Raw genomic sequence first — 51,379 nt, 5'->3', positions numbered from 1 at the left:
GATAAAGCTGAGAATATTATATGAGATCACAGAGTGACTACAGAAACAGATAGCTAACCACACGGCAGACAAAGTAGTGCCCTTATTGTATATATAATTGTTTAATAAAAATAACAATAACCAGAAAAATTAAAAATATCGACCCTCATATTCCACCAGGCTGATAATCAGTTGATTCCTAGTTAGTGCCACAGTCTGTATAAATATACGATGAAAGTAGCCTCCAGGTCTGTAAAGTGAAGCCAACGCACAAGTACCACAAACCTGCATTCTTTCTAGCAGCCATCAGGGGGCGACACCTCTGGTTGCAACAAGAAGTCAGCTTGTATGGAAATAAATAAAATCAATGTCTTTATCTCTCCCTGCATCTGTTACCTCAGTAAACATTTTTCTAATGAGTTTATGGTCTCAATCTCTATTTTTAAGACATTTTAAATACAACCTGATGCTCATTTTGTAAATTCTGATCCCATTCAGCGTCAAATATATGATAAAGCACGTCCCTTTGTCGTGGCACTTTAGCTCACTTTTTATGACCCTCTAAAGATTTCCGTGCTAAAGAAGTGTTTACCAAGTATATACAAATATTTTTTTCATTTTTAAATGTCAGTTGTTTTTTTTTTTATTGTATTTTCCCCACTGATTTTTTTTTGGGATTGTCTGTTGCTGCTGTATGAAAACATGTAGCACAGACACACAACCAAACATCTGTCTTTATTTAGATGCTGGACATGCAGCAGGCCAGATAACTAGCCAGGAGATTAGGTTAACGGTCGGCTTGATATGACTGATGAGAAACAAAAAGACACGGCAGGCGTTCATCAACGGAATTTGAAACAAACTTTTGAATTGTTCCAAAAGTCAAAAAAGATGACAGTTTATTTCACAAGTGATCATTTAAATAATACATGTTACACAATTTATTTCTATGATTTTCAGACAATGTCCCTGTTTTTACAGTTTGTTGCTAATATACATGTTGTAATTTTGGAGATTTAAAAACAATAACATGCCGTTTAAACCTACCATCTGGGTAGGTTTAAAGGACCCTGGCGTCAAAGGGTTAATACTGAACACTTAAGCCTCTGTCGTATCATGGTTTGCTTGAGTGGGTTTGAGAATTATAGTTGTGCAAAGAAACTCAAGGGCACATTATGGAATTATGCCCAATATTTTTCTTTTTTTTTTTTTTACCACAAATGTATTCATCCTACATACATGTTGGATGAATTAATACCAGCTGATCGTATCAGCCCTCCATCATCAGGCTCTGAACATGCCGTGTCACTGTTTCTGTCAGACACATGTTTCTGTTCACATTAAATAAAGAGCAAACTACATAACACAAGCATCCTGTTTCATATAGTGTCATCCTGTACTTCTGGCCTCCTCATTGGTCAGATATCACATACAGGTTTGCTCTTCGTGTACGTTGGGTCATTAATCTTATCAGGACTGTGAGAGCATCAGTGTTGGTCTTTGTGTCCGCCTCCAGTATAAAGTCATATCTGTCCATCATTTCCATTAGAGAGTGCAGCTCCTCCTGTCCTGTGGGCAGCGACGCTGAGTTCAGGTGTAGTGCCACCCTCTGAGACAAACCTGCCACTGCTGCTGGGATCACAAGAGGCCATTTCTGCTCAGCCATGACGAAGGTGACGTAAGGAAACAACCTTTCTACTGTGGATACGAAGTCCTGAAGAAAGAGAGGACGAAGACAATGTAGAGGAACAGAAGCACAGCAAGAAACACCTAATAATGCACTTCCAGAATCACTTCATCCCTCCTTTGCCACGACTGTGAGGTTGGTGTTAACACTGACTTTTTCTTTCAAGAGTTGGGTATTGTATCATCCACCTCTGGTATGAATATACAATATGTCAGTACAACTGCAGTATACATTTGTCCTGAACATCTTAAATTTATGCCAGTAGATGAATTGGACAGATTGATTATGGATTTTTGCATAGCATGAAAGTGAGTGTAATATATCCTACACTGTAAAAAATATAAAATAAAATAAAAATCTGGCAGAAAAAGTGGAAAAATGGTAAAAATGGCAGCAAACATCTGTAAAGTAATATTTTAGCTGATCTAACAGTAAGGTAGTGTAATTTTACAATCACATATTGTGAAAGAACAAATTACTATTTGTAAAAATGCTGATTTTTGATGTGGACATCATGTACAGCTTTGGCTTTTACAGTCAACATATAAATGACAAGATATTATCTACAATTTAAATAAAGAGAAAATCCTTGAAGTAATTGATTAAAATATTTAGCATTTTTCAGTCCTCAGTGTACACATTTTCTCTATTGAAATTATGGGAAATATCTGTAAATTCATGTTATTTTTGCTGATTTGAACAGTTACGAAACTGTTATTTTTAATCTGAATTAACATTGTAAAAGAACAACTTGTTAAAATACATACTGCAAAGGCTAACATGTAAGTGAATACTTTATTTCTTTGATTTTACTAGTTATTATCTGTTATTTAATTAAACTGGGAAAATCTGCTGAGTAACAATAAGTTGTTCCAAAAAAACAAAAAAAAAATACAGTTAAAACAGTTTTAACTTAAGATTTCTCTCTGAATGTAGCAGAGAACAAGTATAAAGCTTCATAAAACTGATACACAACAGTAAAGTACAAGAACTGAGGTACAGTATTTCAGTAAATATACTTTAGTTACATTCCACCACTGTCGGTAGTTTTGTGACGAAGGTTTACGTTCCAGCCACACAAAGAAAAACAGAGAAACAAAGCAGTAAAAATAAGTTCAATGGAAGATGAGTAGAGACATAACAGATACCAGTAGGTCCGTTTCATTTTATAAACTTGAGTTGTTTAACTTCACAAATATTCAGTATTTAAACCAATCAAATCACAGTTGGGGGAAGTACGATGTTGAACGCTGCCCTGTTCTCCAGGTTGCAGCCAAAGATGCTTCAACGTTTCATACAAGTCAGAAACGCAGTTCTCGGGCAACTAAATACTTTTTTCTAATGTAAAGACACAGAAACCTTCCCAGTAGCAGTTATTCTCAAGAAGGTACATACCGCTGTGTGGTCGCTGCTCTGTAAACCCTCCATGCTGATCCACACAGGCCTGTAGAGCTCCTCAGCGCTGTAGGACGACTGCAGCAGGTGGAGAGAAGCTTCCAGAAGCTGATGAGTGCGGATCTGCAGGTAGATGCCCCAGGGGGCATCATCATTCTGCCCCAGCAGCTGAAGGACGTCCTGTGAGACACATCAGGCCTTATTATTGTGCATTTTTGGTGTTAAAGTCAACATTTCTTCAGTGATCATTAGAGAAACATGAGACCTGAACCATAAGTGTCATGAATAAAACTCAACTTAATATGTGATAGAAATACTACAAATATTAGCTAACAGCTGTAGTTTTAACATGAAACATTACTGAACAACTGTCAGCTCCACTTTTTTTGTCTTTTTTGTGCCTCAGATCAATAGAGAAGTGGGTTTTGGAGGATGTTTTAGGAAAACTTTAACATTCCCATAACAGCCATTGGACTTTTTCACATTTAAAATGGCAACAGGACACCAGTTACAGCCCAGTGAGTGGTGCTGATGTGTTGTCTCAGTCTAATACATAAAAAAAATCTTATCCTCTGTCAGTAAATCCTTGTGTTTCTTGCTGATATACCTGCAGCGTTAGCGGCTCCGAGCTGCCTCCAGAACCTTCCACCACAGGAACTCCAGGTCGGCTGCTGTCAGAAGCCACACGAATGACCAACATCCCACTGTCCCCACCTGGACGCACACAGGTGTTAGAAATGAGACAGAAAAGCATTGATGTGTCGTTGTTGTCACTGTGACCTCATGGTTTGATAAAACAGCAGCATCCACCAGTTTGTTGGACGCCATCAAGATGTCTCATTGAACACATGGAACCAGTTTAGACGACTTTTATCGTGCTAGAAACAGCCATTAGATGATGTCAGCTGTGGCCATAAAGGGATGCTTATGATCAACAGCAGTATTCAGACAAGCTGTGACATTCACACAGTGATTGTTGGAATTAAAGGGGCCAACGTGTGCCAAGAAAACATTTCTCACACCATCACAGAAGCCTGGGCCTTCGACAGGCTTTCATTCATGATGCACCTGCAGCCTTAAACTTCATCGACCAGGCTACATTTTTCTAGTCTTCAACTGTCCAGTTTTGGTGCCACAGTTAAAGTCACTGAGTTCACATTTTGAGTCCTTTCTGTTGTTTGATAAATATGTACTAAAGCTCCTGACCTGAATCTGGGATCGACCCTCTACACAATAAAGTGGGTAGAGCAAGTGTTATGGAGGACACCAGAGTTGCACAAACATCTGCTGAGATGTTCTGCCATTCTTTAGAAACTATTTATTTCAGCTGCTCATTGCTGGAGAGGTTGTGTTGCTCCAACTTTCTCTTTAATATACCCCAAAGTTGTTCCATGGGCTTCAGATCAGGCACACATAGTTTGCCAGGTCATAGTTTTCACTTTCTTATTTTTTTAGAAACTGTGATTTTGGTCAGGTCCTCTGGATTATTATCATGATGAAATATTCCTCTTCAAGGTTCAAGGTTCAGGGAGTCTTTATTATCCCAGTGGGGTAGTTTCCTATGCAGCCAGCAGTAAAAACAATCAATCCATGCAACAATCGCACAGAAACAACAATAAATAGCAAAGAGACAGTAAATAAATAAACAGGAAGTAGATCTACTTGTTCAGCAGAGCAATGGCAGCAGGGATAAAAGAATGCTTGCGTCTGTTAGTCCTGTGTTTTGCCAGGATGTACCTGCGCCCTGACGGAAGCAGCAGGAGCTCACAAGCCAAGTGGTGGCTCTGATCCGTGAGGATAGAACGGGCCTTACTTAAAGTTCTGATCTGATGCAGGGCTGAGAGGTCATTTCGGTTGATCCTTGCAATTTTGCTGCAGTCTTATGATACTCTGCAATCTGTTTTTTATTTTTGAGGGAAAGGGAGCCGTACCAACAAATGAAAGAGAAAGTTAAGATGGATTCGATAAAACTTCTTCAAACATCTTCTGAAACATCTTATGCCAAACTTCTGCAGACTGAGAGTCATCTTGTCAGCCAGTATTTGGTATATCCACAGGTGTTCATGGTGCCATCCACAAATATCATCAACGCAACACCTTTTGCACTCAGGCAGCCCCACATCATCACACTCACTCCTCTGTGCTTCGCTGTCAGGACTGTCTGTTCACTGTGGTAGTTCTGACCAGGTTCATGTCGAGCCCGCTGGATCCAGTTACAGCTGAATAAATGTATGTTGATCTCATTTGATCAAATAATTTGCTCCCAATATTCATCAGGCTTCTTTTCATGTTCTTTAACAAGGTTCATCTGGCAGTTTGGTACCAGAGAGCAAGCCAAGGTTTTTTTCTTGGATTCTTTGTCCATAGAGGTTGATGCCATGTCATGTCTTTCACAGACAATTTTGAGTCTTTTGACATCTAAGTGATATTGTCCACTGTTGGACTCACTTCTGGTGTGTACTGTACATAGCTTGAATGATACAGACTATTTTCCAGTGTCTGTCAGAGTTTGACATTTGCTTAACATGTTTTGCATTTTAAAACAACTTTGAATTAAATTTTTATGTGATATGATTTCTTTCAGTTGGTTGTGTTCTGTTCAGTTTTTCTTGTAACAGCATTGTTCTTAATATTACCACCAGATGGTTCTTAATATTACCACCAGATCGTTCTTAATATTACCACCAGATCGTTCTTAATATTACCACTAGATGGTGACATAGTAAGGTGTTCTCACACCTACACATGCTGTCTGTAAACTATAGAATTTAAAAAGAAAAAAAAAGCTTTGATCAGACATTTTAGCTTCATTTGTTGTGTGAGCTCTTGGGATGTGTGCTGTTTTTGTGTCTCCATACCTGAGAGCTGATCCAGCAGGGAGGCCTGATCAGTGACTGTAAACCAGCGCACAGCCAGGCTGCTGCGCCGTCTGACCTCTGGCGTCAACTTGTTGTCCGAGTTGTGAGTTGGATGAAGGAAATCCATCAAATCTCCTCCAGGATAGAACTTCCTCCACTGGCTCTGCCTCGCTGTTAACACAATCGATGCATCCGTAAAGAAACAGTGAAGAAAACTTTTTTTTTTTTTTTTTTACTTTGTTTACGGTCAACTAATATATCCGTTACTACATTCTTAGTAAATGTGAAGAATGGGCAGTGAGGAGCATATTAAAGTGCTGATGCTGATTACAGTCAACAACATTCTCTTATACCATGAGAATCATGATTCACTGCTCACACTTTTACTCTTAAAGTGATGTAAAGTGCTGTACTGGCCTCCTATACTTCATTTCTAAATGTATGAATTTTGCTTCCACCTGTCATGTTATTAAGGTCCAAATGTTGTTTTTGTGCCTTTAGCAAACTTTTTTTTTTTGACAATGAATGCATTTAGTAATGCAAACCTACAGTCCTATATTCCTTCAGCCAAACTTCAGTCACTCTTGCACATATAAGATGCAGATGACAGGCTGGTGTCTACTGACCAGTCTTACATATTAAACTCCACATCCACCTGATGACTGCATTTTTTTACCAGCCCGTTCCTTACTTGCAGCCTCCTTAAATTCCGACAGCGTGGGTTCATATATGTCATAGTAAACTCTGGCGGGGTTGGAGTTGTCGCGGACAAACAGCAAGTCGCTGACGTTTGGATGGATCGAACCTTGCCACAAAGTCAAGCTGAACCTAGAAACCAAATCACCACATCAAAGCACCATCAGATAGCCTGAACACAAACTATGTCTTAGTCCTACTGGTTTTATTTTGTGGTTAAAAAAAAATCTCAAGATTAACCAGGAAACTATTCTGTATGTGAATGATAAATTACTGATTTTCAGTCATTGTTATTATACAGATGTAAGTCATCTGTTACCGTGGTGATTGGCTGAGGAGCCAGCTCAGATGCTGCCAGCCGCTGCGAACCAACATAGCATGGACTGGAAACGTCACCTAGAAAGAAAAACATGCTGATGTTTCACTGCAGACCTTAAAGCTGTCGTTACTGCAGTGTAGATTATTGTCACATATCAGGGTTGAGATCACTGTGATACCTTAGTGCAATGACTGTGAATAAATGACATCGTGATTGTGATGCTGCTATTTATCTACTAGCTAATAATGAACATATCATTAATAGTGAAACGACACATAGTTGTTGTTTTTTTTTTTAAATGCTGCATGGCACAAAAACAATACAGTTAAGCAAGTAGTTGGAGGATACATTCAGCACAGTGAGATATCTTTTTGTAGTTGATGTGTAGAGTAGTGTAAAAACTAGGTTGTAGAGGCTTTAAAAATACAAATATTAAAATGTCTTGTGTATGTTTTGCTGCTTACGTCTTGGGGGCAGTCTTTAACCAAATTATACATGTCTTCCACCATGGCCCGGGTGTAGGTTGCAACAAAAAGTGGAGGAGCATAGGTCACCTGACAGAAACAGAGCAGGTTTAACTGTGAATTACAATCATTCAGGCAAAAATACTGTAGTGCTGAACTGAACTGCTGGATGATCGTATAAAAAGTCTTTGTTGTATGAAACAGTACACACGTTGTAAGAGCTATAGTACGTACTGAAAGTAAAAAAGAAAACGTATGCAATTTGGAAAACAGCTTTTGCCTTCAGCTGTATTAAAACAGTTTATCGTCTGGCTAACATTAAAGCTGCAGTAGGTAGACGTCTGGAAAAAGCAGAATGAAAAGTGAAACTGTACAGCTTTTCCCTCTCTGTTGTAATCCGTTCCCACCACACAAGCACATGTTTCAAATGCATAAAGATAACATTGGGTTACAACAAAATACGTTCTTGAAGGTGTCTAGGATTTTTTAAACTGATTCAGGACATTTTTGCGACGCTAAATCCAACAATGACATCTGCTTTTCTGTATCAGGTCAGGTTTTTATGCCAACTCTATTTAAAAAAGATCAATTTTACCACTAAATCAATGACATTTTTTGACATTAGCGATTGATTTATTTTACGATTTCTCATATGAAATCAGATTTTAGGGGAAATATTTAATTTTCTAATCCTTTTCATAAGCTAAATGATCCAAAAGCTGATGCGCATAAACATTTGTAAAGGTAAATACAAGTAAATTGCATGTTTCATCAAATCAAAATTTTGACCTCATTGAGCAAAACCAAAGTAATATTTGGATTCAGCACATTGTAGTTGTCTAAAATCAGCTCAAAAAACTTTGACATCAAAATGGGTGTGAACTAATGTAATCAAGCTACAAGTCAACATTCATTTGTGGCCCAGGAGTCAAGTCCCAACCTCCCAAGTGAATGTTCTCCATCGAGCTCGTTGCTCCACCACATCCTACTCTCACCACTCTGCTGCTATTAAGACTATCTTACCTGTGAAAAAGTGCTATTTACTGGCTGTGTTTTCTAAAGCCTGTAAATAGAGCTGGTTCCTTTTGATTGGTTTCCGTGATTATTCCAAAGGTGTTCCGAGCACAGTGGGTGGATGTACATTAGCACAGGATTTCTGGAGAAATTTGAATGTCCTCCTGTGTTTGGGCATCGTCACTGCAAAAGCACCTTCAAAGTCCTGCAGCCACTAGATCTTTTAATGATGAACTATAAAGGTGTGGATGATGGAGAATCTCCTGAAACAGTCTTTTCTCACAACAAGTGTTTAGTTTACGCACTGTTTGTTTGCATGGCACATGAGCAGTTGGCATGCTATGCGGTGCGAACAGTCCATGGGGTCACAATTGAAACTACTTTTCTAGTCCAGATGAGTCCACTTACAAGATTCATTTGCACATATGCACAGTAGCTCTTATCTCATGGACTCTTGTAGTTTTGGGGAAATGACTAAATTTACCTCACGAGGACCCAAGCAGACACTTCGATCTGTGCACAAGGTCATCTGCATCTAGGTACCTAATGCTTGTTTTGGACTTGAATAAATGCATGTATGAGTCATGGTGTCACTACTTATAAAACCTAAACTAAACACCTGCTGTATCCTTGACATAAGCTAGACACCAATTGAATCCAGCTGGCCAACCACCTGAGGGAGAGTTTCCCTCATTTCAAGGTTAACAGACTCAGAGTTTTCACTAAACCTGCTTTGTGAAACGGACCCCAGATCTACTGACAAGCATTACCAGAACCAGAACCCTGCCAGCAGCCTGAAAAACCCGTATGAAATGTGCTATTATACTGTATGCAGTGAGCTGACTGCAGCACCTGTCATACCTTCCATCCTGGAGACAAAGTTGCATCCGGAAACTTCTCCTGAACCAACTGGAGAAACCTGAAAAAGGGAAGTACGAAAGAGTGGAACTGCAATTCACGGCATTCACATTCTTTATTTTAATTCTACCAATTTAGTACTTGCCCCCAAAACTCCAGATGTATATCATAATTGTCTTTCAAAACCTACATCTTCTTAATCCAGAAGGGTCTCTTACATGGTTCCATTGACTGGAGGAATGAAGCTCGGTGTGTTGGGACCGAGGAGGATGTCTGCATTAAGCCAAACAGGCCTGTTTAATCTTCCGCTGCTGTTCTTTTGATTGAGCAGGTCCAGTGACAAACCCACTGATTCCAGAGCCTTAAAGTCCAACTTCATGGCTGCAGAGTGACAAAAAAAACATTAAAACCTGTCATTTAGTGAATCTGTTATCAATACTAACCTGATCAGTACCTTTTCTGGAGGCCAGCACAGCATCCAACCACTCGTCAAGAGTATTGTCACTGTAGACGTCAGGAGGGTGAGCCATGATGGGGACGGGCTGCACATCGGGGGTCCCGTAGCCCATCACAGTGACATCAGCCTCCAGGATCATGACATCACCTGGGAGAGGAGAGAGGAGAGAGGAGGGTGCAGGTTCTGTCACATTACATGAGTGTGACGCAGTNGCAGGTTCTGTCACATTACATGAGTGTGACGCAGTATTTCTGTTGTTCACTACAGGGTACAACCTCAAACACTGTAAAAACAAATTGTTTTTTTTGGCTTTTGTGCCGTTATTGATAGTGCAATGAGAGAGAGACAGGGGAGAAGAATGGGGGGAGGACGTGTGGGAAAGGGCCACAAACGGGATTCGAACTCATGACCTCCACACTGGGACTGTAGCCCTGTACATGAGACGCCAGCTCAACCAGGTGAGCTATAGCGGCGCCCAGTAAAAACAAATTTAAAAAAAGAAAAACGAAAGAAAAAGAAAAATCCCATAGCAAAAACAGTGAAAATCCAGAAACAACATGTTATAGTGAAATTGAAAAACTTGTTTAAAAAAAGTAATAATAATAGCAACAATTAGTTTTAATGTCAACGTATAAATAAATACTTTTTTCAAATGTACTTGCTATTATTTATGATTTTTTTTTAAAAACATGTAAAATCTGTTAAAAAAAAAAAGAAATTAAAAAATATATTTACCATATTTCAATCCTTATAAATAAAATTTATTTAAAATAACAAGAAACATTTGTAAAAATAATTATATTTTTTTTCTGATTTGAATATAGTAAAACTGTGTAATGTTACTTGCCACACACCGTAAAAGAACTAAAATATTTAGAATTATTTTTCAATCCCTAATATACACACTTTTCTTTCTAATACTGGCAAATATCTATTAAATAATGATCATTTTTGCTGATTTAAGTACAGTAAAATAGTATATGTTTATGGTCAAATGTTGTCAAAAACACCATTTGCCATTTTTTTCAATAAAAAAAATAATAAATGTAAACATTATTTAAAATGTTGATACTTTTTTGGTGGTGTAACTAGATATTAGCTGTAATTTACATAAAACAGGGGACAATCTTTTTTTACAGTGAGAAATGGTTGAAAACCTTCATTCTTTCACAGTGTAGCTGCAGTGACAAACATCTTCAAAGTAAAGTACACTGTGTGTGTGTTTACTTGCGAGAGCTTTGTTCATCTCCTCCTTGTTGTTGGCTCTGTGATACCAGGTAGCAAACAGGCCGTCAGGTTCATTGATTTCACCTTCCTGAACCAGGAAGTCCAGCATGTCTCCTCCAGGTGGAAATGAGGGAAGACGAGCTGGAGATTGTATGATAAGACAAAGACAAGCTCATAAGTACAAGATTGTAAAAGCATGTGACAAACAATGACAAGTCTCGCTTCAAATGCAAAAAAAATACCAGAATATATGATAAATGGGATTCCATATTTTGTTATGTTTGGCATAATTTTGACTGCTTCTTATTCCAATTTAACTCTGCATGTTGCCAGTTCTGGGAAACTTAAAATTAAACTAAAACTAGAGCGCACTGTCTTAATTTTTTCATAACTTTTGGTTATTAATGGCAGAATGAGTTGTATCAATTCCCTTCCTGTTTTCACACAGTCTCAAAACTCTAGTCGAAACAAGACACTCTCACTTCCCTATCCCCTATTCCAAAGCTTTTGTTACACTGCCAGGAACACAGTACACCTTATCCTTAACTGCAATGTAAACAGGAAAATACAAAAGACAAGACCTCTGTGGCTATATCGGAAATTACAGCAATTTACAATTTATTAGCGACTGTTGTCGTGGTTATTCATACTCATTAACTTACACACTGACGCACAAACAAATGTTTCCCTCCATATGTAATCATCTTACAACAGTGTAATAATCAGAACACTAGACAAATAAACAGATAATGTGTCGATGATGTGTTTCTAGTTGCTCTTCAGGTCACATGTGTTGAAACTCTTTAGCAGAGGATGAAGGTGTTCATCACACTTCTGTGTGCAGCCCAAGTTCACAAGAGTCTGCGTTGGCCCCTCCAGTTATCCAACATTACAAGGGAAATAATGCGCATGCTCAGTAGTCGTGTGTATGCTTTGAATATATAGATATGATCCACTACATCTCTACTGTACAGATCACCATTTCATCCTAGAAGAGTAGCTGTATAGTATAACAGTAGAATCCTCTTGAATGTTGTGCAGGTCTCATCTGCAGTTACCACAACATCTTGTTTGAGGTGACCAAGGGAGGTTCAACCAGTACAGTAAGGTTCATTTTCTTTTTCCACCTGGACTGTGAACATTTAGTGGCTGTCTTACATAATACAGTGATAACTGTAATACCTGTGGTCAATATGAAATCCACGGCTGCAGTTGCCTCATGATGAACATAGGATGCATTATCAGATTAAATTGACTCGTGTGTTATCACATGAACCTTGAACACTAATCAAACAAATCTTTGAGTCATATAAAGGGCAATGTCAAGTTATGATGTGATGATGTTCAGATTACAGGAGCATGTGCTAAATATAAACATGGAGACAGGCTTGCTCAATATGGAGAGACACAACTGTTGATCTCAGCTGTTACTGTATGTGGACAGATGGGTCTTTGATTATTTATGTTGTGGGATTTTTCAAAAGCGATGTTCTGCTGGACAAACAGTGCTGATTCACCTCACTTAGGGCTTCACAGTCATCGAGAAAGTGTGACAATATCTGTATATGACTGCAAAACAATTTAGTTGCATAATTTAAAGGTAAATGCCCCAGTTTGTTCTAAAAAGCACACAAGGATTGTGCAGGATTTTTGAATCCTGCTTGAAGTGGAAATAACTATTGGAACCAGAGGAGATTGTTAAAAAGATCCCTCAAATTAAGTTACAGGGTCGCAACCCTAAACCCAACATGAACAAGCATGTGCTCTATAGATTGGAGAGACGCAGTAATGATCTCTGTTTCTATCACCAGGTCAAGTGAGATCTAAAAAAGATTTGAAAAACTCCAGGAAAACCTGACATTCTTACTTCCAGCTGCTTAAAACTTGAAATAAGAGAGTAAAGAGCCTCAAAACAATCAGTTAGTACAAAATTCATTAAACATGTTCTAAATAAAATCTCAAATTTAGCTTTAACAAACTTGATGCAACCAAATTGTAAGATGATAATGATGCTTTTATTTTGTGCCGCTCTTTGCAATGTTCAAAAAACATTGGTAGGTTGCATATTTTTCTAACACAGCCAAGTGAGAGACCTCCAGGGTGAAAAGGATTAACCTATTTTTCTTTTCTTTTTTATATGAACTGCACGTGTAGTGTAAATATCTTGAAGAACGTACCTTTCTTTGTGGTCAGCACAACACTGACAGTGATGATAGCAATAAGAATGACAGCTCCAACAACCACAGCGAGCAGGATCAGGAGTCGTTTGGTTAGACAGCCCAGATAAAGGTCTTCTTCTTTGTCTTTGCTGCTCCTTTCCCCTCTCCGGGTGTCCTCGTCTTTTGCCATCTTCTTCTGCCTGGTCTTTCTACTGGATTTAAAACTCACACAGTGTCTGGAAGACAAATGAGCTGATGTTTGTCTTCTTTTATATGAGCCTTATCTAAAGAGCAGAGACCACAGTCGCTCTGCTGATAAGAAGCACATGCTCTCTTCAGCCTCCCTTCAATGCCTCTCATTCATCCTTGACACCTCCACTTATCTAAGGTCAAGATTAAAGCAGGTATGAAACACGGGTCGCGTTGCAGAGTGTGTTCGGTATGCTTTTGCCTCAATAGCATTTATTAAAAACAAACAGTCATGATTGCACTTTACTGTTGTTCCTGCTTGTGTCTGTTTGTTATAAATACATTACTGTGACATTCTCCGTCCATGTGTTGAAGTCAGTGTGCAGGGTCAACTATGATAAGGCACCTCTGGAGCTGGCTCGCTGTTTTGGGTAGAAAACAAACATTTAAAACCATAACTTAAAACAATAAGTACTTTGACAAACAATGATATTTTGGGGTGAATAAACCTTTAATACTGAATCGTGCTCATTAGGAATTAGTATTTGGGTGGGAAAAAACTTTAAAACGTTAAGTGCGAAAGGGAAAGTAGTATCTTTGGTGGAACAGACCTTTAAAACTTTAAGTACGTGGATAGAAAGTAGAGTTTTAAGCTTTACCTACTCAGGCAGGATGTAATGTTTTGGGTGAAATACAACTTTAAAATTATAGGCACTGGGACAGAAAATAACATTTTGAGTAGAATGAACCATTATAATGAAAGCTTGCTCATTAAAAAAAATACAATTTGGATGGAGAAATAAAATAAAGTGTAAGTACTCTGAAGGAAAGGAGTGTTTTTGTTGGAACAGAACTGTAAAACTTAATGCATCTACTTAGGCAGGATTGTATTTTGGGTAGAATTAAAATGTAAAAAATTGTCGTAGTTGGACAGAAAATTGTATTTTGGGTAGAATAAAACTTCAAGACAATAATTTAAATCCACTACTTCGGCAGGGGGCGCTGTTGTGATAAATAACGGTCCTGAACCTGCAGCTTCCGTATACCGGTACGCAGCGTCACGTTGCCATAGCAACAATAGTAGCGGGACACCAGTAGCTTCAGCAACATCAACAGCGACTCTACAGTAAAATGTCCAACTCCAAAGAAGACAGAAACAAGAAGAGGACTCTGGTTCTGAGGCCGTAAGTTGACAAGTTTTCAGAGAAACTCATTTTTTATCAACCCGGTCTCTGTAAACACACATGCTAACCGCTAAGCTAACTCGCTGCTCTGCCGCCCTCCAGCTCCTCTCGGGCGGCGAACGTCTCCGTGTCCGGCCATCATGGAGTGAACCTGAGCTCCAGACTCACCAGCAGCAGGAGGAGCCTCAGTCTGGGAGGAGGCAGCAAAATCCTGGAGAAGAGCCACGTCCAGACTCCCAGACAAACTGTCCGGGTAAGAGGTCCAGTTCATGACTTCAGCGAGTATCCACGTCCGTTACTCAGACTAACAGCGCGCTGTTGTCCAACTGCTAAACGAGTAAAAGTTTTCAGTTAGAGACGTTACTTCAGCAAAAGTATGTATTTAGTAAGTAGAATCAGGAAAATGTGCTTAATCTTCTATATTATGGATATTACTTAACTATTCATGTTTGAGCATTTTGTTTTAGTTGTTCAAAGTAAATTACTGACGATTCTGTAAGAAGGACTTCAGCAACTAATATATTTGTTTCTGATAATATGCTGTTTATTTCCTCAGTTAACTACCCATTTCATTTGTATGTAAAAAAAATAAATAAATACAGTAATAAGTGCCACCCTAGTGTCCATGCCTCAGAATTATCAAAATAAATACAAATTATTATTATTTTAAAGCATCAAATTATCACACTATAGAAAAAGAAAAGTAACATGTTTCAAATAAAAAACACTAATTGTTACGGGGATTATCAAAACATGACAAATACAAATATATAAGTAGTGTAATGTAATGTAATTTAATTGAAATGTATTTTAATTATTGATTAATCTGCTGTTTATTTTCTCAGTTAAGGTTCCATGTGGTTGGTAGAAAAAACTGATAAAGTCCAACTCCTTTTGCTAAGTGGTCAGTTGTTCTTCTGTTTGCTGCAGGTGTTTGATGAAGATGGGAACGACGTCACTCCTCAGCCGCTGTATCAGGCAGATCCAGGAGCAACTCAGGCCAAAGGCAGCAGGTTCTTTGTGGATGAAATCTCTGCTGGATCAGCATCAGATCAGACCACAGCCACAGGAAGCTTCACCATGCAGTTTGCCAGGTACTACAGTATCTATCTATCTATCTATCTATCTATCTATCTATCTATCTATCTATCTATCTATCTATCTATCTATCTATCTATCTATCTATCTATCTATCTATCTGTAAAAATACACTCTGACATTGTTTTCCAGATCAGTATTTGGAAGCAGCAGAATATCCAGCCAGTCTACCATAGAATCAGTGAATGAGGAGATGGAGGACACATTTTCCAAACGAGACCTGCCCATCCCAGGTTCATTACAATAATATACTCTCCAGTCTGTTGTCTACTCCCTAAATGCTGCAAAATCCAGTGACATCTCAGCTCTCTGTGTTGTGGCAGGTAGCTGCAACATATCTTCTGTGATATTTGATTAAAGATTTGTCTTTTTATTTCTCTGCCAGACGTGAAGCTGAAAAAAGACACAGTGAAAGAACAGGTGACAGAAGATATGTTGAAAGAGATCGTAGACGTCGTCCTCACTGAGACAGACACCATCTCACTGCTGGACATACCCAGCACCTTGGTCTCAGTGGATGCTGATGACGCAGATGCTGTCATGTGAGTGAAGCCCATTACTTCCTGATGTTTTTAACAGTTTGACAAGAGTCAAATTGTGTACAAAGCCAGCTTTGAGTGGGAAAGATGAAACACTTGTTCTAAATGTCTGTGAAGATTCTCAGTCATCCAGGTCATGGTTATTCTCGTGGATTAATGGTAGCAACTGGACTTGCTTGAGTTCCTTGAAGACGTTTCACCTCTCATCCAAGAGGCTTCATCACTTCTGACTGACTAGTTGGGAGTTCCAGATACTTATATCCTTAAGGCTCCATTAACACCTGAGTTTCAGTTTCAGTTGGGGGTTGTTACTCCTCCCCCCCGTTATGTGAGTTGTTAGTGCGCCTGCCACAGTGGGGTTCGTTAGAGTCTTTTGTGGCTAGGTGTGAATGTGGTTTCATCTTCCTGGGGTGAGATCTTCGGACTGAATTGTGAACAGGTGAGCGATGATGCCTCAGACCTCCACCTCTGTTGAGGGATGATCTTTCCAGTTTGACATAGGTGGCTTCTTTCACCCCTCTCTCAAAACATCCATCCTCCCTGCAGGCCAAAATCTGTACGTTGTTGTCTTCAAATGAGTGTCCTTTGTCTTTAAGATGCAGGTGGACTGCTGAGTCCTGTCCTGAGGAGCTGGCTCTTCTGTGCTGAGCCATGTGCTTGTGAAGTGGTTGTTTTGTCTCCCCAATGTACAGGTCTTGGCATTCCTTGGTGCACTGGACTGCGTACACCATGTTGCTTTGTTTATGTCTCGGTGTCTTGTCCTTAGGGTGAACCAGTTTCTGTCTCAGGGTGTTGGTGGGCTTGAAGTGAACTAGAATGTTGTGTTTGTTAAAAATCCTCTTGAGCTTTTCAGAAACTCCTGAAACATAGGGGATGACTATGTTGTTTTGTTTCTTGGTCTTTACTTCTCTGTCTCCTCTGGGTTTTGTAGAGGATTTGATGAAAGACCATCTTGGGTAGCCACAGGTTTTAAGCGCTGTTTTGATATGCTTTTGTTCCTCCTCCTTTCCTGTTGTCCTGGTAGGCACGTTCTAAATAGACTGACTGGGACACACATCCTGTCAAATCTGTCAATGAATAAGTTAAAAGCGTATATTCTTGCTTGGTTGTAACAAGCTGTTGTCATCTCCGCCCTGTTTCCACAGAGAGCGAAACAATCAGTATGCTGAGCTTTGCAGGAACAAGATGGGTAACGATAAGTATGTCGATCGATCGATGCTGACACTCAACGGAGCAGCTAAAAACAAACATGTCCAGACTGACAGCGTGGTCATGGTGGATGCAGGTTAGTCTCTGTTGATCTGTGCCACTTTCCTCAGTAATGATTCATACAAATGTGTAGACGCTTATGAGGCAGGCCGATTTACCATCAGGAAGCTACAATAATTCATTTTAGGCAGCTTAAATTAAACATCAGGTAGACAAAGAGTGGTAGCTTTCTTCTGGTTTATATATAGATAAATAATTATTAACTATTTATCCATTAGCTTGAGCTAACTGCATGAAGTATTCATTCATGACTTTTAGCCACAACTCCTGAATCCCTTTATTTAATACTGTTACGTGCAGAGTGGAGGATTTGTGTGTGTGCATGTGTGTCTCCCTCTCACCTCTCTCCTACAGGTAATTATTGGAAGATGGGCCGAACCTGTGGATTTCCTGTTGCTGCCACCTGGGAGCTCCTGAGGAGTGGCTGATTGGCCCGTGCTTTGGCTGGTTATCCAATCAGTTGGAGGATTCTCCTTTATAAGCCCTCATGCTCCATTGTTCACTCTCTGCCTCCTGTCTGCTGTCATTTCACATATTGCTGTCAGTAGTTGAAGGTTGGTGGTAGGAAGGTGGTCAGCAGAGGTAAGATTGGGTACCCTATACATGCACACACGTAGTTCACTTTGTTATGTTCACTAGGTTATGGGTTGTTGCCACTGTGTAAGTTTTGTTTTGCTGTCACTTTTAGAGAAAACAGCCAGGCCTTTTGTTTTCATATTCTTTTTCATTCAGAAAGATTTGAGTTAGGCCCTGTTTTATTATATTTATTTCTTTGATTTGGCACGACCCCACAGCTGACCCTTCCCCCCACACTTTCCTCAACCTTCATTTTGTTGTTTATTTAATTTATTCAACAATTGTAAATAAATAACTTATTCACTGCCATTCACTCTCTTGTGAGTTCTTCCCTGTTGACAGAAGGGTTACGTACTGTAAGCAGGAACGTAACAAATACTTTTATTTGATGCTTTTCATTCTTTACTGTTCCATACTTTCAGTTTACCGTTTCAGCTGTTCCATCCATGACTTGTAGCTATTTTAACAACAACCTTTAGCTCGCTGATTCAACACTTTATTTACTAATAACAGCAATTTCCAGTACTTGAAGTATTTTTTATTTTACTTTGACATTTATTTATACCATTAATCCAGCAGTTGGCTAATTACCTCAGCTATTTATTCATTATTTGTTTCTAGCTATTTTATCTATTTAGCCATAATGTTTGGCATACTTTTTAATCTTTTAATTCTATTTAATCTTTTTAATTTGCTTTTAGTTTATTATTTCAACTTGTGTTTAATTACTTCAAACTTTTTTTTTTTTTAACCTTTTAGGCTCTTTTAAGCAAATGATTTTAACAATTTTCCAAACATTTGTTCACGTGTAGCTTTTAGACCATGACTTTAGTAAACATTTTAGCCATTTATTCAGTACTTTCAGCTGTCTGTTTCACCTGTTTATCCATTACTTGCTGTTATTTTAACATTTTACCAATTTTTTAAAAATCATTTATTTAGTTTTAGCTTGTTCTTCATTACTTGAACTATTATTTTTAATTGCTTTAATATTTATTTTAACCATTTATCCAGCACATGACAATTTATTTGCACTCTTTAACTGTTTACGTACTACTTTAGGCTATTTTAACCATTTATTGACCACTTTTAACTGGCCATTTCAACAATGTATGCATTACTTTTAGCAATTTAACCTATTCTTGTCATTCAGCTACATCTATTTCAACCATTTATCCAGCAGACTACTTTTAGCCCATATCTACCAGAAAAGTTAAAGTTAAATCTTTTCATGTCTCCATGTCCACAGCTGCGACTGTTACCACCTGGGACATGTATGACACCCTGTGCAGCCCTGAGCAGGAAGAAACAGTTGGGAGACCCCAACCAGAGATGTCAGATTACCAAGAAGCTGTTATGGACTCCAGCAGAGCTGCAGAGAGGAGTGTGTCGGTGGGCAGCACAGTCAGTACAGGTAACAGTGAAGGATGCCAAGTGTGGAGGGGATGTTATTCTGTAATTAATACTTAACTTATTGTTCAGTGTTTTCTTTTTCATAATTTAGAACTTAGCTGATATGGAGTCTTACAGCTTAAACTTCTTTTACTGTTTATTAGGGCTGTTTTTTATTTATTTATTTATTTTTATCACCAGACATGTTATATCTCATACATATTTCCTCTTCAGTCAGTGCTTCCAGCTCAGTAAGAGACGTGGATGCATCTGGAAGCACTTCAAACACTGAGTCGGAGTGGCAGCTCATCATGCTGTCAGAGAGCTTCCAGCACAGCTTACTGGTGATGGAGAGGTGCATCTTGCGAAACAACTTCCAACGTCAGCTGGCTGCTTACAGACAGCTGCCTGTACTAGAAGGTAACCTCAGCCTGTACTGCCTGATACTATACATATACTCACTTTTATTGTCTCCGAGCCTTGAAGGCAAATAAAGTGATCATAGGTACTAATGGACAAATCAATACGTATGAATGTAATGATTTTTCCAGACCCAGACTGTCCAGTGAAGCCTGAGACTGTGGAGCAGAGAGAGGAGAATACAGACGACTCTCAGTCTCCAGCCCTGCAGTGTCTCTGGGCTTTCAGCTGTGAGCTGAGCAGAGGACGTAGCATCAGCAGCTTGGCCTGGAACAAGAAGAACCCGGTAACTGAGAATAGAGAACAACTACTCTGAACTACAAAGGCAGAGAGCAGCAACTACAGAAACAGTGACGATGAAAAGAAAGAGTTTAAAGTTTGAGGATTCTTGGCCAACAGAAGTTAGAAAATTGCAGTTTTGTATTAATCACTGTCTCTAGCTTTTCACAAAATCTAAAATATAATAAAATACTGAATCTAAAAGGTGCAGGTAAGACATAGTGTATACAAACACAATATGTTTCATGCTCATTGAAATTAATGATCTAGTTTGATAAATTAGTTTTTTTTAATAAAATACTATTTAATGGTAGCTTAATAAATAAAATCAGATACATTTCACTGGAGTCAGAGGCTGTAGTTATTGCTGGTCTGCCAATCTAGGTCAATTAGCTTTTTGCAGCTGTAGTTTTACCTTTTTTCTCCATTTCTTTAGATTTAGCTGCTGCATTATTTGTGATACAACAAAGTGAAGTGTGCAGATGTTGGAATTGTTTTTTAAATATAAGAAACAGGACAAAGTAGGTAGATTAGTTTAGCTGAGGCTATCTTATTCAATTCAATTCAATTTTATTTGTTTAGCACAGTTTACAACATGTTATCACACAGCTCTTATCATGGTAAGGTATAGACATTACAAATTTAAACAGAGAACCCAGCAGTCCAAAGCAGCCTTTGGACTACTGAGCAAGCGGTTGGCAACGGTGGGAAGGAACCAAAATTATGAGCTAGCTGGTACGAGTTCAGTCACAGCTCTTTAGGTTTTACATGCTTCTACATTGCCTGTCATGCATTTTTGTTGCTGTGAAAAAAAGAGAGTTTGATTTTCACTTCCAGGACCTAAAGTCAGACTAACTTTGACTCTTCGCCCTGTCATGTTTAGTGTTGGTGCTGAAATGTGTAAAAAGCCTGATTAATACTGTGCCTCTCCTTTGTATGGAACATGCACATCATCATACTGCATAGTCTTGCATGCTGATATAAATTCAGCATTACAAATGAATGCTAACAGACTAGGTGCTGCTCTTGCTGACACTTTTACTACACTGTTGACGAACATTTACTTTTGTGGCTCTACCGTTATCTCCTTTGTGTAAAATGTTGATGCATGTCCCTTCACTTAAACATGTCTGCATGTGCTGTACTTTCTGCACTAGGACATCCTGGCTGTGGGATATGGTCAGTTTGACTCCGGGGACCAGAAACAAGGTCTGGTGTGTTGCTGGTCCATCAAAAACCCCACGGTATGACTTTGTCTAGACACTGATTTACTTTCCCTAAACTTCATCTGTCATCTTCCTGAGTCTGATAGCTCCTCAACAGCACGCAAGTTGTTGAGTGAGGATTTACACTTCCTACTAAAAGTATTTAACACTCTTGGAAGTTTTCTTTTTTAGTACCTTTTAACATTGAATTGTGTTCAGTGATTCAGTTAAATCAACACAGGTACAGGAGTTGGTGCTACAAATCACAATTAATGAAATGAATCATCTGAGTACAGTATATGATGTGTCTCAAGGGACTGTGTTAAAAAGACACCTGTATCTGGCAGGTCCAGTCACTGGTGAATCAGTGCTCCTGCCTATAACTACACCATGAAGACAAAACAACACTTCAGGCAATTCAGTAAAAAGGTTATTAAAAAACACAAACCAGGTGATGGACACAAGTCACTGAATATCACTTGGAGTACAGTTAAATCTATAATTAAAAAATGAAAAGAATATGGCACATGCATTATTCTGCCTAGAGCAGGTCATCCTCAAAAACTAGTAAGAGAGGCTACCAAGGCACCCATGGCTCCTCTACAGGAGTTTCAAGCTAGTATTCACCAGCTTGCTGCACAGTGGGGATGGTGTGTTCAGTGTCCACCAAACATAGCTTCTAGTCTGATGGCCAAGAAGCTCAATTTTGGTCTCATCAGATTAAGAATCTTCTTTGAGTTGACTGCAGTCTCTCACATGGCGTCTAGTGAACTCTAGTCGAGATTTACTTTGAGCTTCTTTCAACACTTCATAAAGCTTTGACTGGTGAAGAACAGGCAACAGTTATACAACACTATGCACAGTCACCCTAATCTCAGCTGCTGAAGCTTGTGCCTCCTTCAAAGGAGTCATGGGGTTCTTTGTGGCCTCCTTCACTAGTCTCTTTCTTGCACACACTCTCTCAGGTTTTGAGGATGGCCTGCTCTTCATTTCACTAATTGTGTGACTTCTAGCCCTAATTTGCTTCATCTGTGTTGACTCAGGTGAGAGGCTTTAAAGGGGGTCAATACTTACACAATCGCTTATTTTATGTTTTATATTTTTCATTGACATGACTTTGTAGAAATCTGTTTTCACTTTGACATGAATGAGTCTTTGTTTTTCTTTGTAAATTCTTGTCAAAATTGAACTTAAATTGACCCTGATTCAATGTTGAAAAGCAATAAAAGGGGAAACATCCAAGAGGGGTGAATCCTTTTCATAGGCACTGTAGTTTGTGTGTGATTGCCATCCGTTGTCATGTGTCTCCTCCTGCAGTGGCCTGAACGTTTCATCCACTGTGACAGCGCTGTGACTGCTCTGGATTTCTCAGCCAACAGCCCCAGTCAGCTGGCTGTGGGGATGCATGATGGCAGCATAGCCATCTATGACCTGCAGAATCAAGACAGCAAGTCAAGTGTCATCAGCAGCCGGTGAGGACTGCGTGTGCGTGGATAGTGCAGCTTTTCCATCACACACAGTAAATAAATGCTCACGTTGTTGGTCTCGTTTTGTCTCTCTGTGCAGTCAATGTCCCGACAAACACTTGGGTCCAGTGTTTCAGCTCAGGTGGATCCAACAGGAGCTGAGCTTAGAATCTCTCTTCTCTGTGGGTGCGGATGGCAGAATCTGCAAGTGGTTTGCCTTCAGCGGTGGCCTTGACTGCACAGGTACTGTACTCAGCATCATGATGTGGCTTTGAGAATGTCCGTTTAGCAAACACATAGATCCAAAGGTAAGCGAAATGGTTCTGTAACCTGTTTACAAAATCTCTGTGTGAGTAGTTTTTGAACACACATGTCATCCAGAAGTCTAAGGAATTTATAAGATCTACTGGACACAATAGCGTTATTCAGCTTCAGTTCTGTATTTTGTGTATGTTTTGTCAAATTGGAAAATTTGAAAAAATAAAATATTCATAAAAATGTGTTGTACCGAACTGCTGACGTGTACAATCTCTTGTTAAATGTGCACGTATTCAGTGGTTTCTTTGACTGTAACAAAAACATTCAGAACAATAAAAATGCATTAACTGTACAACATCTCTTTCCACAGACCTGATGAGGCTGAAAAGTGCTAATAAGAAAGGGAAGACCAAAGAAGATTATCTGTCACTACTGAGTCCTGGTCTCTGTTTTGACTTCCATCCAATAGTAAGTTGTCAATAGCAATTTGTTAGATCATTGCTGGTTTCCACTCAGCGCACAGTCTATGTTCTTGAGTTACAGAAACTGAAATCACTGTTTTTGTTGTTGTATTGCTTCCTTCTGCAGGACCCCAGAATCTACCTGACGGGTACATGGGAGGGTCTCATCCACAAGTGTTCCTGTTCCAACAACCAGCAGTTTCTGGAGACTTACAAGAAACACTTTGTAAGTTTTTTGTCATGATTTAAGCCCCCACCTCCTTCTGATAAAGCCTGCAGCCTTTATGTAATGCTCCAAACTAACTGCAGTGTGAGCTTGTAAGATCTATTACCAACAATGCATTTCTTATGGACTCTTTCAGCTGTTTCCCTCTGCTACTACACGTGTAACTTAAGTTTTTCAAGGTTTTGTTTACAGTTAAGAGTAAGAGCAGCGTTTTCATGAAGAGGTCCGTGTATCACAGTTTTTTCTTGTAAACACTCAATAACATAGAAGCACTGTGCAGAAGTAAAATCTTTTTTTTCTCAATTAAATGTGAATTGCTGTAAAACTGTCAAGGATATGAGCAGAATCTAGTTCATTATAGGTCATGTATATCAGTGTAGGGTTTTAACAAGAGTCATCTTTTCAGCTTCAGACAGTGTTTGACTTTTTTTTTACCAGCAGGAGGCAGCAGCTCTTTACTGGCTAATACAAACTCCTCCATTTGGATGTGAAAGGAATGTGGATCTGTCAGTCTTTTTGCAGAGTATATTGCATGTGTATTGTTTGCATTTTAAACAGCACCAGTTCTCCAAGCTGCTTTGGACTCAGTTTTCCAAGGTGGTTTTTGACTAGGTTTCTTCAGCATCCTTGACAACTTGCCACAGTTGTGAATCACAGTGCTTCTGTCACTTCATGTAGTAACAGACTGATTCCATGATGCTGCAATCAGGGCTCTGTTTTTGAAAGGATTTTAGTTCAGTTTTGAACTTGATTTTGGACTGTTGTTGAACTTAGTTTTGTAATGGTTTGGACTGAGTTTTGGATTGGCTTTGAAATTGGTTTTGAACTTGGTTTTCAATTGGTTTTAGACCTGGTGTGGACAAGATTCAAGGTCTTTTGTTGGTCACAAATACATACATGGCATAATGCGCAGTGAAATGCGTTGGTGGACTGGTAGACTGGTATTGGACTAGTTTTGACCTTGGTTTTGTGGTGACTCTAGACTTAGTTTTGGACTGGTTTTACACTGGCTTTGTGCTGGTTATGGACTGATTTTATCCTGGTTTTGGACTTGGTTTTGTAAATTCTTTGGACTTGGTTGACTTGAAATTTAAAAACAATTTATCCTGGGAAAAAAATAAATCAAGCTAAAGTTTCTTAGATACCATTTAAAAAATCTGTTTAGGATAAATACGTTTCAAGCAAATCAAAAATGGGTGAGCGGAGGCCCCCTGATGATTTTAGAGGAATAACCCGAAAGTAATCTTACATTTTTTCTGTCTCTCTAGCATTCCCTTTGAATTTTTAAGATTTATTGGATGCTTGTAATATTTTTTGTTGTTGCAAAAAACAGAAATTGAGTTTCTTGCTTGATGTTAAAGCTGAATTCTTTGACCATTCATTGTTGTCCTGACATATGTTCGGCCAAAGTGTTGAATAATCAGAGACAAACTGAGTGATATTGACATGTTGCTTCCTCTCAGTGTTCTGTAAACTGCATCACATGGAATCCTCTCAGTCCTGATGTGTTCCTGAGCTGCTCCGCTGACTGGACCATCCAGCTGTGGAAGCAGGACCAGCTGAAGCCGGTGTTGGGCTTCACCTCCACCCAGCAGGCCGTGCACGATGTCAAATGGTCCCCAAAGTGGGCCACGGTTTTCGGAGTTGTTAATGAGGGACAGCTGGAGATCTGGGACCTCAATTCAAGCATGTGAGTCGGACTAAGAGAAAGAATCTGACTGCTTTCTTCTCTGTTTACCTCAGTTTGTCTCTCTGATGTGTCCTGTCCACCTCTGTCCTTCAGTGAGGAACCAGTTATTGTGCAGCCTGCTGCCCCTGGAGTGACGATGACATCCCTGCTGTTTGCCAGACAGACAGACTGTGTTGTAGTTGGAGACAGTGATGGACAAGTGACCGTCTACCAGGTCAAGAACCTCAGCGTGGGAGTAAGCAGCCAGGTGAGACAGAGGAACAGGTGGCCTGTTAGATAGTTTGGCAAATACTCAGGGTAGCAGCTTCAGTGAGGGGTAATGTCATGCTACTGTCTGTGTTAATCTCCACCAGAAGACACACAAACAAAATGTTCTGAAAATGCCTTTCTGGATCTTTTCTTTCAGGTGGGTGTTCTGCAAGACCTCCTGCGCTCTGCAGCTTCCAGATAACTTTAAGAAACAGACAGATGTATACCTAATCCATTTGCGTCTGTGCTTGTAAGAGACTTATCCGTATGAAGAAGTTAAAGTACATGTGTAAGTCGCATGTATAACTGCCATGCAGAAACTAATGACAGGAGTATGACAGCAGAGATTACTGACATATATCCAATGTATGCATGACAAAAGTGTCAATCACAATCTCATAATTTCTTAGCCTTTTATTCTTCAGTTCAAAAACAATCTCTGTGGCAACAACCATCTTATCAAATTACAAATGATTAGATAGCACTTTCCCAAAAAGACACCTGCGATGATCACCTGTAACCCACAATGATACATTCATAAACATTCATATAGCTTATAGTATGACAGTAACAGCACAATTTCAAATTGGAGCATCATTTGCATAGCGAGATTAGCATGTATGTTGCAAGACACAAAAACAATAAAGAAGAGAATCCATAGGTGAACAGAAGAAACACTGCTAAACACAAATAGAATAATTTCCCTTTCTGAATGACTTTAATCAACCACCTTTTTGGATGCCAAAATTATTTCTGGCAAACAAAAACATCCCCCAAATGTTTTATTAATATTATAATTGTTAAGATTTGAAAGTGTATGTGCCTTGTTTAGTCTAACTCTAATTTTTACTTTTCTATATGTATAAAACTGTTCACATTCTGTTTTTGTTTTTTTTCAAAATAAACACATACCATTGATATAATGAGTTACATTTCTTTGTCTAAAACATTAAGTATATTAAGTTTCTAATAATAAAGTGCATTTGCTGTTAGGAGTCACATGGCTCTGTTTCCAAATGTAAAACCAAATATAATATGAAGTCCATAAACTACATGTTGATATATTCAAACCCATAATGAAGAGGCTTGAATTACAGTACATGTCACCACATCAAGTCATGTATATTCTCTGGTCAGTGATCATAATGCAAATCATCACCTCAAAGGGGGGTTTGATCCCAATATGTGACCTATATGACACCAAAATCCTCTGAGTCTCTGGCACAGGAGGTTTGCAGCAGCATTAGTCAACATGTGGGGATGATGTGATCCAAACCAAAGTTAATGTAAGTGTTGATATTCCATTGCCTGTCGGTGAAAATTCCATTTTTGTTCAATTATTAACACAATGTAAGTAATATGCAAAAATCAGCGGAAAATCACTGTTTGGTTTAAATGCAGCAATACACGGGATATGATTTATTATGAGCCAACCACTCACCAGGATAGGCGTAGGAATTGGGTGTGATGCAAGCTGAGCATTGGCTCTGTTGACATGGAACGTAAGCTTGACATGCCCAATTAGAACAAGATACAACAACACTCAAAGCGACAAAAAGAATTCTAGAAAGTTGGTAACAGAGCATCAAGAAAGTATTAGGGAGATGTGTTACGTTACATTGGCCATGCTGTGCACTTGTGCCTGTATATTCTGAAGATGAATTATGGTGTCAGTCCTTTTGTCATACGTTGGTTGAGGTGACCAGTGATCCACAATTTTGATGTAGCCCTTTATATGTTTCCAAAACTTTGAGATGACTCTACAGAACTGCTGCTTCTGTCGGACCCTGTAGCAGTGAATGTGTCAGACAGGTAATTCAAAGGTTTGTCAGGGTTGGTAAATATTTAAGGCCTAGTCATCCACGGCTTGTTAAAGGAGAGCTGATCCACTTTTTGACCGCATCATCAGCTGAGTTGACTTTATCCAAAGGCTGGAGTTCAGTGAATGCTAAACAGACTGAGGCTGAAGGGACTGTAGAAAGAGGCAAACTGTTAGCAAATATTAAGCGAGAGAAAGAAGGATTTGTTTCAGAAACCAAACAAAAACATAGACACTAACCTCTTAATCTGTGTGGCCGAGGAGGAGGAACTTCGTACCAGTTTTTTAGAAGATGAAGATGGCGAGAGGGAGAGGGGTACTTTAGAGGACTTGGGTGGAGGGAGGATGGAGCAGTGCGTGGCCTTGGACAGGTTTAACCTGAATGAGGAAAGTAACAAACAAATGAAAACATCAGTATTTTCTGAAACTTTTTTTTTTGATAGCTTTTTTTCCAAGGATACTTACATGAGAGTACTGTGTAGGTTGGATGTAACAAAACAGTTGAAAAAAGAAAGATCAGGGTTTGTATAAGATCCGGGCCAAACTTAAGAACTTTGAGGTAATAAACAGCAGTACAAACCTCTGCTTGATTTTTTGTTTGCAACTGGTGAGATTCAAAAACATGACAAAAACCAATGAAGATGACCATCTGATGTGTTGCTTGAATATAGGATCACTGTCTGTTATCCCAGTTCAATTCAACAGTTGTTTGCTGGTCTAAAGTCAGTAAGCATCACACAAGTCTCTGTCATGATGCTCCTTTACTCGCTAAACTTCTATAATGTTCCCTGCTTGCCAACATGAAAGTGCCCGGTTCGTGTCCCGGTGGGGGCACCGGGATCTTTCTGCATGGAGTTTGCATGTTCTCCCCGTGCAGAGTGGGTTCTCTCCGGGTTCTCCAGCTTCTTCCCACACAGTCCAAAAACATGCTGAGGTTAATTGGTGATTCTAAATTGTCCGCAGGTGTGAATGTGAGTGTGCTTGGTTGTCTGTCTCTAAGTGTTGCCCTGTGATAGACTGGTGACCTGTCCAGGGTGTCCCCTGCCTTCACCCTAAGTCAGCTGGGATAGACTCCAGCCCCCCTGCGGTGATTAAGCAGGGTGTAGATAATGGATGGATGGACAATGAAAGCAGCATGTCTAACTCTACCATAACTTTAACATTTACAAAGTGATACCTGGAGGAGGATGAGACTGATCGAGGAGGCCGGTTTCCTTTAAGTGCTCTCAGTTTGTCTCCCTGAGTTAGACTGGCTTCCTTGCAGTTATTCTACACAAACACACAAAGAAAAAGAGACAGAGTGTTGTTGGATAATCAAGAAAAAATCTTCAAATTGAACTTAAAGAAAATGTAAAGTTATTGTTGAGATCACAATGTAAATATTATTGTCTCTTTGCAGTGTAAATTCTACAATCCTTACGTTAAAGAGGTGGTTATAAGGACAGCAGAGAGTCCCGCTCCTCACCTCATCCAGGCTGTATGACTTATGGAGGGTGGTGTTGATCGACAGGTCGTCCATACTGGACAGCAGGCAGGACATGGCCTCCTGTTTGCCTCCTTCCACAGAGTCGGAGCTGTGAAGCTGCTGCTGCTGTTGGCGCTGCTGCTGCAGCTGCTGCCGCCGACTGAGTCTCTGCTGGACCAGCTTCTGTTTGGAGCGATGGACGTCTCCCTGCACCCACAAACTGTGTTGTTTCCTACAGAAACACAGACGGTAATTGCTCACACTGACAATTCTACAATGCTGATGTTTCGCAGGTATATTGAATGAATGTTTGGCAGTTTAAGATAAGATAAGAGATTAATCTGTATTGTCATTGTACAGTCACACTTTTGTACCATGGTACAACGAAATTCGCTTCTCATTCACAATGGTGTGAAAAAGAGGACATGGAATTGTCAAAGATGAGCATATACAGTTCACTTAACATATCAGATATGTCAAATAAGCAATTAGCAAAAATAAATGTTATGTACAGTTATGAATGTTACCAAAAAAGCTTATTAGCATGACAACACAGTCTAATGAACCCAAAGTGCAGCTGAAGCTGATGGGAATTAAACAAAATTTGCATATATCTATTCATAAATAACACAGTAAACAAATTATTGGACACGCAGCAAAATTAAAGTGATTAAAAAGTCATCTTCTGGGAACCAAAAATGTCTGTAACAAATATTTTAACAATAAAAAAACAAAAATAGTTTCCATGTTAGCATGCACATTATTATCAATTTGATGTTAAAAGAAAAGTTATTTTATATTTCGGTTGTCAAAAAATCCTGAAAATGGCTGCAGTAACTGACATTTACTTTTGGATTTGAGCCCCAACCCCATAACTGAAGCCTTAAAAACACCTAACAACAACAACAAGAAGAAGAAACAAACAAAAAAACATTTAGGCTAACTTTTTAAATGACAGCTGAGTATTTTTTTATTTTTATTTTTTTACAGACTGTTGGTCAATGCATTCTTTTTAAACAAATGTTACTGAAACAGGAGGAACTAGTGCGGGACTATTTTCAGCGTTGGATTAATTTACATATGCGGCTCCAGTGAGTATTTCCAGCAGCAGGACAGTGTGTGTTGGACTAAGCCAAAATAAACTACAGTGTAAGTGTGTTAATGGTAATTAAGGAACATGTCAGTCAGAGCAGGAGTGTGGCTCACTAGTGCGCTTTAAATACCTTTAGGACAATAATAGAGCTTGATGGTACCGGGGAATAAAGCACAGCAGAGTTAGCCAAGAACTTAACTGATCTGAAGTTTAAATTTAGGATAACGAATAAAAACAACAACTCATGTGAAGTTATCAGGATTTAATCTCTGAGAGCCCTGATCAACATGTCAGTATATTTAACTCTGCAAAGCCAGCAGATCATTGCCATCCATAGAGCCAGGCCACTAACAAACAGCATTAAATGTCTGGCAAAGGTTGATACTGTTCTCAACATTTAGCTGGATTTAGTCATTTAGTCTGTATATAAACTATGGACGTAGTGACTAGGACGTCACCCATTGGTTTTTGGATTTTGAAGCTTCAAGTTTGGAATTTGGGTTTGTTGGACACTACGCATGCCTCACTTTATTGCCTAGTTTCCAATAAACTAGACCATAATGTACGAAATTAACATTGTGCTATATTAAAGGAGACTTGAAACTATCGATTGAGACAATATATTTGATAAGAAAATGTTTACCAAGGTTATAAATTACATAAAAAGTAGGGTCATTGTCTCATAGACTTCTATACAATCATGTTTCTTTTTGCAACCAGAGGTGTCGCCTCCTGCTGGCTGTTAGAAAGAATTACAAGTTTAGAATACTTCACACTGGCTTTGCTTTACAGACTTCGAGGCTACGTCCTTCTTTTTTATACAGTCTTTGGGATTAAATGAAAATGACTTGTCCAGAACCTTCTAAAAGTATCTATATTGTAGTAACTTAACTGAAGGGAAGACAGAAAACTGTTTTGTTTCTGAAACTCACTCCTCTAAGAAGTTCTGCTGGGGACCGATGACGGATCCGGGTCGGCAGATCCTGATCCAGGCGATGGCCTCGGCTGCAGTGAAGCGGAAGTGTTTCATCAGGTAGCAGCCAATCAGAGTGCCCGTACGACCCAGACCGGCTACAAATAATGAGAAAAGTTAGTTAGGACACACAACTACGATAAGAAGTGGGTTTTTCGGCAGCAACAAAATACCTAAACCAGTCCAGCCTCACCTTTACAGTGCACGGCCACCGCTCCCTCTGTGCTTTCACACACATGTAGGAAGCGCCTGACAATGAGGTCAGAGGGTGTCGTCCCATCCAGGAAGAAGAGATCGTGGTGATCAAATCCTGCGTCCTCAAACCGCCTGCCTTCATACAACTTCCTGTTCAGACGAACCACAGCTCTCACTTCATTTTGGCGAAAGTATGCAAAGTACGCCTCAGGTGAATGTAGAGGGTAACCTGCAGGTAGAATCAACAACAGATCGATGATTCACCAGTGAAATGTAGATGATTGAATGTTTTAAGGAAATAATTGAGACTTCACAAAACCCACGGCAGACACTTGGGAAATGATTGTCAATCAGTTGTTTTGATTTGTAACTTTACTCACCGTTCTCTACTTTACTACGAGGGTGAGGGCTGCTGAATGCCAGAATTTTCCCAGGAATTATCCAGTTCATGTCTCCATTTTCTACTCGCTATAAACACAGACAGAAAAGAAGCAGATGCAGTGCATGTAATCTAGCAACATACGTTATTTTCAATCAGAAAAAATATACAGGCCTCAAAGTACAACCTAGACATTTTCTAATATTTTGTGTGTTTGCCTTTATTTTTGGTGATGGATGGATGGATACAGTCCACCACAGATGGATGGTATCATCTGTGGAAAAACCTTTCCCCTGCTCTTCGCTGGTGTAATTTTTTTTTGTTTTTATTTTTTACCTGGTTCACAGTTGTCTATTTTTTACGTCTTCAGAAGCTTAGGGTGATTGTTGCAACAATCCATCCATCCTTTATCTGGCTTCACTGCTTAATCCTCACTGGGGTCGCGGGGGGGCTGGAGCCTATCCCAGCAGACGTAGGGCAAAGGCAGGTGGACACCAGTTAACCTCAACATGTTTTTGGAGAAGCCGGAGAGAACCCATGCTGTGAACTACACGCCCCCCCACCAGGACGTGAACCGGCGACCTTCTTGCTGCGAGGCAACAGTGCTGCCTGTTGTACCTTGCAGCCCTGTTGCAACAATGTTTATTGTCTTATTTGAAAATCCTTCATCGGTATCCTACCAAGCTCCAAGAGTCATATTTAAGTCAGTGTTTGGGTAGAAACCTGCAGTTAAAGTTCTGTGTATAAAAGTCATCTATCACCTTCTGCATCCTTACATTAGCACATTGTCACTGCACAGTCTGATGCTCGCCACCGTGCAGAATGTGCTGCCAACATTCATCAGACTGCTTTCATCCTGCACTGTTTTGTGAACAGCAGCTTTCTCCTTGGACACCGCCGTTTAATGCAATGTCTACCAGTTTTCAAAGATAAACCTTGAGCCAAGTCAGAGGTGTTTAGTGTCAGTTTTTCAATAAGCGGTTGTGTAAACAGAGAGATGTGTGTGGTGTCATTTTTGAGCTAGTCACTGCTCCTTCTGTTACTGATAGCATAGATCTTCCTGTACCTCCTAACCACTGCTGCAGCTGTGTTTCGGCTCATGTTCGGGAGCTACTGATGTTTTTGTACCTTCTGGTTCTGGCAGTTAATCACCTTGTAGAACCATATTGCACTAGACACAACCCAGTGCAATGTGTAGTTCACAGGCTCTTTTATAATGTTGTTTATTGGATATTACTGGTGTAATCAGTTACATTGTGGCTGTAGTTTGGGGCTTTTATTCTAAAGTAACCAATGTGGTTTATAATTCTACATCACATGCCTTTGCCTCAACTTCAAAATATTACGATCCTCTTGAAAATCATTCAACATGTTAGCGATCCTGCACAGGCGTGTACTTTGTTTGGTTGTGTAATATCGCAGCAGTTTGTAGTGTGTTACCTCATAATGTTCATAATCCTCAGCGCTGAAACTTTCAAAGTCCAGGAAACCGTGTTGTAATGCCTGCAGGAGAGGGCAGAGGAGGACGGCTTTTTTTAATTAAAGTCACTAACTGAATTCCCTCCACCGTGTGTGTGTGCGGAGGTTAAAGTAAGTGCCTTCTTAATCTACTTAAGTAATCTGCTGTGGTTGAGTTTAGCTGCGCTCTGCTCTTTACCTTACGTATTCCTTGCAAGCAGTCGAAGACGGTGAGGTTGAAGGAGCACTCGCCCACCGCTGCATCCCTGTAAACCACAAAGACGCACAATAATATAAATATGCTAGTTTTAACATCCTAATCTTGGCATCAGATACAATCAAGGAGATTTTTTTTTAGTTTTTGCATCCTGTAACCAAGATGTACAGACCACAATCAGCTGTAGCAATCTGTTTGGTTGTATTAATGCTGCTCTTTGTCTCATGCATTCCATTTGCTGTTGTGTTGAGGAAAAAATGAACAAATCCGTAGTAAAGATGTAGTAAAGGTGGAAATGAAAACACATTTTTGTCACCGCACTCAAGTTTTACCAGACGTGACACTCACTCGTATTTGTCTGACAAGAATCACGGGTTATTTGTACAATCTTTGCATAAAATGACAGTTTGCACAAGAACAAATATGTGTATTTGTACACGTGAGGTGTGATGTTTATATACAGTCAAATGTACAGAGACTCTGTTGGTTGTTTACATCGCAAATACAGCAAACTGATGTCAGAGATAAAGTCGACCTTTTGGGAAAATTTTTCACCTACTTTCCTTCTCAGAGTTGTGAGAAACAAGCCAGCGGCAGGTTAGCTTAGCATGGAAACAGCAAGCTTGGCCACGAAGGTATGAAAACATACCTGCCAACATCTCTAATGCTCACTAACACTAAGTCAGCTGTGTTATTCATACAGAAAAATGACAAAATTACAGCTCCATGTCAAGCTAAATCTTCATTCCTGATATATCACACGTAAAGCAGCAGCCATCATGCGAAAGTGCTCTCAGTGCTCTTCAAAATGGGCTGATTTGCTCTGAAAGCCGATTTGAACTGGTGAGCTGTTGGTTAGTTGGATGTGATGTAGCAACTGGGTCGAATTCTTCCTCACTTGTACAGCTGGGAGGGTAACTAGTAATGAGAGGTAACCGTCTTCATATTTTAACAGCTTTTATTTTACACCTCCAAGTTTACAACAACCACAAAACCCAACAAAATAAAATTTCTCCATATGGGACCTTTAACAGGCACACATGAGAGTGGTGTTGGTCTCATTTAGCTGAAATGTATCTGCCAAGAAGTTGAAAAAATAAACACAACCGTACATTCTGATTGTAGTACAGTCTGTGGTGGAAAGCATTTTATATTTTTACTAGCGCAGGTGATAAATTCTGGCTTTACAATGCTGCAGAAAGTGTGTTACCAACACCAGCCAGTGTTTATGTGTTTGTACCTGAACGGCAGGTAGCCTGCGTTGTTTCCTGAGATCAGAGTCCTGTAGGCTTCTTCTGGACTCCTTTTCAAATAGATGACCTACAGGACAGAGGTCAAAGTGTATTAACAGTGATGGATCGATGAACAGACAGGCAGATGGACGAAGTGACGAATGAATTAAAAGATATTTACAGCATAGGCACCGATGAGAACGGCAGCGTTGGCTCTCCTCTTCTGGTCATAGCTGGTGTAGTGAACCAGCTTTTTTCTAGACATTGTGAAGGACTAGTGACAAAAAAAAAGTTAAAATTCATAATCAATTATCAGTGTAGACTATGTACTTAGACCACATCCTAGGAAAGTGTATAAATTGTGTTTTGTTTTGTAGAGTGCAGTCAGTCTGCGTCACCTTGAGCTTCTTGTTGAGTTTGCAGCAATATCTGTACAGCATGGCCAGGTTGAGAGGCCCAAAGTCTGCATAGAAACTGCAACACACAGGGAAACATAAGAACGTGCCTTATTTAGTATGTATGTCTATGTCAGGTGCTACAATTCCTTCAAAACGTGCTCTTCTAGATTCAGAGACAGTTTCTTCCCCAAGGCCATGAACACACTAAACTCAGATAAACACGATGCAAACCTTCTCACATTGTGACAAACAACCATTCATTCTGCTATTCATCTCTCACTTTGTCTATTCATGTCAATATCTAATGTTGTTTACATACCATGTCTCATGTTGCTACTTTTTATATTCTACATCCATCCATCCATCCATTATCTATACACCGCTTAATCCTCACTAGGGGGGCTGGAGCCTATCCAAGCCGACTTAGGGTGAAGGCAGGGGACACCCTGGACAGGTCACCAGTCTATCACAGGGCTACACTTAGAGACACACCTACGGACAATTTTACAATCACCAATTAACCTCCCTGTGTGGGAGGAAGCTGGAGAACCCAGAGAGAACCCACGCTGCACGGGGAGAACATGCAAACTCCTCGCAGAAAGATTCCGGTGCCCCCACCGGGATGCGAACCGGCGACCTTCTTGCTGCGAGGCAACAGTGCTAACCAACTGCACCACCTTGCAGCCCCTATATTCTACATATATATAAGTAGCATGAATGCATTGCACAGGTTCCACTGTATTAGTGCACCACAGCAGATGGACACATTCTACATCATTTAATGACACAAAAATCCACATGGGAAATGCATTCATTAGTTTATTTTAAAAATGGGCTCTTTAATATTTGTCCTGTTGGCTTTGGGTGTTTTAATATTTACATTTTCTATGCACCAAGAGGAGAAGCACTCCTCAGTTTGCTGCATCCAGACCCTCCAATGACACTAAATGCTTTCTGATTTCTGATACAATATATGTATATGCAAATATGCATGCAATGACAACAATACACACACACACACACACACACACACACACACACACACACATCTATATATATGTGTGTGTGTGTGTGTGTGTGTGTGTGTGTGTGTGATGATAACAATAATCATCATTATCATCATCATAAAAACAGTCATCATCATCATAATAATGGGCTGCACGGTGGCCCCGGTTAGGACACCTGATGTCTTGTGCTGAGGTTAATCGGTGATTCTAAATTGTCCGTAGGTGTCAATGTGAGTGTGCTTGTTTGGTTCCAGCCCCCCAGTGACCCTATTGAGGATTAAACAGTGTATAGATGATGGATGGATAATAATAGTAATAAATTATTTAGGTAATGGCCAGGTCAGTAATGTGGCAGAAGCTCTTTTGGGTGTCTCTGTGGAATAGTCTGCCAGAACAGTCTGCTCCAACTGCAAAGCTTCTTGAGTCATTTGACTTCAATGTATCCTGAAGCAGCAGAAGCTTCTTGTTCTCTACAGCGTGTTAAAGGTTAGTGGAGCAGGTGTGTTCTGATAATCTGGTAACATCATTAAGGCGGCCTCTGACTTTGACATGCTGGAGCGACGGTGCAGTGACCCACCTCTTAAACATATTAAGCTGCTGGATTTCTTTTGTCTGGGATCAAACTGTTCTACAAACCTCACATGTCTGCATCCTCACTCGAGACGTAGATGAATGCCAGAATGTCTGGACAGAAAATAATGGAGCTTAAACGTTCCATGTGAATGTGAAGCCAGATCTCATGAGAAAATCTTGTTTATCAGGTCATCCCTGTCCATGTGGATGCTGGTCCTGCACATTGTAAATGTAGCTCAAAACATGGGAATGATATCTGATCCTCATCTCTGCTTTGTAGCTATTGAATAGGTGATTAAATATCTGCATTTAGTACTGCTTTTATAATATACAGAGACAAGGATTTTGACTCATAGAAAGACATTTATCTCTATCCCCACCTTCCACCTTCCCTGGACTGACTAATCATTGCTTATATTACAGTGCTGTGGCTCTGACTTCAGGGTGAAACAGAAGGTCTGGTTTCAAACTAGGTTTTTGGTCTCTTCATGAACCAGATCACATGGTCTCTTTTTGTTTCTCTAACACCAGACCAGTGACAAGAGGTGACCAAGAACACACTGTCAGAGCCTCAACACACTTTTTCTCAGGCTGCTACTTCAGAGTAATTTTAATCTTAATTTCCTAGGATGAAGTTTTCACAAAGCCTTTGCTTATTTAATGTATTCATTTCCTTTTTTTTTTTTTGTGTGTATTTTCTGTTTTACTTATCGGACAGAAACTTTTGGTGAGCGTTAGTATCTTTAAACGGGAATCAAAACAACGAGCTTTCATGGGTTTGATTAAGAAGTTTTATGACTTTGATTCAGTTTTACTTGTAGTCACATTTAAATTGTTGTATTCCTTCTTGTGGATTTTATATATGCCTTATCTATCTTTTAATGACAGTATTTATTTTGTATTATTTATGATATGTTGATTTAGGTATTATTATTATATTTTTATTATTATTATTATTATTATTAACAATAAAATAATAATAATAATAATAATAATAATAATAATAATAATAATAATAATAATATATGCTTTTAGTACTTTTCCACTTCAATCGTTTAGTTTTCAGCTTGTCAGTCACCTGTAAAACGATTGCAGCCTCTACAGAAGATGCTACACAAGTCGCCCTCACTTGAATCAACTTGCTTCTTGTGCTTTAATCTGATACAAACTATGTTGGTATATTCATATTCTCCTTATGGTTCTCAAACTCACACATCCCTCCTCTCTATTTGATCTGGAGGCGCAGCTGAAGCCTGTTGGAGTCATAAATACACCAATTCTTCACAACAGTCAGCACGGACCTATAAGCTTTTCCCTCCAGTGTAAACACATTGTTGTCGTTTCAGTTGGTGCTAATGAGTGAAGCAGCGTGTCAAACACTGTGCACGTCACTCGTCAGAGGTAAAAACAGTGCACTGGGATGATTAAGTGTCAAGTCTGAATGGCATCATCCTGTGTTTGTCCTAAATCCCTGAGCATGACGAGGCCACCGTCACTGATCTCATCTTGGCCTATATCTCACAGCGGGATCATAACCACTGGCTCAACATCTCTGGAGGTGTTTCACCTACAGGCACGTGAGCAAGTCAGCATTTCATTCTTGTACAGTTATATTTCTCAGTCAAGTGTTCCTCTTAAAAACACCTACACTACTGTATTAGTAAATAAGTGAAGAAAATAAGGAGGACATTGGCCTATTTGGTGGCCAGTGAAGAAGCTTCTGTGTTGGTTTGAGACCAGGGGATTGTGCAGACCATCCTCCAGAGTAATGCTAGGCCTTCAAATTTGATTATACTTCCTAGCAGACATGTACACAGACAGCTGCAGACGTGTAGGTAGTTGTTATTGTACTGCTTTGAAGTCTGGTTGGAATAAGATAATATAAGATATAACTTTATTTAACCCGAGGGAAATACTTCTGCCAGATATTGCTCAGAAAAAAATGACATGAAATGAGTATAAAAGCAGTGCCTAATGGAAGAACGGCAAGAAATAAGTATGAGAAATGCGTAAGCTAAGGTAAGATTGGAATAGAAAAGCAAGATGATGGCAATGATTTTGAGGTAATAAAGTGACATGATAATAAAATATTAAATCATCAGAATCAGAAAGCCTTTTTTTTCAGTTTCAAAAACTGTTAAGACGACTCTGCCTGTACGTGTGCAGTAGATCAGTATCTATGTGTTTCATCCACTGCTGCATCATGTGCTCGCCGACATGAAGCTACAGCACCGGCCTTAAGATCAATTCATACTTTTCCATTTCACGTCTCCTCGAGGACACGTTTGACATTCCTTTCGTCATCTGACTCCTCTGCGAATGTCCCCGTGCAGCCCAAAATGTGTGACCATATGGACTTAACACTGCAAGCATGGCAAATGCGCTTGTTTGATTTGCTCAAAGCTATTTCTTTTTATGATGAGAGACACTTTTATAATTCATCATTAAAACAGTTATAATTTCAGGCGTCGCTGCAGGACTTTGCTTTGATGCTCACGCAGGACTTGCTGTGCTCGGAAAGCTGTAAAAAGTCACAAGCAGTCTTTTAGAAACATCCAAAGGAGACCTCTGTATGTTTTTGCATTCGACATGAGGGACACTGCAACCATGTGTAGACGCTTTGCCTATTTGTAGTATCAATAGAACTGCATCTGCTTCAAAGATTGCTCAGCATATGGAGATGTATAAACCATGAACTGTTGTGTACAAACTTACACTGTGTGCGTTTAAAGTAAAAGCTGAAGCTGTACCAACAAATTAACCTTATTTCATGTGAATGTTGTTGTGATAAGTTTGGGGAATCATTACAAAGAGATGTTTGTAAGGTGACATTACACTTTGTACTGCAAACTGTTCGGTTGACTCAGTGTCCAATGGAGGGTTCAACTTAACTCGAAATAACATCAAAGTGAAATTTTCCCAGAAATCTTCCTTAAAAATTTGGTTCAAGGAGTTAGACGTAAAAAAAAAAAACCTCTGAGTTGGGCTTACTACATATTCTGGATAAGATCAAAGCCAAAACTTAAGCAATGAACTTCAAACCCCAAGCTTAAAATGTTACTGAACCTTTTTGGTACCAATATATTTGATTCGATTTTCCCTGATAATGCAAACTTCATGTATTGTAGATTAGCAGCATTACCTTGTTCTGTGTCTTACTGTTTAAGACTGAAGCACCCAGAGGAGATGAGCAGTTCTGTGTGGACGAGCAGAGGTCACTGTGGAGGTTCAGCTAGTGAATGGGCACCATGACAAAGTCTTTTGTGCCGATCAATGACTTCCAGCCAACAAAAATTGCATTAACGCAAGGTGGGATAAATTTACTTTTTATATGCCAGTGGTATAGCTACATACTACCATAAATCTGACTCACCAGATGGAGGTCACAGATAGAGGCCTTTGCCATCAGCTAATCATTTCAGTGAGCATTCTTTCCCTCTTCTTCTGTTGGTGTGTTTCCATTTTGTTTGCAATATGACACATCCTTTGAGCAGTAACCTACCAACACTGCACTTTGGACAGTGCAGTAAGCCACACAGGCAGCTGCAGACGCCACTGATTTTGGGCTGCATGAGAGACGGGTTTGTGTGGACTCGCAGGAGGAGAAGTTTGCAAACACATCAGAGATCCAGGGAGTTCCCAGAGAAATGAATAGATGTCTGACTGATTCACATACATACACAGTGCTGTGTGGAATTTAGGCATGAGACCACTATGAGCATCACTGCTGACACCCCCATGTGACTTGTTTTGAATTTGTGTAACATAGCAGCAACACACAGCCCAACACAGGCCACAATTATTTAGTCTGTTACTTACCTCTCATATAGAAACTCCTCATCCGTGCTGAAGTAGTGTGTGCTGGCTGTATTCTTTGGTTTGACTCGTACTGTGGCAAAGTAGAGCCGGTCTGTGGTGCAAAGCAAGCAAACACACACACACACACACACACACACACACACACACACACACACGGACAGAAAGACATGCAGACAGACAGCATTGAATTATTGAAGGTGTTGTGGGTTCAGGTGGATCACAGACTGTCGTGGCTTCATGTCAGGGACACAGAATAATACATGAACTTCACCACCGAATGTCATCAATTGTAAAATCTTCCATGTTTATAAAAGAAATAAAAATTGCACTTTATAAGGGGAGAGTAGTAGGTTTATGCATGATTCATAAATACGGCACTAATAATAAATATATATTGAGCCTATATAAATTGGGTTGCCAGTAAGAGTTTTGTTGGAAAAGAAATTCAGCCCGGTAGTATTTTGTTGGGACTGTCCCAGGCTGAGTGTTAAATGATTACATATGTACAGGATATGACTATTGTCGCATTAGTCTAGTAGGTCACACCATAAACTGGGGTTTTCTGATGCTCCACCGACCCACCGATGGGGTGACCCACCTGGTTTTGTCCTGATGCAACACCACCAGTTGTCAGGTTGTGGTTCTGGTTAAATCTTGCTCTCTTTAATACGAATACTACTTAATACTATTTTTATACTTCAATACTTTAATACTAACCCGAACCGTCTTTAATACAAGAAGACCCTGAACGACTGCTTTCGGTATTAACTTTTCAAGTGTTTTCAAGACATGAATGTGTTTAAATAATTTATTAAGGATTAATAAATCCTTTATAAAAGCTTAGAAAAAATAACAGGTGCCTTTATTGAATTGCACTTATTCATTTCAATAAGCCGACAGCTTGATCCCACTTTTTAACATACATTGGTTAACATTTTGGTAAATCAAAATACATAAAGCACTGTACTGAATTTAATATTAGCAGTGTTCTGGTAGTGTACTCATGAATGACAACTCTCTAGAAATAGGATTATTCTCAGGCAATTTCACTTATATTGCTGTATTTTTTACTTATATTTTGCTCTTGTTTTATTGTACTTATTTTTTTATTTTTTTTTTAAAACCAGACCGGAGTACTAATTTCGTACGACAAACATGTAAAGGTGAGCTAGCATGACAAATTGAGGTCCTTGAATCCTTGAATCCTTGAGTAATTTCTCGATAAGTAGCACCTTCCCCCTCTGGTTTCTGAGTGAGTCTCTGGACATTTATTTATTATGTATTTATAATGATGTCCTTGTAAAGTGTCACACTGAATCTAAAAATGTCTAAAAATATGCATCACGCTACTGTGTTTGAATTAACTGACATGTGACTCCGAGATGGAGAAAAAGTTGGTTTAAGGGCAAATAATCAGCCAAACTTTCTTTTAAAAGGGAAAAAAAACAACAACAATGTCATTATTATTCCTTTGAGAATCCACAGTGAGTCTATGGTTCTCACTGTTGTACTCTATAGTTCCCATTTTTCCTCAAATGTGATTCTATAAAATTGTGAGTTTCATCAAGGTTCTTTCTCTTTTATATAAATTGTATACATATCCCAATGGAGGTTTGAATGTGCAGCTCACTTATTTACACAGAACAGCATCTTAACCTCCAAGGGTTGATGAAAGGTTTATACAATTTCTTGTTTCTTGAAGACATCTCACCTCTCATTCAGTTCTAACTGCCTGTTTGGAAGTCACGTGTTTTTATTCTCACCCCTAAATCCGAAGACTCACATGGATCAGAGTGTGAATGGTTGTGAAACTACCTGGGGATGGACGACTCAAGGTGCTAACAAGATGGTAGTTGAAGAAATTAGGAGTAACATGACCTGGCTGACTGAGAATCTACACAGACAGTTTGTTCTATGATTATTATTGATTGTTAAATAACACAAATACATGCGTAACTTACCTTTAATGAATTCTGACGCACCGGACTGGTCATAGTCCTCTGCCATTTGAGCCACTAACAAGTAATTATTGTAATAAAATCAGTTTGAGATTGAATTAAGATTTTTTAAAAAAGAAAGAAAAATAACTGAAATTGGAATTATTTTCTGGGTTATCTGTTGTGAGGGCACTTGAGATGCGCCCAAAGAATCACGAGTTCACTGTAAAGCATCCTGACAGCAGAGACACCTCCATGCTCCTGACACTACTCTGAGTTCAAATAAAAAAAACGCACAAGTCCACATAAAGTCACGTCAACTCTTCAACCGGTAAAATGTTTCAGCTGCGGTTCCATGTTCCCGATAATGAGACGATTCAGGCGCGTAAAAAGTCTCCAAAGTCAAATGAAAGCCAACTCAATCATCTCTGACCTCTCTGTGACTCTGAAGTGAACAGTTTCCCGCAAATGATTCAGTCCCACTGTGTCTAAGTTAAAACGTTTCCCAGAATATTCCAGCGAACAGCCGGAGACGCACAAAACCCTCCAGAGTCAGACGGAGCGCTAATCTGTGAACTGCTCTGCGCATGCTCAGTCAGCGCACACACACATTCGCGCTGCACACACACACACTGGTGAGCATGTTACCAAAGCTTCGTAGAGGTGGATTGACGGATGAAACAGTACTTGTTGCATATACTCCTGTAATCCTTCTTCCCAGTAATGTGCATTTATATAATAGCTGCATTTTAATGCTGATAAAAACATATATTAAGTCCACTTTTGTGATTAGAGTTCAGTGTTACAGCAGCACAAAGAGCCACTAAGATATTTTATTGCATTTATTTTCATTTCCAGCCTTTAATGACCTGCTGCAGTGCACATAACAGTGACTTGAACTGGTAAAGTAACACTGCGGGTTGAGTCGCCTGCCTCGTGCACGTACTGCAGCTCGCTCCTGTCACCCAAAGGTGTGGAGCCAAACACCCGGGTGCCAAATGTCTGAGCTCCCTGACTGCCCGGCTGAGCTGTGAATCATGGGGCCAACCAAATCTGGACTTATAGCACGTAGTCACAGAGTCTCAGATGGTGATTAGACAGATAAGTCTTTGCTTGGTTATTAAACTAAAGTTGGCGTCACAAAGGACACAAAGAGACTCTGTGATATTTTCCAAATGTATAATTTATAGGAGGTCTCCATAGTCACTTAATACACTCTGCTCTGTAACAGGATACGGAGAACAAAATGTGCATTTAAAGGTGACATCAGATGGACATTGAGGGAGAAGGGATCAGGCCTCCAGACCAGCAAATTCTGTATAAAGTTCCAAATATCTTGTTTTCAGTCTGAGACTTCTGAGATCTCTCCGACTGTCTGACATGTGTCCTCTGTTTTATCTCTTGCAGTCAATCTGTTCCTCTGCTGACAGTTCATGCAGGACTTGCTTGACGAGGTTTGGCACAAATTGTTTGAATTTGTTCATTTGACCGTACCTCCTTTGCCCATAGAAATACATGCAGATGGTGCACGCTGGTTATTTTTCAAAAATAAATTCTTCTTATGTATTCATGGTGTTATTTTTGATTTGAAAATAAGTATCTATATAGAGGTCAATGTGGTGGCATGGAGTGATGTAGACGTGAAAAAAAGGGGATGAGTAAAACCTTCATGTCTTCTCAAAACCTTTAAAACCACTTTATACTAATGTGTGTGAAGGAGCAGAGGCCATTTTAAGGATCTAAACATAGTAATAGATGTATTATTTAAAGCTGTGTGTTTTTATCTACCTTAAAACTGGAGAGAGTCTTTAAGTAAGAACACTGTGCACCTACCGTACGTTTTAGTTATTTGAAACCTATTCATTATAGGAAGAAAAATACTGAACAAAACTTGTGTCTGAGTTCAGTTTTACATAAAAGTATAGCAATATTGAAAATATTTAAAGCATATTTAAGCTATTGCTTTGAAAAAAAATGTCACCTTTTGTTCTTACTTAATGTATTAAATTTATTTATTACAGGTTTTTTTGTGATAAGTCTCCGGTTGGCCTGGTAAAATAATAGGCCACTCATTACAGTTTTTACAGGCTGTCAGCTGGCTTGGATATGAGTAAATTCAGGCAGTTTTATTGGATAGATTATGACCTGATTCTGGAAAGGTATCTGCATCCGACTCAGGGCGGTATTGATTCCGTCTGCCATTTCAGTTGGGGTGATTGCGGCCTTGTGCCGGTGGTGTTGGCTCAGTGTCGACCGCTAAACTCGGGGCAGTGCGCTCCGGCCAATTCTGGAGCATTGTTCATGTTTCACAAGAGTTTCATGTTTCCCAATCGTACTCAAGCCGAGCTAGTTCGTCTGACCTGCTGGATTTGGGCCGCTACTGGGCCAAATCATTTGGCTGCCTGGATGTATGACATTAATTTCATAGTCTTCAGTACTGAAACTAGACAACTAAATATTTCCAGGCTTAGTGGTTGCACTGTACATGGTTCCTGGGACAAACATCAGTTTAGCTGTTGGTCAGTCAGTCCACCACTTTGGTGGACTTCCACTCTATATATGGCTCCTTAAGGATATAAGTATCTGGAACTCCCAACTAGTCAGTCAGAACTGATGAAGCCTCTTGGATGAGAGGTGAAATGTCTTCAAGGAACTCAAGCAAGTCCAGTTGCTACGATTAATCTACCAGAATAACCATGAGCTGGATGACTGAGAATCTTCACAGACAACATTAGTAGTTTCTTGTCTCTGTTGAATTAAGTTAGAAGTGAAATCATATGGGCAGGCTTCAGGTAGTCTGACTCAGGTATGAACCTGATGGTTGCTCATTTCAGGTGCTTTTCTCCTCACCTTCCATTTTCTGTGTCTTACCATTTTCTAAATTCCCACAGCGACTGGAAACAACAACCTGAGAGTAGGAACCTAAACACTGAATTTCAAAAGTCGAGGACTATAGTGTTCACTTCTCCTCAGATCTCTACGTGTAATTTAAATCCTGACAGCCACCATAATACACCTCTGAATGGCAGATTTTTGTTTTCTGGGCATAAATATAAATGGTGGTTGGTTGCCCAGGATGACTGTGATTGGCTTAAAGAAGCAAACAAGACCCCCCCCCTATAGCAGACTGATAGTTATGTGTAGCAAGGCTAATGTGTAAACAGTAATAATGGTGAAAAGAAACTGATTTGAAACATAAAATAAACAGTCGTCTCCACTGTTAAAATTGATCAATCGCTGTTTTTCGGTTCCATCCATCCACCCCAACCTCCTCCCAAACGTGAATTTTGTGGCTATTAACTACATCACCTGACCTCCACTATTACACCTGCTATAACGACCACAACCTGTAAAATGTAAGCAGGAGTCACAATAAGCTGCACTGTAGTTTTTATAGAATACACTCAAAATGTATTCCCCCACCAGCAGGACAGAGTTCCACTTATTCTATCAAATACTCATACACATGTTTATGGTCCCCAGAACATGAATCCTACTCACTACCATGAGATTTATGGTTTTCAGTGAAATATCTGACAAAATATTAAATTAGCAGTTCAGTAAACAATACTTTAGTTTATGACCCAATACTATGACTTCTACTCTGGCTCACATGACTTTTGTGTTGTGTGCTAATTAGTAAATATTATCACGTCAACACACTTAACTGAGTGAACCTAGTGAACATCAAACCTGCCTAACATGTCAGCGCTATCACCATGAGTATGTTAGTATAGCAATGCAGTCGCACCATGTCAGCAGAAGGGAAAGAGCAGGAAAGACGACTTATTTGAGCCTAATGGTGTTTATGGCGGAGTCAAAAGAAACAGTTAGAGGGCTTCCAAAGGACCAAAACACATAATAATACACTGTATGTTTGTTTCATTCATTTTATTTTGGCTCTTGAGAAATTATCTGTGCAACTTTTTTCAAGAACTTGCCATCTGAGCAGCTCCTTCAGTTGCTCAGATGGAAATCCAACTCATCAGTGTTGGATTGAAATAGCTTGGATGCCATTTTATTTGTCACACAGATAAACTTGGATGTTAAAACTTTCCATCTATTTGGAGCAACTATACAGAGTAAAATGTAAGTGTCTGTGTCTTCAGCAGATACTGGATTGGTTTAGTATAATATCACTGTGGTAATGTTGACCTCGCATCGTGTCTAACCTCTAACTCAGACAGCCACAGCCACACACAGATCTTCATCTATGGGATGTCGTCCTATTCCTGGTCTTAGCTTCATCTGCTCTAGTTAGCCTATTAGACGTCAGATTACCAGCAGGAAGGGAGGGAAGGAGCAGGGTCACGGCTGAGGACGCCTGCACCATTGGCATCAACGCAAACACAATGTAAAACAAAAGACATGTTGGTCCTGATGATGGCTTTTCATCAAAGCATTTCAATGCTGGAGCACAAACTGGTTAACAGCAAATAAAACATTGTCTGGACATTGTAGTAAATCCTGTTCCAAATGTCATTTTCATCACTGGATTACCAAATTGAGCATTTATTCATTTTCAAATGCAGAGGCAAGTTATAACTTTGGATAGACTTTATGATAGAATCTATGGTTGTAACACTATTGAAGGTTCTTTTACAGCACGAGAGGCGACATGAAGGTTGGTCCTCCAATGACAGACTGCCCCCTTGTGTTCAGTCACATTATACCTGCTGTATCTGCTGAGTTGTGTTTGCCTGTGAGTCAGAACCGACTGCATGTAAGACTTGTTTGATTAATATCAGAATTGATCACTGATAGATTATCTCTGAATTTAACAAAATATGGAGTGAAACTAAATAATTAATTTATGGAAATAAGTCAATAAGAGTCTGAACATGCAACAGTGCTGGACCTTATTTCACTAAAATTCAGCTAGCTGCTCCACTTATCATTGTCCATAATGTAACGTTAAAGAGCCACTAGTTTAGAGGGACTTGGACTGGATTACCAATCATTGAAAGTGGGCGACAATCCCAACAAAGCTTATATTTCTTTTTTGGTGAGATTAAATCACATTAATACTTTGGGTATTAATACTTGGCCTGCATAATTACCTGCCTTGTGTTTCTGTCTTGTAGACCAATGTTTTTTGTTTTGTTTAGTTTAAAAAAAAAAAAAAAAATGTATTCAAGGTTTTTCCAAAGACCAGGCAAGAAGCATGTGTGGAATAATTCCAGCAGTGTTCTAGAATTACAATGCTGATGCTGGTGTAGTTTTTAATGGAGGTCAAAATAACACAAAACAAAATTTTCCTCTCATTGTTTTACATTTCATTACTTGTGGGTATTGTTGTACCACTTGTACTACCTTTACTTTCGGTGTCTCAAACTGTTATTGAATGAAACACGTGACAACATCTGAAACTAAAAACAAAGATCCAAAGCAGAAAAGATTGGGAACAACTAGTTTCATTATTAACATTGTGTTTTATGTGCCTATTATACAGACAGGTGACAAAATAAAGGAAAACATGACCTCTTGACCCCACAATGAGGTGATCCAGTGGCTCCGTTATGCTGTTGGGGGCATTTTGCTGGTGTGGTTTGGTCTGCTTGTTATAGAGAAGGGTCATTCTAAATCAATACAAAGTTGTTCTGAGTGGTGACCTTCATCCTTTGACGAAACATTTCTATGTTGATGAGACTAGTCTCTTCTAGGATGATGATGCGACCATCCATGGGATACAAGGGGTCACTGAATGAATATAAAAATAGTGTGAATCTGATGTTATGGCCTTCACAGTCACCAGATCTCACCCCCACTGAACACCTATGGGAGATTTTGGACCAGTATATCAGACGGTGCTCTTCACCAGCATCATCAAAACACCAAGTGTTTTAGTAGAATGATGTTAGTGCCTCAAGTAGAGCTGGAGAACCAACGCCAAGGTGTCCTGAAGCAGTTGTGAAGGGATGTGGTGGAACAAAACCTTACCAACACACTTTATGTTGGATTTTCCTTTAATTTGTAATGCCTCTGTATGTTTTTAAAGTAAAATCTCAATTTTTATATTCTCAGTCATCGAGGTCATGGCCATCATCTGAGAGGCTTCCTCAGTTCTGACTAACTGTTGGGTAGGTGTATAATGTTCAATGTTTCTACCTCTAAAGTGTCTTTTCATCCTGACATGCAGACCTAAAGATCAACAGACACAGCGAGCCGACAGTCAGATGTTACTGAAATACTGAGTCCTGAGAGGTTCAGCAGATGAGGAGGAAGAGCTGAAGAGGGAAACTATGCAAGCAGTCTAAAGATGAATAGACAGGACATGTGGAAAGATAACCGCATGTGGTCAGAATCACTGCTCCATCCTCCATCTGATGAATGTGTTCTGATGTAACACGTCAGAGTGGTGGCACATGAAGTGTCATTGAACTTTCCAATCTGCTCCTCTCCGACCACGCTGCCAAAACCACCACTTATTCCTGATTCCATTCAGGGAGAACATGACGTAAAACAAGTTTGACCGGAGAGCTAAGAGCATCTACCTGCTGCACGAAAAGGAAGCCAGTAATGTTTAAATGATGGCTTTATCACCGTGACACCAATCAAAGAAACTCCTCCATCATCTCAGTGCTGGACTGACTCCCAGTTCATGCAGCAGTTCTCTCATTTCGTGAAGCATCGCAGCTCTCAAAGGCTGCTTTCACCCTCAGACGGCTGAATAGATCAGTTCTCAAAGCAATTTCTAGCTGAAACGTCCTCTTATAGGAAATCATTTTCTTTCACGGGATCTGGCAAAACTCCTTCCAGAGTGGAAGGACGACGACGCACGCAGTCACCGTGCACAACGAGAAGAGGAACAAGTGTGGAAGCAATCTTGCGATCATTACACAGTGTTACTGGGAAGTCACGCTGACAAGTCACAGCTAAATGTCATATCAAGAATAGTCCAAATTTCCTTTGTTCTTGAGGAAAATAGCACTCAGAGACTGAATCTTTGAACAAGACGTTTTACCCCAGAGAGGCTGGCTTCTGTTCAGTCTGACCTGCTGTGGAAGAGAAAAAGAAAAAACTTACTCATGAAACAAATAATGTTCATTATCTTATACCAGGCTGCATGTCAAGGTCTGAGATTTATCAGACAATAAGTGAACAGTCTGTTCTTATTGTACATGTGGTGGGATGTTGGAGAAATGAACAGGTGTAAAGACCCAGTGACTCTGACCTGAGTTGTAATGTCGATCATTAGATCTTCAGTCTCATTAATAAAGCATCTTTGTCTCAGCTAAAACCAAAACTAGCACAGGATCAGCGATGGCATCAATAGAGGCTTAGTTTTGGTTTCATTTGTCCAAATTCAGACCCAGATTTCTGATGACACTTCAATACAACCGAGGTCAATACGAGATGATACGACAATTGTCTCACCGAATAGCAAACGGAGCCAGAAAACTATTTCTTTAAAAAACAAAATATCGCTCACATGTGGCCACGGTGATTCTCAGTTTCATGATTTATGATGCAAATCCTAGTCTCAGACCAAGTCATTTTGGGATAAATAAGGGTCCAATAAAAACAGAAAACTGTTGGATCAACTTAAAGTACTTACTGCAGTTGAATTAGGTTTATCCAAATAAAGTTAGCAAATAAAAATCATGCCACAGGTTTACATTACATATGCTTAAATCATTTGATTCCTCTCAGACAAGCATTGCTGCAATTTTATTTTAGGCAAAGTTTTTCCAAACGTAAAACATGATGTTGTCATTAGAGTTACTGCTCTCTGTTTTTCTTTACTGCAATAAAACAGTGGTTGAGTTGCTGCACAAGAGTTTGATCGATAAAAATAAATAACTAAAATTTGCCAGAATAAATATGCAAAAAAACAGTGGAAAACAACAGCAAATATCTGTATAAAAAATACATTCATTAGCTGATTTAAATACAATAAAACAGTATATTATATTTTCACACATAGAAAAAGAGCAAATTCCTATTTGTACAAATACAAATTACATTATGCATAGTTTGGTCTGTTTTTTTCCCCCCATTTAAAAAAAATATCCTTTCATATAATTTGTTTTTTTAAAATAACAACAAATATCTGTATCTCGTTGCTGATTTAAATACAGTAAAAAATAGTGTAATTTTCAAGGTAAACACTGTACAAGAACAAATTACTATTTGTAAAAATACCCACGATTAGCGTGGACATTATGTATAGGTTTGGCCTGTTTTTGTTGGTATTTTTTTACACTTAACATGTAAATGAATATTTTCTTTCTGTGACTTTATTATGTATTATCTGTAATTTAACAAAACAGTCAAAATCTGTAAAATACCAGTAAATTGCTCCAAAAATTACAGTTAAAAACAGTTTGTGAAATATTCTTTTCCAGGTAGTTCCTCTATTTTCACAGGCTCAAATGTAATTAGACAAACATATGTAGAAATACAGAGATAATTTCTCACTTGGATGTATAAATCCTTTGCAGTCAGTGCCTGAGTACAGTCTGGAACCCATCGACCAAATGCTGGGTTTCCTGTCTTTAGATGTCAGCAGGTTTTTCTGCCATCGGTTTTGTCATCAGTGAGTGAAAAGCAGCTCAGTTGGATTGACTTCAGATGACTTTGCCATTTAAAAACATTTTTGCATTTCAACATTTCTTTGCATTAACGTGCTTTTGGGTTGCTTTCACGATATGTCTTCTAACATTGTCCATCTGTACTGTGAAGCACCATCCTGTCAGTTTTGTTGTATTTTAATGTGATAGACTGGTGACCTGTCCAGGGTGTCCCCTGCCTTCACCCTGAGTCAGCTGGGATAGGCTCCAGCCCCCCGTGACCCTAGTGAGGATTAAGATAATGGATAGATAATGGATGGATGGATGGATGGATGGATGGATGGATGGATGAATGATCAGAAAGTAAAACTCTTCAGAATTCATCCTGCTGCTTCTAACAACAGACACACCATCAATAAAGCCCAGTGACCCAGTTCCGTTGACACACATGCATGTCCACACCATCACACTGCCTCCACCCTGTCCATTGATGATGTGCTGTTGGGATTATGAGTCCTTCATTTCCTTCTTTGTACTCGTCTCCTCTAATCATTACGCTAAAAGTTTCCCATCTTTTGAAGGAGTCTTGTTCCAGAACGTTGCAGGTCTATTGTTTCAACATATTTTCTCATAGTAACCTAATCTGGCCTTTCTGTTTAGTGTCTTGAGCTGAACTCTCAGTATTTA

The 51,379-nt window shown here is 39.4% G+C and overlaps 3 protein-coding genes across 3 annotated transcripts; 1 reads left to right on the top strand and 2 right to left on the bottom strand.

The window, feature by feature from the left end:
* Positions 1-1,390: 1,390 nt before the first annotated feature.
* On the bottom strand, positions 1,391-13,303 carry LOC103370750 (protein FAM151A-like). Its single transcript, XM_008299893.1, has 12 exons — positions 13,132-13,303; positions 10,955-11,095; positions 9,725-9,874; positions 9,489-9,651; positions 9,274-9,331; positions 7,399-7,488; positions 6,935-7,011; positions 6,611-6,747; positions 5,920-6,090; positions 3,669-3,775; positions 3,062-3,241; positions 1,391-1,693 (listed from the first exon to the last, which is right to left on the bottom strand). The coding sequence occupies exons 1-12, from the start codon at positions 13,301-13,303 to the stop codon at positions 1,391-1,393; spliced, it is 1,749 nt and encodes a 582-aa protein (XP_008298115.1).
* Positions 13,304-14,433: 1,130 nt separating this feature from the next.
* Positions 14,434-26,110, top strand: dnai4 (dynein axonemal intermediate chain 4). Its single transcript, XM_008299892.1, has 17 exons — positions 14,434-14,486; positions 14,589-14,739; positions 15,417-15,580; positions 15,717-15,817; positions 15,970-16,126; positions 17,269-17,408; positions 19,218-19,382; positions 19,595-19,780; positions 19,912-20,066; positions 21,217-21,303; positions 22,582-22,736; positions 22,831-22,973; positions 23,359-23,456; positions 23,577-23,675; positions 25,139-25,365; positions 25,459-25,612; positions 25,772-26,110. Exons 1-17 carry the CDS (start codon positions 14,434-14,436, stop codon positions 25,814-25,816), a joined length of 2,280 nt encoding a protein of 759 aa, XP_008298114.1. The 3' UTR covers positions 25,817-26,110.
* Positions 26,111-27,552: 1,442 nt separating this feature from the next.
* LOC103370748 (dual specificity protein phosphatase CDC14A-like) lies at positions 27,553-42,273 on the bottom strand. Its single transcript, XM_008299891.1, has 14 exons — positions 42,204-42,273; positions 40,243-40,333; positions 34,844-34,919; positions 34,627-34,719; positions 34,454-34,533; positions 33,196-33,262; positions 32,979-33,041; positions 31,540-31,627; positions 31,158-31,388; positions 30,924-31,062; positions 28,899-29,130; positions 28,611-28,702; positions 27,674-27,811; positions 27,553-27,586 (listed from the first exon to the last, which is right to left on the bottom strand). The coding sequence occupies exons 1-14, from the start codon at positions 42,247-42,249 to the stop codon at positions 27,553-27,555; spliced, it is 1,470 nt and encodes a 489-aa protein (XP_008298113.1). The 5' UTR covers positions 42,250-42,273.
* Positions 42,274-51,379: the final 9,106 nt, after the last annotated feature.

The sequence above is a fragment of the Stegastes partitus genome, unplaced genomic scaffold, assembly GCF_000690725.1.
Source record: "Stegastes partitus isolate 25-593 unplaced genomic scaffold, Stegastes_partitus-1.0.2 Scaffold1477, whole genome shotgun sequence".
In the NCBI taxonomy this organism is placed as follows: Eukaryota; Metazoa; Chordata; class Actinopteri; family Pomacentridae; genus Stegastes; species Stegastes partitus.
Note: the sequence above shows the minus strand (reverse complement) of the source record. Positions and strands in the feature narration are given on the sequence as shown.

What these genes read in the sequence shown, in the direction of transcription:
- LOC103370750 (XM_008299893.1), bottom strand. Translation starts at nt 13,303, where the DNA reads ATGGCAAAAGACGAGGACACCCGGAGAGGGGAAAGGAGCAGCAAAGAC. An exon ending in TTAAAGACTGCCCCCAAGAC is followed by an intron (nt 7,012 to 7,398) that starts GTAAGCAGCAAA and finishes TTTTCTTTCTAG; the next exon opens with GTGACGTTTCCAGTCCATGC. An exon ending in GGAATTTAAGGAGGCTGCAA is followed by an intron (nt 6,091 to 6,610) that starts GTAAGGAACGGG and finishes TTGTGTTAACAG; the next exon opens with CGAGGCAGAGCCAGTGGAGG.
- dnai4 (XM_008299892.1), top strand. Translation starts at nt 14,434, where the DNA reads ATGTCCAACTCCAAAGAAGACAGAAACAAGAAGAGGACTCTGGTTCTG. An exon ending in ACGAGACCTGCCCATCCCAG is followed by an intron (nt 15,818 to 15,969) that starts GTTCATTACAAT and finishes TTTCTCTGCCAG; the next exon opens with ACGTGAAGCTGAAAAAAGAC. An exon ending in CCTGGAACAAGAAGAACCCG is followed by an intron (nt 20,067 to 21,216) that starts GTAACTGAGAAT and finishes TTTCTGCACTAG; the next exon opens with GACATCCTGGCTGTGGGATA.
- LOC103370748 (XM_008299891.1), bottom strand. Translation starts at nt 42,249, where the DNA reads ATGGCAGAGGACTATGACCAGTCCGGTGCGTCAGAATTCATTAAAG. An exon ending in GCTTGCAAGGAATACGTAAG is followed by an intron (nt 33,042 to 33,195) that starts GTAAAGAGCAGA and finishes CCTCTCCTGCAG; the next exon opens with GCATTACAACACGGTTTCCT. An exon ending in CAGCAGAACTTCTTAGAGGA is followed by an intron (nt 29,131 to 30,923) that starts GTGAGTTTCAGA and finishes GTGTTTCTGTAG; the next exon opens with GAAACAACACAGTTTGTGGG.